The 72089-nt window shown below is 44.6% G+C and overlaps 1 protein-coding gene and 1 long non-coding RNA gene across 2 annotated transcripts; one reads left to right on the forward strand and one right to left on the reverse strand.

The window, feature by feature from the left end:
* The first annotated feature begins 28868 nt into the window (after positions 1 to 28868).
* On the forward strand, positions 28869 to 30261 carry LOC123096193 (uncharacterized). Its single transcript, XR_006446497.1, has 2 exons — positions 28869 to 29339; positions 29578 to 30261. It is a non-coding gene; the product is annotated as an uncharacterized lncRNA (long non-coding RNA).
* A 5425-nt stretch (positions 30262 to 35686) lies between these two features.
* LOC123096194 (ankyrin repeat protein SKIP35) lies at positions 35687 to 40355 on the reverse strand. The gene is made up of 6 exons (XM_044517839.1): positions 40010 to 40355; positions 39798 to 39875; positions 39648 to 39703; positions 38941 to 39548; positions 38275 to 38707; positions 35687 to 36861 (listed from the first exon to the last, which is right to left on the reverse strand). Exons 3-6 carry the CDS (start codon positions 39675 to 39677, stop codon positions 36067 to 36069), a joined length of 1866 nt encoding a protein of 621 aa, XP_044373774.1. The 5' UTR covers positions 39678 to 39703; positions 39798 to 39875; positions 40010 to 40355; the 3' UTR covers positions 35687 to 36066.
* Positions 40356 to 72089: the final 31734 nt, after the last annotated feature.

A 72089-nucleotide genomic window follows, 5' to 3' on the forward strand; every position in this document is an offset into this window, starting at 1 on the left:
CACCCAGTTACGTTGTGACGTTTGGTAGCACACAAAGTGTTCCTCCGGTAAACGGGAGTTGCATAATCTCATAGTCATAGGAACATGTATAAGTCATGAAGAAAGCAATAGCAACATACTAAACGATCGGGTGCTAAGCTAACGTAATGGGTCATGTCAATCACGTCATTCTCCTAATGAGGTGATCCCGTTTAATCAAATGACAACTCATGTCTATGGCTAGGAAACATAACCATCTTTGATTAACGAGCTAGTCAAGTAGAGGCATACTAGTGACACTCTGTTTGTCTATGTATTCACACATGTATTATGTTTCCGGTTAATACAATTCTAGCATGAATAATAAACATTTATCATGATATAAGGAAATATATAATACTTTATTATTGCCTCTAGGGCATATTTCCTTCAGTCTCCCACTTGCACTAGAGTCAATAATCTAGATTACATAGTAATGATTCTTACACCCATGGAGTCTTGGTGCTGATCATGTTTTGCTCGTGGAAGAGGCTTAGTCAACGGGTCTGCAACATTCAGATCCGTATGTATCTTGCAAACTTCTATGTCTCCCACCTGGACTAAATCCCGGATGGAATTGAAGCGTCTTCTGATGTGCTTGGTTCTCTTGTGATATCTGGATTCCTTTGCTAAGGCAATTGCACCAGTATTATCACAAAAGATTTTCATTGGTCCCGATGTACTAGGTATGACACCTAGATCGGATATGAACTCCTTCATCCAGACTCCTTCATTCGCTGCTTCCGAAGCAGCTATGTATTCCGCTTCACACGTAGATCCCGCCACGACACTTTGCTTGGAACTGCACCAACTGACAGCTCCACCGTTCAATGTAAATACGTATCCGGTTTGCGATTTCGAATCGTCCGGATCAGTGTCAAAGCTTGCATCAACGTAACCCCTTACGATGAGCTCTTTGTCACCTCCATAAACGAGAAACATATCCTTAGTCCTTTTCAGGTATTTCAGGATGTTCTTGACCGCTGTCCAGTGATCCACTCCTGGATTACTTTGGTACCTCCCTGCTAAACTTATAGCAAGGGACACATCAGGTCTGGTACACAGCATTGCATACATGATAGAGCCTATGGCTGAAGCATAGGGAACATCTTTCATTTTCTCTCTATCTTCTGCAGTGGTCGGGCATTGAGTCTTACTCAATCTCACACCTTGTAGTACAGGCAAGAACCCTTTCTTTGCTTGATCCATTTTGAACTTCTTCAAAACTTTGTCAAGGTATGTGCTTTGTGAAAGTCCAATTAAGCGTCTTGATCTATCTCTATAGATCTTAATGCCTAATATATATGCAGCTTCACCGAGGTCTTTCATTGAAAAACTCTTATTCAAGTATCCCTTTATGCTATCCAGAAATTCTATATCATTTCCGATCAGTAATATGTCATCCACATATAATATCAGAAATGCTATCGAGCTCCCACTCACTTTCTTGTAAATACAGGCTTCTCCAAAAGTCTGTATAAAACCAAATGCTTTGATCACACTATCAAAGCGTTTATTCCAACTCCGAGAGGCTTGCACCAGTCCATAAATGGATCGCTGGAGCTTGCACACTTTGTTAGCTCCCTTTGGATCGACAAAACCTTCCGGTTGCATCATATACAACTCTTCTTCCAGAAATCCATTCAGGAATGCAGTTTTGACATCCATTTGCCAAATTTCATAATCATAAAATGCGGCAACTGCTAACATAATTCGGACAGACTTAAGCATCGCTACGGGTGAGAAGGTCTCATCGTAGTCAATCCCTTGAACTTGTCGAAAACCTTTCGCAACAAGTCGAGCTTTATAGACAGTAATATTACCATCAGCGTCAGTCTTCTTCTTGAAGATCCATTTGTTTTCAATGGCTTGCCGACCATCGGGCAAGTCAACCAAAGTCCATACTTTGTTTTCATACATGGATCCCATCTCGGATTTCATGGCTTCAAGCCATTTTGCGGAATCTGGGCTCACCATCGCTTCTTCATAGTTCGTAGGTTCGCCATGGTCTAGTAACATGACCTCCAGAACAGGATTACCGTACCACTCTGGTGCGGATCTTGATCTAGTTGACCTACGAAGTTCAGTAATAACTTGATCTGAAGTTTCATGATCATTATCATTAACTTCCTCACTATTTGGTGTAGGTGTCGCAGAAACTGATTTCTGTGATGATCTACTTTCCAATAAGGGAGCAGGTACAGTTACCTCATCAAGTTCTACTTTCCTCCCACTCACATCTTTCGAGAGAAACTCCTTCTCTAGAAAGGATCCATTCTTAGCAACGAATATCTTGCCTTCGGATCTGTGATAGAAGGTGTACCCAACAGTCTCCTTTGGGTATCCTATGAAGACACATTTCTCCGATTTAGGTTCGAGCTTATCAGGTTGAAGTTTCTTCACATAAGCATCGCAACCCCAAACTTTAAGATACGACAACTTTGGTTTCTTGCCAAACCATAGTTCAAAAGGCGTCGTCTCAACGGATTTCGATGGTGTCCTATTTAGAGTGAATGCAGCCGTCTCTAAAGCATAACCCCAAAACGATAGCGGTAAATCAGTAAGAGACATCATAGATCGCACCATATCTAATAAAGTACGATTACGACGTTCGGACACACCATTACGCTGTGGTGTTCCGGGTGGCGTGAGTTGCGAAACTATTCCGCATTGTTTCAAATGTAGACCAAACTCGTAACTCAAATATTCTCCTCCACGATCAGATCGTAGGAATTTAATTTTCTTGTTACGATGATTTTCAACTTCACTCTGAAATTCTTTGAACTTTTCAAATGTTTCAGACTTATGTTTCATTAAGTAGATATACCCATATCTGCTCAAATCATCTGTGAAGGTGAGAAAATAACGATATCCGCCACGAGCCTCAATATTCATCGGACCACATACATCTGTATGTATGATTTCCAACAAATCTGTTGCTCTCTCCATAGTACCGGAGAACGGTGTTTTGGTCATCTTGCCCATAAGGCACGGTTCGCAAGTACCAAGTGATTCAAATCAAGTGATTCCAAAATTCCATCAGTATGGAGTTTCTTCATGCGCTTTACACCGATATGACCCAAACGGCAGTGCCACAAATAAGTTGCACTGTCATTATTAACTCTGCATCTTTTGGCTTCAACATTATGAATATGTGTATCACTACTATCGAGATTCATTAAAAATAGACCACTCTTCAAGGGTGCATGACCATAAAAGATATTATTCATATAAATAGAACAACCATTATTCTCTGATTTAAATGAATAACCGTCTCGCATTAAACAAGATCCAGATATAATGTTCATGCTCAACGCTGTCACCAAATAACAATTATTTAGGTCTAATATTAATCCCGAAGGTAGATGTAGAGGTAGCGTGCCGACGGCGATCACATCGACTTTGGAACCATTTCCCACGCGCATCGTCACCTCGTCCTTAGCCAATCTTCGCTCAATCCGTAGCCCCTGTTTCGAGTTGCAAATATTAGCAACAGAACCAGTATCAAATACCCAGGTGCTACTACGAGCATTGGTAAGGTACACATCAATAACATGTATATCACATATACCTTTGTTAACCTTGCCATCCTTCTTTTCCGCCAAATACTTGGGGCAGTTCCGCTTCCAGTGACCAGTTTGCTTGCAGTAGAAGCACTCAGTTTCAGGCTTAGGTCCAGACTTGGGTTTCTTCTCCTGAACAACAACTTGCTTGCTATTCTTCTTGAAGTTCCCTTTCTTCTTCCCTTTGCCCTTTTTCTTGAAACTAGTGGTTTTACTGACCATCAACACTTGATGCTCCTTTTTGATTTCTACCTCCGCTGCCTTTAGCATTGCGAAGAGCTCGGGAATAGTCTTATTCATCCCTTGCATGTTATAGTTCATCACGAAGCTCTTGTAGCTTGGTGGCAGTGATTGAAGAATTCTGTCAATGACGCAATCATCCGGAAGTTGAACTCCCAGTTGAATCAAGTGATTATTATACCCAGACATTCTGAGTATATGCTCACTGACAGAACTATTCTCTTCCATCTTGCAGCTATAGAACTTATTGGAGACTTCATATCTCTCAATCCGGGCATTTGCTTGAAATATTAACTTCAACTCCTGGAACATCTCATATGCTCCATGACGTTCAAAACGTCGTTGAAGTCCCGGTTCTAAGCCGTAAAGCATGGCACACTGAACTATTGAGTAGTCATCAGCTTTGCTTTGCCAGACGTTCATAACTTCTGGCGTAGCTCTTGCAGGAGGCCTGGCACCTAGCGGTGCTTCCAGGACGTAATTCTTCTGTGCAGCAATGAGGATAATCCTCAAGTTACGGACCCAGTCCGTGTAATTGCTACCATCATCTTTCAACTTAGCTTTCTCAAGGAACGCATTAAAATTCAACGGAACAACAGCACGGGCCATTTATCTACAATTAACATAGACAAGCAAGATACTATCAGGTACTAAGTTCATGATAAATTTAAGTTCAATTAATCATATTACTTAAGAACTCCCACTTAGATAGACATCTCTCTAATCATCTAAGTGATTACGTGATCCAAAGCAACTAAACCATGTCCGATCATCACGTGAGATGGAGTAGTTTCAATGGTGAACATCACTATGTTGATCATATCTACTATATGATTCACGCTCGACCTTTCGGTCTCTGTGTTCCGAGGCCATATCTGTACATATGCTAGGCTCGTCAAGTTTAACCTGAGTATTCCGCGTGTGCAACTGTTTTGCACCCGTTGTATTTGAACGTAGAGCTTATCACACCCGATCATCACGTGGTGTCTCAGCACGAAGAACTTTTGCAACGGTGCATACTCAGGGAGAACACTTTTATCTTGAAATTTTAGTGAGAGATCATCTTATAATGCTACCGTCAATCAAAGCAAGATAAGATGCATAAAGGATTAACATCACATGCAATCAATATAAGTGATATGATATGGCCATCATCATCTTGTGCTTGTGATCTCCATCCCCGAAGCACCGTGCTCGTGATCTCCATCTCCGAAGCACCGTCATGATCACCATCGTCACCGGCGCGACACCTTGATCTCCATCGTAGTATCGTTGTCGTCTCGCCAAATAATTGCTTTTACGACTATCGCTACCGCTTAGTGATAAAGTAAAACTATTACATGGTGATAGCATCTCATACAATAAAGCGACAACCATATGGCTCCTGCCAGTTGCCGATAACTCGGTTACAAAACATGATCATCTCATACAACAAATTATATCACATCATGTCTTGACCATATCACATCACAACATGCCCTGCAAAAACAAGTTAGACGTCCTCTACTTTGTTGTTGCAAGTTTTACGTGGCTGCTACGGGCTTAGCAAGAACCGTTCTTACCTACGCATCAAAACCACAACGATAGTTTGTCAAGTTGGTGCTGTTTTAACCTTCGCAAGGACCGGGCGTAGCCACACTCGGTTCAACTAAAGTGAGAGAGACAGACACCCGCCAGTCACCTTTAAGCAACGAGTGCTCCGAACGGTGAAACCAGTCTCGCGTAAGCGTACGCGTAATGTCGGTCCGGGCCGCTTCATCTCACAATACCGCTGAACCAAAGTATGACATGCTGGTAAGCAGTATGACTTATATCGCCCACAACTCACTTGTGTTCTACTCGTGCATAGCATCAACGCATAAAACCAGGCTCGGATGCCACTGTTGGGAACGTAGTAATTTCAAAAAAATTCCTACGCACACGCAAGATCATGGTGATGCATAGCAACGAGAGGGGAGAGTGTTGTCCACGTACCCTCGTAGACCGACAGCGGAAGCGTTATCACAACGCGGTTGATGTAGTCGTACGTCTTCACGATCCGACCGATCAAGTACCGAACGCACGGCACCTCCGAAGTTCTACACACGTTTAGCTCGATGATGTCCCTCGAACTCCGATCCAGCCGAGTGTTGAGGGAGAGTTTCGTCAGCACGACCGCGTGGTGACGATGATGATGTTCCACCGACGCAGGGCTCCGCCTAAGCTCCGCGACGGTATTATCGAGGTGTAATCTGGTGGAGGGGGGCACCGCACACGGCTAAAATATCGTATATCAAGTGTGTTCTTAGGTGCCCCCTGCCCCCGTATATAAAGGAGCAAGGGGGAGGCCGGCTGCCCTAGGCGCGCCAAGGAGAGAGGGGGAGTCCTCCTCCTAGTAGGAGTAGGACTCCCCTTTCCTAGTCCTACTAGGAAAGAAGGGGGGAAGGAAAGAGAGGGAGAGGGAGAGGGAAAGGGGGCTGCGCCCCCTCTCCTAGTCCAACTAGGATTCCCCTTGGGAGGGGGCGCGCCACCTCATGGCTGCTGCCCTCTCTCTCCCCTCAAGGCCCACCAAGGCCCAATACTTCCCCGGGGGGTTCCGGTAACCCTCCGGCACTCCGGTTTAATCCGAAACTTCTCCGGAACACTTCCGGTGTCCGAATATAGTCGTCCAATATATCAATCTTTACGTCTCGACCGTTTCGAGACTCCTCGTCATGTCCGTGATCACATCCGGGACTCCGAACAACCTTCGGTACATCAAATCACATAAACTCATAATATAACTGTCATCGTAACTTTAAGCGTGCGGACCCTTTGGGTTCGAGAACTATGTAGACATGACCGAGACACCTCTCCGGTCAATAACCAATAGCGGGACCTGGATGCCCATATTGGCTCCCACATATTCTACGAAGATCTTTATCGGTCAGACCGCATAACAACATACGTTGTTCCCTTTGTCATCGGTATGTTACTTGCCCGAGATTCGATCGTCGGTATCTCGATACCTAGTTCAATCTCGTTACCGGCAAGTCTCTTTACTCGTTCCGTAATACATCATCTCGCAACTAACTCATTAGTCACAATGCTTGCAAGGCTTATAGTGATGTGCATTACCGAGTGGGCCCAGAGATACCTCTCCGACAATCGGAGTGACAAATCCTAATCTCGAAATACGCCAACCCAACAAGTACCTTTGGAGACACCTGTAGAGCACCTTTATAATCACCCAGTTACGTTGTGACGTTTGGTAGCACACAAAGTGTTCCTCCGGTAAACGGGAGTTGCATAATCTCATAGTCATAGGAACATGTATAAGTCATGAAGAAAGCAATAGCAACATACTAAACGATCGGGTGCTAAGCTAACGGAATGGGTCATGTCAATCACGTCATTCTCCTAATGAGGTGATCCCGTTTAATCAAATGACAACTCATGTCTATGGCTAGGAAACATAACCATCTTTGATTAACGAGCTAGTCAAGTAGAGGCATACTAGTGACACTCTGTTTGTCTATGTATTCACACATGTATTATGTTTCCGGTTAATACAATTCTAGCATGAATAATAAACATTTATCATGATATAAGGAAATATATAATACTTTATTATTGCCTCTAGGGCATATTTCCTTCATCATGCCGCCACCACCATCCAACCTCGTCGTCGCCACCACAACTTCCCTTGATTCCAATCGAAATGGAACTGGAAGCCGACTCCGCTACCCTGCTGCTCGACACCGCCAGAATCAACCCTCCGCCGCCGTTGATACGTCTCCGATGTATCTATAATTTATGAAGTATTCATGCCATGTTTACAACAATTTCATATGGTTTTGGTATGATTTGATTAGAACTAACCCGGACTGCCGCTATTTTCAGCAGAACTACCATGGTGTCGTTTTTTGTGCAGAAATAGAAGTTCTCGGAATGGGCTGAAAATTTATGGCGATTTTTTATGGACCAAAAGAGACCCCCGAAGCACAAGAGTTGGACCAGGACCTTCACGAGAAAGCGACAAGCCAGGGGGGCGTGCCCTACCCCCAGGGAGGGTGCTCCCGGCTTGTCGCTGCCTCATGGACCCCCTTGTCGTGAGACCGACGCCAAAAATTCTTATAAATACCCAAACCTCCGAAAAGAACCCTATAACGGAAGTTCCGCCGCCGCAAGCCTCTGTAGCCATGAAAAATCAATCTAGGCCCTCTCCGGCACCCTGCCGGAGGGGGCCATCATCACCGAAGGCCATGGAGGAGGAAGCTGGAAGGGGCCATCATCACCATGGAGGCCAAGGACCAGAGGGAGAACCTCTCCCCATCTAGGGGGAGGCCATGGAGGAGGAAGCACAAGGGGAGACTCTCTCCCCCTCTCTCTCTCGGTGGCGCCGGAGTGCCGCCGGGGGAACCATCGCCGCGGTGATCGTCTTCATTAACGTCACCATCTTCATCACCTTCATCTCTTTTAAGCGGTCCACTCTCCCGCACCCCGCTGTAAGTCGCTACTTGAACATGGTGCTTTATGCCACATATTATGATCAAATGATGTGTTGCCATCCTATGATGTTTTGAGTAGATTTCTTTTGTCTTTTGGGTTGATTGATGATCTAGATTGGTTTGTGTTGTATGTTTTATTTCGGTGCTGTCCTATGGTGCCTTCCGTGCCGCGCACACATGAAGGATTCCCGTTGTAGGGTGTTGCAATATGCTCATGATTCGCTTATAGTGGGTTGCTAGAGTGACAGAAGCTTAAACCCGAGTAAGGGGGTTGTTTGCGTATGTGATAAAGGGGACTTGATGCTTTAATGCTATGGTTGGGTTTTACCTGAATGATCTTTAGTAGTTGCGGATGCTTGCTAGAGTTCCAATCATAAGTGCATATGATCCAAGTAGAGAAAGTATGTTAGCTTATGCCTCTCCCTCATATAAAATTGCAATAATGATTACCGATCTTGTTAACAATTGCCTAGGACAATTCCGCACACCGACCCATCACCATTCCACACTCGCTATTTATAATATATTGTAATATATTCTAACCTTATGTTAATAGCACCTAGTTTTTATATTTTAGTTGTCCGATATCATGCAAAGTTATCCTCTTCATACCCACAACGTAGTTTTATTTCTCGTTTCTAGATGGAAGCAAACGTTCGGTGTACGTACAGTCGTATCAGTGGCAGATAGGACTTGAGAGAATATTGATCTTGTAGTAATCATGTTTTATAGTTTTTGTTTCAATAAAGTGCCAAGTAAAGCCTTTGGGATAGCATGGATGATAGTTGGCTTGATTCTGTGCAAAAACAGACACTTTTGCTTCCAGTAACAGAATTGTTTAAATTCACTGGAGCACGATAAAATTCTGAATTTTTTACACATGACTGGTATGCAAATTTCATAAGTTGTCCTAATTTGTCAGGATTTTTGGATTTACAGAAGTATGGTTAATGTTCAGATCATTACAGATTGTTCTGTTTTTGACACATTCCATTTTCAATGCATAGTTTGCTTGTTTTCTAGTTTCTATGGCTTATATTGCTCAATATAAATTGTAGAAATGACATGGTACAGTAGGCATTGTGTGAGAAAAATTATTAATCTTATCTCGATAGTACCAAAGTGAATGATTTGTCTTTATCATACTAACCCATCTCACGAAGTTCCGTTAAGTTTTGCGTGACTGAAATTTTCAAGTTTTGAGTGAGATGTCGATATGAGGAGAATAAGGAGTGGAAAAACTCTAAGCTTGGGGATGCCCAAGGCACCCCAAGGTAACATTCAAGGAAGACTCAAGCTCCTAAGCTTAGGTATGCCCCGGAAGGCATCCCCTCTTTCTTCTTCAAAACTATAGGTAAACCTTACTCGGAGCTATATTTTTATTCGTCACATGATATGTGTTTTACTTGGAGCGCATTTTCATTTTACTAGCAGTCTGAATAAAATCATTGGATCTAAAATCTTGAATGAGAGAGAGAGAGTCCTCACATGGCTATTTACCTACTTGACTACTCATTGATCTTCACTTATATCTTTCTGGAGTAGTTTGTCATTCACTCTCGTGCTTCACTTATATCCTATGAGTAAATGGTTAAATGAATTGAATATCATAAATCTGAAATTATATATGTTTCATAGGCTTATCCCATGGGGAGTAATGACTTCACATATAAGAACTATATGTGGTAAAATTTATTGAAAGTTAGCAAACACAACATTGGCCACTTGAACAGTTCATGAAAGAATATTGAAGGAAGAGAGATTTCACGTATAAATATACTATCATGGACATCTTCTATGATTATGAGCCCCATTAATTATTTTCAAAATTGAGCAAATTAGTTAAAGTTGGACAAGGAAGACAACGTAATGAGTTATGTTTGGGTTTATTTGTATAGAAGTTATATTGTTATGGATCCTCCAACATGTGGTGCTTGCTTAGGATCTTTTGCTAGGCAAAATTTTGTACTAAGTAGAGATACTACTTGTGCTTCCAAAACCCTTAAACCCCGTTTCATGCCATGAGTGTCCACCATATCTACCTATGGATTGAATCAGATCCTTCAAGTAAGTTGTCACCGGTGCAAAAAGCAATAAAAATCGCTCCTAAATATGTATGATCTTTTATTGTAAGGGAAAATAAGCGTTGTACGAACTTGTGATGGTAAAGAAATAAAAGTGACGGACTGCATAATAAAGGTTGCTATCACAAAGGGAAATACAACGTGACGTTTCTTTGCATTAAGGGTTTGCACATCCAAAATTAAAAAGCGCATGACAACCTCTGCTTCCCTCTGCAAAGGGCCTATCTTTTACTTTCATGTATTTACTTTTATGCAAGAGTCAATAGTATTCCTTCTTATTTCAACATCAATCATTCTTTAGTTGGCAAGCATCATGTGATGGGAATGATCCAAGCATATATGGCCATTCAAATATATTTGATCATGAATTATTATTGTTGACAATTATCTATATGATAAATAAGTTGGGAGGCGAAACATTAAGCCCCTATCTTTCTCTGTGTTTGACGGATGCTATTTGTTCTAAAAATATGCTTTGAGTGTTAGCAATCATGGAAGACTATATGATAGTTGAGTATGTGGAATTTGCTAAATCAAAGCTCTTACATAGACCCTTCCTGAAAATGAGATGAATTGCAATTGTTCGGTGACTGAAAGCCTAGTTTGTTAGTTTTCAAGAAACTTTATGGTCTATACTTTAACATGTGAATAGATTGCTACTTGATCATGAGAAGTTTTATGAAATGAGCTACTGTTTATGATAAAGAATAATGCTAGAAAATGTGTTTGGAACTATCATTGATCAAATTTATGCACTATGCTAGCATTCACACTTCATGAATTATTTGTTTTATCATTTACCTACTCGAGGACAAGCAGGAATTAAGCTTGGGGATGCTGATACGTCTCCGGCGTATCTATAATTTATGAAGTATTCATGCCATGTTTACAACAATTTTATATGGTTTTGGTATGATTTGATTAGAACTAACCCAGACTGACGCTGTTTTCAGCAGAACTACCGTGGTGTCATTTTTTGTGCAGAAATAAAAGTTCTCGGAATGGGCTGAAAATTTACGATGATTTTTTTATGGACCAAAAGAGACCCCCAAAGCATAAGAGTTGGACCAGAAGCTTCACAAGGAAGCGACAAGCCAGGGGGCACGTCCTACCCCCCCCCCCTCCCGGGAGGGTGCTCCCGGCTTGCCGCTGCCTCGTGGACCCCCTTGACGTGAGACCGACGCCAAAAATTCTTATAGATACCCAAACCTCCGAAAAGAACCCTAGATCGGAAGTTTCGTCGCCGCAAGCCTGTGTAGACATGAAAATCAATCTAGGCCCTCTCCGGCACCCTGCCGGAGAGGGCCATCATCACCGGAGGCCATGGAGGAGGAAACTGGAAGGGGCCATCATCACCATGGAGGCCAATGACCAGAGGGAGAACCTCTACCCATCTAGGGGGAGGCCATGGAGGAGGAAGCACAAGGGGGAGACTCTCCCTCTCTCCCTCTCTCTCTCTCTCTCTCTCTCTCTCTCTCTCTCGGTGGCACCGGAGTGCCGCCGCGGTGATCGTCTTCATCAACGTCACCATCTTCATCACCTTCCTCATCTCTTTTAAGCGGTCCACTCTCCCGCACCCCGCTGTAATCCCCTACTTGAACATGGTGCTTTATGCCACATATTATGATCCAATGACGTGTACCCATCCTATGATGTTTTCAGTAGATTTCTTTTGTCTTTTGGGTTGATTGATGATCTAGATTGGTTTGAGTTGTATGTTTTAGTTTGGTGCTGTCCTATGGTGACTTCCGTGCCGCACACATGTGAAGGATTCCCACTGTAGGGTGTTGCAATATTCTCATGATTCCCTTATAGTGGGTTGCTAGAGTGACAGAAGCTTAAACCCGAGTAAGGGGGTTGTTTGCGTATGGGATAAAGGGGACTTGATACTTTAATGCTATGGTTGGGTTTTACCTTAATGATCCTTAGTAGTTGTGGATGCTTGCTAGAGTTCCAATCATAAGTGCATATGATCCAAGTAGTGAAAGTATGTTAGCTTATGCCTCTCCCTCATATAAAATTGCAATAATGATTACCGATCTTGTTAACAATTGCCTAGGACAATTCCGCACGCCGACCCATCATCATTCCACACCTGCTATTTATAATATATTGTAATATATTCTAACATTATGTTAACAGCACCTAGTTTTTATATTTTAGTTCTCCGGTATCATGCAAAGTTATCCTCTTCATACCCACAACGTAGTTTTATTTCTCGTTTCTAGATGGAAGCAAACGTTCGGTGTACGTAGAGTCGTATCAGTGGAAGATAGGACTTGAGAGAATATTGATCTTACCTTTAGCTCCTTGTGGATTCGACACTCAATACTTAACACTTCCATCTTTGGAAATGCTACAATGATTCCTTGCACTTGGGGATTATCACCGCCTACACGAAGGAAGAGGTTGGGGACAAAAAATGCTCTGAACAGACGTGCCATCATCAAAGACTGGTGGAAAGGCCATAGTGGGTGCGATGACGCCCAGTTGCCCTCCCGCTGCTCCGACTAGCAGCAAGCGGGCAAGGATGCCAAGGGAGGCGATGAATACGCTCACCGAGGTGACGAAGAAGAAGAATAAGAAGGTGGTCAGACTGATGCCTACACCGCCTTCTTCTCGTTTGGTGGCTTGTAGCCCAGGTCCGGTAAACCCCTACACTCCTCCGGTGCGTTCGGCCGCTGCAGTCGCGATCGAGGATCATGACTGTCAAGTGATGATATTCCGAAGAGTTTTTTTGTGCCTTTTCTTTTTTGGCCGACACATTGATGATGGTTTGCGATCGTGAGGTTTGAGTTTATTGTTTTTTTATTGTAGTGTGGAGAAGGGGGATGTTGCAAGCTCTATGTCTTAATTGCATGTGCCACACATCCAAGGCCTCGACGATCTAGATTATAATAGTGATAGTATGCTCAAGAAGAAGATTCCGAGGAGAACAATGATCCCGGTGTGGAGGAGATTTAATATCCCGTGGATACTCAAGCAAGCACCGAGAGATCAAAGACAAAAAAACTACTCCCAAGACGAAGACTTGTTTTGTGCCATGCTTGGATGAACGTGTCACCTGATGCATTGGTAGGCACAGACCAAACCAAGGACAGATTTTGGAGCAGGATTGAGACTACTATTTCAACACCGTGAGTTTGTAACCGTCTCATCCCACCGCACTCAAGGCTCTCTTGGACATTGTTGGGGCACTATCAAATAGTAATGTTGTTGGGGAACGTAGTATTTCAAAAAAAATCCTACGAACATGCAAGATCTATCTAGGAGAAGCATAGCAACGAGCGAGGAGAGTGTGTCCATGTACCCTCGTATACCGAAAGCGGAAGCGTTTAATAATGCGGTTGATGTAGTCGAACGTCTTCACGATCCAACCGATCCAAGTATCGAACGTACGGCACCTCCGTGTTCAGCACACGTTCAGCACGATGACGTCCCTCGAGCTCTTGATCCAGTTGAGGACGAGGGAGAGTTCCGTCAGCACGACAGCGTGGCGACGGTGATGATGAAGTTACCGGCGCAGGGCTTCGCCTAAGCACTACGACGATATGACCGAGGTGTGTAACTGTGGAGGGAGGCACCGCACAGGGCTAAGAGATTGTCTGTTGTGTCTTTGGGGTGCCCCCTGCCCACGTATATAAAGGAGGGAGGGAGAGAGGCAGGCCCCCTAGGGGCGCGCCAAGAGTATGGAGTCCTATTCTTGGCGCGCCCCTAGGGGAAAGGCAAGGGGGCGCCGCCCCTTCCCCTAGTCCAATTCAGACCCATGGGGGGTGCGCACCACCTCCCCTTTGGCCTGCCTCCTCTTTTCCCATATGGCCCAATAAGGCCCATTACTTCTCCCCGTGAATTCCCGTAACTCCCCGGTACTCTGAAAAATACCCGAATCACTCGAAACCTTTCCGATGTCCGAATATAGCCTTCCAATATATGAATCTTTACCTCTCAACCATTTAGAGACTCCTCGTCATGTCTGTGATCTCATCCGGGACTCCGAACAAACTTCGGTCATCAAATCACATAACTCATAATACAAATCGTCATCGAACGTTAAGCGTGCCGACCCTACGGGTTCGAGAACTATGTAGACATGACCGAGACACATCTCCGGTCAATAACCAATAGCAGAACCTGGATGTTCATATTGGCTCCTACATATTCTACGAAGATCTTTATCGCTCAAACCGCATAACAACATACGTTGTTCCCTTTGTGATCGATATGTTACTTGCCCGAGATTCGATCGTCGGTATCCTCATACCTAGTTCAATCTCGTTACCGGCAAGTCTCTTTACTCGTTCCGTAATGCATCATCCCGCAACTAACTCATTAGTCACATTGGTTGCAAGGCTTATAGTGATGTGCATTACCGAGAGGGCCCAGAGATACCCCTCTGATACACGGAGTGACAAATCCTAATCTTGATCTTTGCCAACTCAACAAACACCTTCGGAGACACCTGTAGAGCATCTTTATAATCACCCAGTTACATTGTGACGTTTGATAGCACACAAGGTGTTCCTCCGGTATTCGGGAGTTGCATAATCTCATAGTCAGAGGAACATGTATAAGTCATGAAGAAAGCAATAGCAATAAAACTAAACGATCTTAATGCTAAGCTAACAGATGGGTCTTGTCCATCACATCATTCTCCTAATGATGTGATCCCGTTCATCAAATGACAAGACATGTCTATTGTTAGGAAACTTAACCATCTTTGATTAACGAGCTAGTCTAGTAGAGGCATACTAGGGACACTTTGTTTTGTCTATGTATTCACACATGTACTAAGTTTCCGGTTAATACAATTCTAGCATGAATAAGAAACATTTATCATGATATAAGGAAATATAAATAACAACTTTACTATTGCCTCTAGGGCATATTTCCTTCAAATGCAACTGGTGGTCTGGTTGTATTGATCAAGTCGACCATGCACCAGTGAGTGGGGTGCAAATAACAAAGTATGGGCCTATCATCCCAGCCTTCTGCAAGAAACATAATAAGAAGAACGGCGGCAAGGCCTTCACATTGCACCATTGCTACAAGGAACTACTTGGCAATGATAAGTGGATCTGGAGGAACTTTGAGACCATGCCAAAGAGATCATGGATTAGCATATCCATGGAAGCCAATGACGAGGAGGATGAAAGTCCATACAAGCGGCCGGATGAAAAAACCCTTACAATAGAGAGGAAGAGCCGTGGAGGTGTCGACGCCCTACAAGGAGGAGCTTTGTGCTATGATTTAGACCAAAAAACCATTGGCGGCCGAACACAAAGAAGAGAAGACGACTAGGTGGAACGAGCTTAAGTGCTTGGAGGACAAGAAATTGAGATCAAAGTTGGCCGCCGAAGAGAGGAAGGTCACGGTAGAGGAGCATCGAATTGCTCTCAAGGAGGAGAGGCTTGCAAAAGAGAAGAAGGTCGGAGAGCAAGCTATCATGTTCATGAAACCATGCACGACTGATGCAACGACAAGGAAGTATTGGGAGCTCACTCATTTAGAGATCATAGCCTAATCAGATGGGTCTCGTGGTGGTGATGGTCGTGGCCGTGGGGGTGGTGATGATTTCCTTGGAGGTGATGGTGGTGTTGATGAGCACAAAAGTGCTTGAGTTCGTGTTGAAAAGCCTTTGGTAGGGCTCGATCCATGACATAAGACATGATATGTTGTGGTGATTTTGGATCAAACTGATTGATGTGGTGTCTTTTGGATGAACACTATGCATGTTTAAATTCGAATTGCTCGATTAGATGAACTATATGCATGTTTATGGTTGATTTCTTGTGTATGTCCAACTTGAATCATTCGAATGATTGATAACACCGTGTAATTGTTTGGAATGTATGTGACAAAGTCTAAAACAATTGATCATTTTTTCTTAGAGAGTTAAATATAGGGGTCCGGCTAGACCCCGTCACCGTCACCGTTTAACTCCTCAAATTATAAGAAGGCATATTAAGATATAACGGATCGGCTAGAGATGCCCTAACCTTAATAGCAAGGTCTCCCACCTAGCGCTGCCATAGAGTTTTATTAGAAAACATTGAATACATTGTAGATGTACACCCACACACCATCACACAAGCAAAAATGCACAATACTTGCTGGAAAGTAAAGCCATGGTGTTTCAAGGTTAAAAAAAAAAGACCCACCATAATCGTCTTGCTGTTGACAAGAGCGTCACCTTCCCCTATCTCTACTTGCTTAAAAAGAATATAAGTTTCCGTGTTCACTTTTCTTCCCATCATTTCTTTGTCCAACCTTCTTCGTATGATAATGAATCACCTTATAATTTACTTACATTCTAAACTATTTTCACTTTAATTTATACTTAGCCAACTTCTCGTCAAAATAAGGTAAACCACGTGCAGAATTTGATAGACATTTATCTACGCAATCCCGTTAACATGGGTAAGTAAATCACAAGCTAACATATTAGAATATTTATTTTCTATTCTATTACAACGCACGGGTATTGTTTTATCTACTAAAATAATGCTTCATATTAATCTTTTTTGACGGAACAATCCATATTAGTGAACATCAGACGTCAACACCTGAGATTTGACCGTGGCAGGCCAGGACCAGCGTCTAGCTTGCCCGAAACAAGAAAATTTAGTTAACGTGGACATCAGCCACGGTCGCGCAGCAAGCCGAGCCGGCCGGCCGGCCGTGATCCTCGTGGCCGTGACCACACTCTGGTCCAGTGATGCACGCAAGCGGCCGGGCGGCAGCATGACGCGCACCTGGACACACGCCGGCCGCCCAAGAGCAGCAGCGGAAGCGGAGCGCCTTTATGGTATTTTGATTTGATTCGAGGGAGAGAGAGGTGCACTGAACCTTGCAGCGGGAGGTGCGTAGCTAGTTGATTCGCGTCACACTCTCCTTTCCTTTCTGGTCGAGTCACAGCTAATTGCGTGAAATGCTCGCTCCACCGGCTTTATTAGGACGGGTAGGGTGGATAATCGCTTGCACAGGTCAGCACGGACTATCTAGAAGGGATGGAGGTTGGAGGATGTCTACTCGTCACGTCTTTTCTCACACTTGTGGTAATTTTGAGGTTTGTAGTTGTGCATGCAGTGATATAAGAGCAATTTTAGTATAGTGTCCATCTCGCCCGATCTTCATAATAACCATCATTATATCAATTTTGTCTGAAGATCCACTCTAGCAGAGTCGTCATGCCGTCCTCGGTCGTTTTAATTCTTGGAGGCGCTGCAAATCCACTCAACGAGCCTCCATATTTAGATGTTGGATGAGGCAATGTAGTGTGCCCTTCATCCACCGAAATACTGGCGCCACATGCATTTCAGGACACGAGCTCCCTTCGGTCGTAGCCCATATCCCCATGCCACCTTCATTTCTTGCCACCTCCAAAGCCAGGACCATCGCGGTTTGGCCGTTGTCACCTTTGTTGAGCCATTCCCAAACCTCCCACGCTTCACTGTAGTGTCGCTCCTTCTTCCCGCCGTCCGGCTGCACCACCCCTTCCGCCGCGCGACCTCAAGGTATTCGATCCCTTGCCCGGAGGTAAATTTCCCTAACCAGTTCTTGTAGATTTATTTTAGCGACTCGTATATTTGTGCAGATGGCATAGGATTCACATTATGTGTAGATGGATCCAATGGCGGAGCTTATGTTTTTTGATGATTCTTCGTCGGATTCGAGCTACGAGTCCGAGAGTGAAATCATGGACGTCGAAGTAATATTGATGGTTGTTGAATGGATAGCATCAACCGGAACAAAGAGGAAACGTCCGGGGTCGTAGGTTGGTCAGGCGACATTTCACAAGAACAAAATCGTAGGCCACGAGTGACTCATGCTCAACTACTTTGTGTCAGGTTGTACCTTCCATCCGTACATGTTTCGGCAATGTTTCCGCATTACTGGATGGATATTCTGTCAAATTGTCGAGGACATGAAAGCCAACGAATCTTCTTCCAACGGTGGAGACATATCGTCGGTCTCCTGGGTTTTTCTTCTTTTTAGAAGGGGACCATGACACTTAGGATGATTGCATATGGTTCTCCTGCAGATTCATGGGATGAGACACTTCGAATGGCCAAAAATACAATTATGAAGTGCACTAAAGTGTGCGCTGAAACTGTATTGTGGGTTTATGGAGAGCAGTTTCTGCTAGCACCCAGCGGATCCCCGTGCTTTATCTCCATTGGGTGGAGCACCCTTGTACCGATGACACGACCAGACTTCTAGAGATGCATGAAGAAAATGACTGGCATGGGATGCTAGGGAGTGTTGGCAATTGTTCACATGCTAACATCTCACCGTGTACCTGTGGGGTCGGGTACGGTACACAAGACACATTGCCGGAGGAGTCTTGCCAGGAGCACGATATGCAAGACATGTTGGTGAGATCATTTAGAGATCTGAAACCCCACAAGACCGAAAGGGGCCCCTTCACGGAGTGCACTGGCTATGGGCTGGACTAGGTTGACCAGATTGCACCTAAGGCCTCGTGATTCACTGCCCCGCAACATGAAGAAGAAGAAGAAGAAGAAAAATGAGAGAGAAGGAAAAAGGGCAAAGTTAAAAATTGGTAGATTGCTTGATCGATTGTGGGTTCTTCAATTGACCGTCACTTCTAATCTATATAATGGGCGGTTGGACTTTCCATACAAGAAAAGGACTTCAATTCCTACCTAAAGTGCCAAAAATTGACCTAACTTGGAATGACCACGAGCACCAGGACGGAAAGTCCCGCCATCCCCAAGTTTCCGTACAACAACGCAATTTTGGGCTCCATAGGTTGCATATGACATCGTATGAAGATGTCATCAAACGCAAATTTATTCATTTCGACGAGACCAACAATTTTCATGTTGAAAGTTTTTTTATTTGTGGTCATATTGAAGACGCTAGCTTAGGCTCATTTTCAAACTGCTGCAATTGAAAGCCCCGAAACTTTAGCTATACAAATAAATCCTTTGACTTTTTTCGAGTCATTTGTCTGGCTTGAGCAAGACATATTTATCCTCTGACCTTTTGTCCGGCCTTTGACCAAAGATTTGTCTGGGTTGGGCCGGACAATCCGGCATCTTCAGATTGCTCATATGCAACACATTATTTTGACTTCTGAGCTCGAGCTTAGATGCACCCTGAAAGGATTGGTATGGTTTACTAGAGGGAGGGCGAATAAGTGACTAACGATTTTTAACTTCCTTTAACAAATTAGGCTCAACACGAAAGTAGGTTGTCTAGATATGCAACTAGATGGACAACCTATATGATAAGCACTACAACAACAACAAACACAAGCACAAGGTAAAACAAAAGATAAAAGCTTGCATGAAGTAAAGGCACGAAGTAACCGTAAGTGGAGTCGATGGAGACGAGGATGTGTTGTCGAAGTTCTCTCCTTTGGGGGAGGCACATCTCCGTTGAAGAGGTGTGGAGGCACAGTGGTCGCTAAGATGTCACTAGGATCACCTTATTCTTCTTACGCCCTCACACAATGCAAGATGCCGTGATTTCACTAGTGGTGCCCTTGAGGCGGTGATCGGACCATTACAAACAAGGTTGGGGATCTCTCCATAACTCAATTGGAGGCTCCCAACAACACACTGAAGCTTCATCGTAATGAAATGTCGCTCTGAGGTGACCTCTTCCATCTAGGGTGCCCAAACAACCAGGAGTAACAAGATCCACAAAGGAAGGCAGGGGGATCGGTCAAAACAGGAAAAACTCCCACCCACCCCCGTGTTGCCCCGCTTGGGCGACTCGGGGGGCGACAACCCTAGGCTTCCGCTGGGCGGCCCCCTTCCCATCCTTCCTCACCGCCGCCTGAGACAGTCGTCGCGCAAGCCCGCGGCGCTGCCAAGGATGGTGGCGGCGAGGCCTTCCGTGGTCCTGCCCTCGCGTGGGGAGCCCTGGAACTAGAGTGGCGGCTCCTATGGTGAGGCATCACCGGATCTGCGGTGACCAACAATGCAGAAGGTGGATCTGAGGTCCCTAGTCGCGTGGGGGCGTCATCTTGGTGGAGGGGGTGCGCGGCTGGTGGATGCTCCAGCGGCTAGTGGCGTGAGATTTGGCGCCTTCCCCCCTCCCCTGTTTTGCGTGCGGGTCCCCTTGGCCGGGTTGTGCCTCCTTTGGTCGCTGGTTCCTGGTCAGGAGGGTGCAGCTGGTGGCGTGGGGGCAGTCTGGGCGAAATCCCTGGCCGGTCGCGTCCACGGCGACGCCCAAGGGTGTCATTCCCCTCCTTGGAGGCATCGGTATGGACTGTCCCCCACTTCCCCTTTCCCAAGGTCTACCGGGCGAAAGCCCTAACTCTGTTGGGCAGCGGCGGCATTCCCTGTGTCGCTCCCTTCTTGAATGCGCTGCCTTGGGAGCCTTGTGGTCGGTGGGCACATGTGGGTGGTCGGTGGCGACAGCCTTCTTCGTCCCGGTGTGATGCTTCCCCTCTTCCAGTGCTGGATGTCTGCAGCGGTGTTGTTCTGATCAAGTAGAGCCTCTAGTGGCTCGTGGGGGATGCGCTGACCCTCTCTATGTGGCCATCTTCGGCGGCATCCACCCCATCTTGCGACAGTGTGGCGCCTTCGATCCAGGCCAGGAGGTAGTGGCCTTCTTCAAAGATGGTGTGTCGAATGTGTCGTGCCGGGGTCCGTAGGTGCATGGCGATCGATGGCATGCCCCAGTAGTGCCGGTTCCTCTCTCCTTTGAGCATGTGTGATCTTACTCCTGGTGCAACATTCTCAGTTGAGGACCTCGGCGTCAACGGCTTCATCCTCTATTGCTTATCTTCAGTTATCGTAGTGTGATGTTTTCCATCGTTTGTGCACCTTATCGTCATGTATTTCATTTTCTTTGCCTGAGGGTGTGTGCTTGTAATCCTGTCTGGTTGATGGCTTTGTTAATTCAAAGTCGGGCTAGGCCCGAGCCCCACTTGGGCTCGGTTGATGCCTTTTCTCTAGAAAGTAGGGGGAATCAAATTTCTCTCGATGAAAGTTTAGATCGGGGCCTTCTAATCAACATTTTTTGGTTGCTAGGAAGGGAGATCGGGCGAGTTTGATTTTGGGCAACAATGGAGCAAATGGGGAAAGGGGAGGTAGTTGGGTGCTTTATAATATAAAGCGGGGGGAAACCCTTTTTCGTCAAAGGGGAGGTAGTTCTCTTGGGGAAGAAGACTCCCTTTTATACTGGTGGGGGGGTTTAAAAAATCTAGCTGTTATGTTCTGCCTGGGGTTAAGCGGTACTACCGCTAAGCACACAGGTAATTGCTGAGACCCTTAATGGACCAGCGTGACTACTACCGCCTCTAACAAGCGGTATTATCGCAAATTAGCCAGGGGAACAGAAACTTCCATGGTAGTACGCGCGATACTCCAAAGGAAGTACTGCACAATCGGTACTACCGCTAGGAGCAAGCGTACTACCGTGAATTCCAAGAAGAGTAATAGAGAAATCCAAGGTAGTACGCGTTGTACTCAAGCAATAGTACAACACAAGCGGTACGCTAGGAATAAGCGGTACTATTGCGAATTCCATGAGAGTAACAGAGACCCTCCCGGTAGTAACCGTGGCAGCCAGCGGAAGTACCGCGCAAGCGGTACTACCGCCAGATACTCAACAGGAAAAACAGAACACAATGGAAGGACCACTCCAAGGCAGGGGGAAGAGAAAGTGGGCGCATTTAGTTTGTGTACGTGTTGATTCGACCCATACCTTCCAATGGGGTCCCCCTCTTTATATTACGGATTCCCTACAAGTCAAATCAAATGAAAAGAACTGCCCAAAAACCCGTCTTTCCTCTTTGCTTATCTGAGGGGAAACAAATTGTCTTGTGCCATCAATATGAATCTCTAAAATGCTCAATGCACTCGGTTAGTCCGCAAAACGCATTGTCATCAACACCAAAACCACTAAGGAAGAGACATGCCCTAACACACCCGATGAACAATGAAATCAAATAAAATAGAAAAAAGATTTAAAAAAAAATCCAATTTTTGTGGTGCACAATGCTCGTGTGTGTGGGCTCCATGCAAATTTTTGTGAAGTTTGGACACTTGAGGAGCTTGAGGCAAAGAAGACAAAGTCGGGTGTGAACAGTGTAATTTTTAAAAGTTTCTCAGATACTCGAAATTTGTTTTTTTTTTCATGAGCTCCTCGAATGTCCAACTTCACAAAATTTTGCACGGAATTCACGCACAGGAGCATGTTGCACCACCGAAAAATAGATATTTTTGGAAAGAAATTCTATTTTATTTTCTTTTACTGTTCATCCTCGGGCTTATCTGAGCCATTCATCTAAGATACTAATTTATAATGTTATGCACTAGGAATGTAGTATCATACTCAAATATCATATGGATGATACAAACTTATGATACTACTCACTAAGGCAGCTTTACGTGACAGAGGGAGTAGAAAAACAAAAAAATCCGCACTTATCTCCATGTAAACTAAAATAACATAAGTGTTAGACAATACATTATTAATTCTCATAAAAAATTAGCACTTCACTCGTAGATCTCATAAGACTTGCACTTTATATCCTACATGTAAATTCTATCGTTTCAACTCCAGTGAGCACAGGGGATAACAAGCAAGCCCGTTAGTATCGCCGGACCAGTCTGACCACCTTATTTGCTAGGACTCGATGAAATGGTTATTGAAGAAGACGATGTTGCTCCAACAATGACCATGGAGCAATGTGGACAGACAACATAGATAACCAACCATAGTTCATGAAGAACAAAGGGGGCAAAAACCCCAAGCTCCCAACAACACCGCACTAAGCGCCACCGAAAGGGAATTGAAGCCAAGGACATCTATTAGCAATAACACTGTCATCATTGTCGGAGCAACATCGCCGCGACACCAAAAGCCAGTATAAAAATGGACGAGAGAAGAGATTCACCTACCCTCCGGCACCAATCCATGATGCCAGAGTGAGGGTCAGAGACTCGGAAGTCAGGGGTTATCATCCTTTTCAAAAAAGAAAAGAAAAGAAAAGAGAGAGACTCAGAGGCACAGAGAAGGGGAGAAGACCGATCTCGTGATGGTGGGGTTTATTTTATTTTAAATTTTTGTGAGTTGGGTTTGGGTATCTTTCAGCGGGCTTCGTTAATGATCTGTAACCAAAATCCATGACATAGGATGGGATAATGCAACAGTGCGAACTGTAGTGGTGCCAATGCAACTTGAGCCGTGCCATGACTCACTGCTCTGTTCCTTTCTAAGAGCACAACTTCACGTGGCCAATTGACCAATTGCAAAGGGATGACTCAAAGTTGTATGGGTATCCATGATAATTAAACCCCAATTTTGCCCTAAGAAATAGCACTTGATGGAACAATCTTTCTGACAACGACAACTTGACAAGTCAGCCATGTTGAACAGAATTCTCCAAACATATGCTCTGCTGAATACAGTAAGGACTGAGCAATCGTGGTTGAAATGTTGCCACTGAAACAGTTCAAAATCTGCCGGCCGGGTGACGGGCTCATTAGTATAGATTGGCGTTTTTTTGGGGGGAGCGGCGTTTTGGCTCGGGTGCATCTGCACCCGCGGGTACAGTAAAATTGTTAAAAAAATTTAAAAACTCTGTTTTTATTTTGTGATGCGAGATGCTCATGGGCGTGAATGCGCCAAATTTCGTGGAGTTTAGACATTTCAGTAGCTCTCGGCAAAAAAGATAAATTTCAGATATGTGAGAAACTTTGGAAAACAACACTGTTCAGAGCTTATTTTGTCTTTTTTGCCACGAGCTCCTTGAATGTCATTTAGCCACGAAATTTTGCACGCATCTGACGCACCGAATCATCTTGCATAAAAAAATCATACATTTTTTTAGTTTTTGCTATTTTTTTCCTTTTACTGTTCATCGGGTGCAGATGAGTCCGGGCACCATTGAATATCCGGTTTTTTACTTGAAAATTGTTCAATTTTTTGCTTCCAAGTTACTTTTAAAGACATACTTGAAAAATATTTCTAAAACATGATGTACTTTCATCGCCTATGGCACCAAGGTAGCTGGTTTCCCTCCATCAAAATTTTCGAACCTACAAGTGGGTTGGACGATTTAACAACGGAAGTGCCAAACTATCCCTTAGAAGATGGTAAGCCACCAAGTTTTTTTTTTTGGAGATACACCAAGCAGAAATATAAAACGAAGCGTTTACCTATATCGCAGTCAACTGAAAACCTCATTTCTCAATCGACTTTATAAATGTATTCATACAGATCTAAAATGATGCTGACTGTGCTGTAATAATTTGCTCATCACTGTAAATAGTTAGTATATGGCCTTATTCCAATCAACTTTACAATTTTGTTCATACAACCTAGAAAACTTCTTTTTATGAGGATCTAGAAAACTGTTCACTGTGCGATTTGTATCCTAGTGAGAAAAGAAAAGACAAAAAAAATGTACATAGTTCAGAAAATGTAAAATCTTGCATGAATCTTAACGTTGGCTGGTGGTTCTCACTGTCGATCAGCACCTAGAAAATCTCACACGATTGACATTCAGCAAAACCGTAAAACAAATGTAGATTTTCGCAGTCTCATGGAACCAATTTTTTTGAAAGCAATATCTTGGAAACTACGTAAAATGTGCATGTCTATAGTAACAGGTGGCAAGTGGATGCTCCTATCCTGTAGCTAACAGCTGCGCTTGAAGACCTGTTATGAGATTTCTTCACATGAAATCATTCGGTTGCTGAATTTGGAGGATGACTAGGATAGCCAAGTGTGGGTGTAGGAATTTTTGGCCGGGATAAATCAGTCATTTCTATCTTTGTTTTTTCGAGGTTTCTCAAGTGGGAAAAAAAGGAAGGAAACGTGTGATGTCTAGGTTCGTAGGAGTTGACAAGGTGGCCGGAACAAAGACTTTGCATGTTGTAAAGGATTGGGTATGCACAAAAAAGGCAACCAGGGGAGAGGAACCCTTGCACATAAGACCGACCTCTCCGAGGGGAATTGCTTGGAGTAATGATATTTGTACCGCACTCTAGGAGAGACAAGACATGTGACCAAATGCAGACAGGAGTGAACTTCAGTTACACTTGTTATGATATATAAACATCGTATTTTATGGAATATATTCCTCAAGCAAAATACTTGATTTGACGGACAATCTCGTAGGAAAGATCTTACTAGTCTAACATTACCAGAAGGGGTCAACACAAACCCATACGAGATACTCCTACTGGCTACTGACCAGTGCCACATAGCTTGGTTCAAAGATGTCTCAAAAAAAATACTCCCTCCAATCCATATTAATTGTCGCCGCTTAAATATTGTACTTAAGCTCCGATTCATATTAATTGTCACCGTTTAAGTATTGTACTTAAGCGGTGACAATTAATATGGATCGGAGGGTGTACTTCATTAGCTTTATATGTCAACTTTTTCCCATATAATTGTCAAAAACGCATTTTTCATGACAAAAAAAGAGATTGTATTATAAATCATTCTACGCGCTACCACATTGTTCACCTCCTTATACGCTAATGACACTGCAACCTTCGTCGCCCCCATCAAGGAGGACATTGATCAGCTGGCGGCCATCCTGATCAATTTCAGAGAGGTCACGGGCCTGGTCGCTAATCCCCTCAAGAGTGTGGTCGCCCCTATACGTTGTGGCAACCTTGACCTCGATGCAATTCTACAGAGCTTCCTCGCTAAGCGAATGGGTTTTGCCCTAAGATACTTAAGCCTCCCACTCTCAACTCACAGTCTCAAGAGTGCTGGCTGTCAGTTCCTGGTGGATAAGGTGGCGGCCAAGCTTCCGCCGTGGCAAGGGAATAACATCAACACAGCTGGTCGGATGACCCTGGTCAAGTCAGCCTTAACATCTCTTGTGATTTTCCACATCACTGTGCTTGATATGCCACTGGGTATCAAGCAAAGCATCACCAAGATACAACAAGCATTTCTATGAGCGGGAACGGATCAGATATCGAGCGGCAAATGCAAGATCAATTGGAAAACTGTGTGTCGCCCTACAAATTTGGGTGGCCTGGGCATCCTTGACCTCGACAAGTTCACCCAGGTGATTAGACTTAGATGGCTATGGTTTGCTTGGGTGGACCCTCAGAGGGTCTGGTTTGGCCTTGAAACCCCATGTGATGACGTGGACAAGAACCTTTTCTATGCGGCCACGACAATCACCATCGGCGACGGCCTGTCGGCGAGCTTCTGGCACTCTCCATGGATTAATGGGCAAAACCAAAATACATCGCATCGGGTCACACACATTTGCGTCCCCAAGGCGATGGCCAACAATGCTTGGGTCACACACATTAACATGCAAGGCGGACTCTTGGTTGTTCTGATCCAACAATTCTATGACCTTTGGTGCCAAACTCAGGCGGTGCATCTGACTCCAGGTACTAAGGATGGCATCCGTTGGAAGTTCACTGCGGATGGATGCTACTCTGTCGCCACTGCTTACAGGATGCAGTTTGCTGGTTTGATCACGTCTGCAATGCCTCACATGGTTTGGAAGATCTGAGCACCTCCCGAAGATTAAATTCTTCTCATGGCTTGTCCTGCAAGACAGAATGGAGGGCCGATAGGCTCCAGCTCAGAGGTTGGCCAAATTGCGATCTTTCTCAGCTACACAAAAGGGAACCAAAATCGACGGCGCATATCATGTTCAAGTGCCGCTTCACTATCAGGGTGTGGAACTTCATTTTCGGTTGGCTGGGTTGGCAATCGGCGACCCCATCCCGGTGTGACCTTCGGACGGTGAACCAATGGTGGATTTCGAGCGAGGGCCAACTAGGTTACTCTCGGAAGGTGATCCACTCTTTGCAAATGCTCATCTACTCGGAGATTTGGAACGAAAGGAATGCTAGGGTCTTTTGCAACAAGTATTCCCCGCCTTCGCGGGTAGCGGCGACGATTAGAGAAGAGGCAAAGACTTGGGTGATAGCAGGGGCAATATTTTTGGGAATTATTTTACCGGGAGAGTAATCCCTTTATTTCGGACTTGTGTGGTCCTGTAATGACAAAAACTATGTTCTTTCTCCTTATTTAGTGAGATGGGGCAAAGCTTTTGCCTCCGTTTAAAAAAACAAAATGGAAGTCCAAATGTGATTGTTATTACTAACAAATTACACAATCTGAAACTTTTTTTTTTGGAGGGATACACAATATCAATCCTAACACACCAAATATAATAGAATTTACCCATGACTTCTTTATTCTCAACTACATTAAAAGGCTAACATTAGGATTTGATTCTTGATACTCTTCACCATTTATTTATTTTATCTCGACAAGACTTATTGTAGCAGAGAGAAAACATTCAATTGACGTAGAGTTTTTGGTGCTTCAGTGCTAACCTTTACACATGTGACTGGGTCAGTACAAATCCATACAAGATATTCCTACTAATCGTCGTAACAAATTAAAGCTCTTGTCTTGTCAAGAACAAAGATATTTATCATCTTCATGTCAATGTTTTCCGTCACAATGGTTGAAAAATGACTTCCAAAGATTATAAGGTAGACAAATGCAATTCTTGTTAGTAACAAATTACATAATATCCATCCTGACATTAATTTTTTTTACATAATTTGCTCATCCATCCTTATTTCTCAACTACAAAGGCTACCTTTAGGATTAAAATAATAGTAATTCTTAATGCTCTTCCACCGTCATTTGTCTCGACAACAAAAATATCCCGTCAACATAGGGTTTGCGGCGCTTCACTGCCATCATTTACACCACTACTTGGGTCAGCACAAATACATACAACATACTAAAATATGTCGTCGACTTAGGGTTTGTGGCTCTTCACCGCTAAACTTAAACAATGTCTGAGTTGGTACAAATACATAGAATACACTCTTAGTAACCACCATAACAACGTAAAGCTTGTCCTGTAAAGTTCCCTAAGAAATTTGTCAATGTTTTTCACCAAAATTGTCAAAATACCCTTGTCATCAAAAGATTATACAATAAATCTTTGTAGAACATAAGGGAGTATAAATGCAACTCTGGTTAGTAACAAATTAACAATGTCAATCCTAACACACTACAAATATTACAGAATTTCCTCATCCCTTTTTCAAATTTCTAACTGCATTCAAAGGCTAGTTTCAGGATCAACATAATGATTCTAGATCTTCCACCATCGTTTGTCGCGAGGACGAAAATATCGAGTCGACATAGGGTTTGTGACGCTTCACCGCTAACCTGCTAACCTTTACACCGACAACAAGACCCATGTAGATGCCACATCAACGAGCCTACCTCCACCAACAACTAATAAGAATCTTCTAGATTCACACTAAGAGTAAAATGCTTCATGCTTTAGTGCTAACAAATACTAGATGCTAACTGCAATTAGGGGAAGTAAACCCAACCAAGTCACCAAGACAACAGTAACATCCACTGCCAAAAGGAGAGGAAGGAGGCTTATGGCCCACCCCACCCCCCACCCCCTGTTCCATCATGCATGCATAGCTTGCCTGCCCCCTCAAGTTGGTCCTTGATGCAATGTATCCGCCCCCCTTCGCCTCCCCTCCAAGCTCCCCCGAGATTTCAAACCCCACTCATAAAATTGTCTCCCCTCTCTCGCTTCCTCCGTCATCATGCTTGGCCTCTCCTCCCCCCATCCCCATCCCCATCTCCGTCTCCGTCCCTCCACAGCAGCAGCGTCGCCACAGGGGATACACGAGGCACCGCCCCCGCGCACGATATCTGCTTCGCCGTCAGGGGGATCCGCGCGCCTTTGCCGGTCTCTTCCTTTCTCCCGCGCCACCGTAAACTAATCCCGTTTCGCGGCTGCTGCTGGTAGGCGGCGGAATCCAATCCGAGAGCATCGTGTTCGGAACGGGAGTATTGATTTCTTTCCGCTGCCGTCCCCCCGTTCGTGATCTTGGTATCTTTCTTGGTTGGGAGTGTTGGTTTGGAGGAGAGAGGGGCTCTTGGGGCAGAGGTGGATGCGTGGTACGGACATCACCAAAATGCAAGTTTCAGGATCGAAGGTACTACCTTTTTTCTTATGCTTGATTGATTGTCCACGCTGTTGCCATATTTTAGTTTTGGTTGGTCCATCGGTTCGTCGGCTCATGTAGCTAGGTTGTTTATACAAATTTGCGTGGAGAAGTATGACCTTTCACCTAGTATTTCTTGCTTTGGATGGCATAGAAAAATATACCTGAATGTTTGGTTAATAGTTGAACATGATTTTCTTGTTCTCTAACAATTTTCTTCGCCCCACAGGTATTGCCACTTGCGGTGCAGTTCTTCCAAAGCAGATGATGTGCAGTTCAGTCAGAGACTCACAGAGACTTCAGATCTGTTAAAAACCTTCAGAAACCACAAGAGTTCTCATTCATCTCAGTTCCTGGATAGCTGCTGATCTGCACTCACCAAACAATAGATGGATAGCCAGTTCGGTGCAATGGAAAGAGGAGGTAGTAGGCAGAGGAGGAGCCCTGTGTTAGCCAGACCAAATACTGCAAAGAGGCATCTGCAGCAGCAGAGGGCAAATGCTGCTGACAAGAAGGTTGTCATACCGAACTACTTCGGCGTCGAAGCGTTCTTTGTGCTCGCCTGCCTCACCGTTTCATTGCTCATACTGCCATTGGTGCTGCCTCCATTGCCCCCACCGCCTTCGCTGCTGCTGTTCGTGCCGGTCTGCTTGCTCATCCTGTTGATGGTGTTGGCCTTCATGCCGACCGATGTGCGGAGCATGGCCACCTCTTACTTGTAAATAGGCTTGCTGCGTGCTTTTTGTTTCTGATTGTGTGTTGGCATAAGATGAGTGCAATATGAAGCATCTTTATATCAGAATATTATATTTTGAACGGTGAAGTTTAGTAACTTTACAGGGTATTGGTTGGCCAAGATTGTGGTGCATTGCTTGAACAAGATTGTGCAGATTTTGGTGCATTGCTTGAACAAGATTGTGCAGATTTTGGTGCATTGCTTGAACAAGATTGTGCAGATTTTCTGTCATGGAACCAATCTACTGAGTAAATTAACAGCCTCTGCTATATTGGATTTACATCCACCTCAACTTAACCATTTATATTAGTTCTTGATAAGTGACTATTCTCTTATGTTGACCAGCAAAGTACACATAGTTCTTTTAAGTTCATTTGTCAATGTATCCTAAATCTTATTTGTATCATGATTTGGCTTCACTCAGCAGGGCCGTCTAGTCAAATGTTTTGAAATGTCCACTTTCAGTAACGTGCTGAGGCATTTATGCATGCTTAGAACGTTATATTATGCGGCGTCAAGTTAGCTTGGTTAGATTATTATTAGGTCGATCTGCAAGTGGTTTATTGTTAGTGACAAAACATAATTGCAGGTTCCTCAGTTTGTGCTCCAGCAAGCTCCCAAAGAATTGTGTTGCCTCGACAGTTTCTGTCACTGTAATACTATCAGGTTGTCTCAAATGGCAACGCAATGTTGAGTGTTGACTGATTCATTTCAGAGGTTGATTCTAGCCTAAGTAAGCATGGAGGGGCTGTTTCGGTCCAAGAACGCATAATGACTGACCATTACAAGCAACCGGAGGGTTGCTATCACAGTAAGCAATATAAGTAGGGTTCACTACAAGAAATAGAACATGGGAGATAAATTATAAATCACAGGTTTTATATTCTCCCAGGAGCATGGACAAGGTTTGTAAGACTTTGACATTTTGTGTTATTCTTTTTTTTTTTGAACCATACAAGATGACCTATGAAATTTTGTTGAGATGAAGAAATTTCAGAAGGTGTTACTATCATTACATGGTCAGCAGCTGAATGTATCCTGGCAATAAGTACTATAGCACCTCAACTGTTTATTTATTATTTATTTTTGTTTCGCAACAATGATGTTGCGCCCATATTAACATTTATATATTAGATCGATAAAGTAATTTCCAGAAGACAAATCAATTGAAGGGCTATAGGTAAAATTTAAACTCATTTGCAGCAAAATATTTATATAGAGCCTTGAAACTGAACTTCGGATCCTGATAGAACAGACGCCATTATCAAAGTTCAGAAAACCGAGTACATTTTCGTTTGTAATTAAGCATAAAACAGCTCAATAAAAGAAGAAAAGAAGAAAAAATGAGCCAAACTCTTCTCACTTAAAACTAGAATTTTGAGCCCAACCTGGTTTGGTGTGGTCAGGGCCTTGAAAGGTTGAGGATTTTGTGCACCACCAATAACTAATGGACCAAAGTGCTGCTTACATCTAATGTTTTTTTTGTTAACACAACATCTAGTATTAATACTACTGGGTCTGGGTCTAATGGACCGAGCTAAGGATAATAGATTGGCTATTTGCAAGGCCCAGTGACTTCGTGTTCTTTTTCGGCCTCCCATAAAAATGTCTTGAAAAAAAAAGCCCATTTAACACCCTCAAGTATTGTTCTTCAGCCACCACCCCCACCACGCCCCCTTCAACTGTCACTTGGCCATCCCACCCTCTGAATAGCCTTTGTTTGGTATTCTGTGGCCAGACCGCCCTCTAAATCCGAACTAGGAGACTATTTGCAGCAGTGTTGAAAGTTCAGAGGATAGGATGTTCCCAAAAATAATAGTCGAGGAAGCGAAGTAGAAGTGACTTAGGTGACCCGATCACCCACCGGCCACCACGTAGGCCATCCATTTTGCATAACTTGGTTTTTTTTAGCAGCTTCAAAACAGAGCAACAAACACTCCTTTTCAAACTGAATTTGCAAATAAAAAAATTATATTACGAATACAGTTAATAACACTATAATAAATTTGGTAATGCTCAGTGCTCGGACGCTGCTAAGTTTTTTTCCCAAACAAGCCCGGAAGCATGTGTTTGCATAAGAAGAAGAAGGCACTAGACTGGTGTCACATCGTGAGCACACGCCCAAGTTCATTCTCTTCCTCTCCCGTGCTGTCGAATTCGAAATCATCACTGACCCGAACTCGCAAGCAGAGAAAACCAAGGAATCGCTGAAGGGCGACGACACCGACACCGACACCTATCATTTTTCTTCTCCTAGCCTTTTCTTGCTTTTATTCTCCTTCAGCTCCACTACATCTACATGATATACTCCTTCTACACCAGACAATAATAACAATCAAAGATTGCATTATTAATCAGAGAAGATTGCATGATTTGTTTTTTCTAAAAACAACATTTCTCTGTCATAACGAGTTGGACTTTTCAACTGACCAAATTTCTGAATTCTACATCTAAAGACCGTTTACGCCCGGGCGAGGGTCCCCCATCTGAAGGCGTTCCAGTACAACCCCGACTGCTGGTTGCAACTTGCAAGACATCCAGTGAATGAATGAATGAATGGAGGCTGTGTGGATCTCAGGCTCCATCAGTTTTGGTTTCAGCAAACTAACTCAGGCAGTGGATGCGTACATGCAGCACAGTCACAGGAGATTGACAACTGAGAGAGCAGCCATCTTTCATTTGGTTTCAGTTTTATGTTTGGGAGGGCAAGATTACAGATGACTAGTCCATGTTTCAGTCACAACAACAACAAACAAGGCCATATGTACGGTTTACCGAAAACCGGAGAAACATGTTCTCGACTACGCTTACCAAATTTCACACTACAACAGCTCCTATGGATCGCCTTACGCGGCCCGATCACCCACCGGCCCACCAACTGATTATAGCACCACAGCTGTTTATTTATCTCTTCTAAAAAAAACTGTTTATTTATTATTTAATTTTGTTTTGCAACAATGATGTTGCATCCACTGTAGTAATATTTATATCTTAGATCAGTAGAATAATTCCCAAAGACAAATCAATTGTAGGGCTGTAGGTAAAATTTAAACTCATTTGCCGCAGATATTTACACAGAGCCTTGAAACTGAACTTTAGATCTTTTTTTTTGCGGGGGGACTGAACTTTAGATCTTGATAGAAAAAACACCATTATCAAAGTTCAGAAAACGATCGACATTAGGGGTTGCTGTTGTGCCAATCTGGAAGAATCTGTAAACTACTCAATAAAAGGAGAATTTTTTTTCCTCCTGTAATGAAGCATAAAACAGCTCAATAAAAGAGGATTTCTTTAGACACAATAAAAGGAGGTAAGTTTTCGGCGGCTAGGGCAAACTCTTCACTCCAAAACTTCGTTGGCGAGCCCGTGGATTTGCCTCCCCTCTAACTGCCGCTCCGACGGCCGGTGGTGGGGAGGGGAATCCCGGTGCCTCCGCTCTGGTTAGTAGTTTAGGTTAGGGTCTTTTTAGTCCTCGTAGGTGCGGTGTTCGGGCGGATAGCGGAGCTACTTTTTTGAGTTTGTCTTCCGGGCTCCGATCCTCCTCTAGTACGTCTGTCTGGACGTACTCGACGGAGTTCCAGCGTAGTTCCTGCCATCTTTTTGGGGCGGTGAGGTTAGGGTTTCTCGTCTTGTGGCGAGATTTGGTTTAAGGTGCTTCAGATCTATGCAAGGGTTCAACGGCGACGGATGTGGCTCCAGGGCGTTGGTCCTTAGGGGCACGTGCACGAAGACTTCCCGACTGTCATCGATAAGGTCAGGCCGGCTCCGGTAGGGGAGCGGCAACAGCGGTGCGTCGGCGGCTCGTTCTGGCGGCAGTAGTAACGTTTGGGGGTCTTGGAATCTCAATGTAATTTCTATTATGTTCGAGATGTTTTGTACTTCCGCTAAACTTTGATAATGGATATGGATCATTTTCGCAAAAAATAAAATAAAAGGAGAAGTGAAGAAGAAGAATGAGCCAAACTTTTCTCACTTAAAACTAGAATTTGAGCCCAGCCTGGTGTGGTGTGGTCAGGGCCTTGAAAGGTTGAGAATTTTGTGCCCAACAATGTACAATAACTTTTTTTTAGGCAACCAATGTGCAATAACTGATGGACTGAGCTAAGGATTATAGATTGCCTATTAGTGAGGCCCAGTGACTTCATGTTCTTTTTCAGCCTATCATAAAAATGTCTTGAGAAAAGCCCATTTAACGCCCTCAAGTATTTTTCTTCAGCCACTTTTCCCTCGTCAATTGTCATTTGGGGCATCCCACCCTCTGAATAACCTTTGTTTGGTAATTCTTTGGCCAGACTATTTGTAGCAGTATTGAATGTTCAGAAGGTAGGATGTCCCCAAGAATAGTCGAGGAAGCAAAGTATTTTTTTTTTGAAAGGCAGGAAGTGAAGTCGAAGTGAATACTTGAGAGGTTTATTTTTCTTAGTCTACTTTTTTAGGGGATTTTTCTTAGTCTACTTGAGAGGGTTAAATGGATTCTTCACAAACAAAATGAAAATACAGCAAATTTCACACTGCACCAGCTCCTATGGATCACCTTACGCGGCCTAATCACCCACCAGCCCACCATGTAGGCCGTCCATTTTTGCATAACTTGAATTATTATTGTTTTGTTGGGCAGCTTCAAAACAGAGGGAAAAAAGTCCTTTTCAAACTGAATTTGCAAATGTCGCTAACTTTTTCCGAAACACCCCGGGAAGCATGTGCTTGCATATGAAGAAGGCACCAAGATGGCGCAAACGACCTAGGTTAACTGACATGATTTATTGGAGACATGCTCTTATTGCCAGCCATGGACCAGAACTGCTGCTGCCGGAGGAAAAGCCTTTGCAGAGTCTGCAGCCATACGGCAAACACCTAGGGCTCATATAAGAGCTTAAATAAACATGTACTCCTAGTCACCATTGATTATAGCCCTGCCCTTGACTGGTGTCACATCCTGAGCACACACACGCCGAAGCTCATTATCTTTTCTCCCGCGCTGTCAAATTTGAACTCGTCACTGACCCCGACTCGCAAGCAATATACTCAAGGAATCTCTGAAGCGCGACGACAGCGACACCTATCGTTTTTCCTCTCCTAACCTTTGCTTGCTTTTGTTCCCTTTTCAGCTCCACTACATACACGATATATATTCCTTCGACGCCAGAAAATAACAACAATAATAATCAAATATTGCATCATTTGTTTTCCTAAAGAACATTTCTCTGTCACAGCGACTTGGGACTTTTCGACTGACCAAATTTCTGAATTCCTCTCTCACTCATTGCAGGGTTTCAGTTGGCATCAAGGGACAGGACATCTAAAGACCATTTACGCCCGGGCGAGGGTCCCCCGTCTGAACAAGTTCCAGTACTACCCATGACCTGTTGGTTGCAACTTGCAAGACATCCAGTGAATGAATGAATGGAGGCTGTGTAGATCTCAGGCTCCATCAGTTTTGGTTTCAGCAAATTAACTCGCTCAGGCAGTGTGTGCGTACATTCAGATGCAGCACGGTCACAGGAACAGCCACCCATCAAGAGATGACAACTGAGAGAGCAGACATTTTTCATTTGGTTTCAGTTTTATGTTTGGGAAGGTAGACAACAACAACAGCAGCAGCAGCAAACAAGGCCATATGTATGGTTTACCGAAAACTGGAGAAACATGTCCTCGACGACGCTTATATCATTTTTTTTCTGACGGTTGCGGTTCCGGTAAATACTCAACAGACGCCTCGCACAAGACACACACAGACGACACACACACACACACGACACAACACAACACCTTGTACCAAAACTATATACTCTCCGAAGAGCGCCTGCAGGAGAGTCAGGGGGGGTGAGCCTCTCAGGGTGGTGCTATCATTGCGGATGTCGACAAGCAGGGTACGATGAGGATGGATGGTGGGTGCGACGCCCTTCGCTACTTGCTTGCGATGACCGATGACGATGACGGTGCCGATGCCGATGCGGTTTGAGTGCAGGTTGCGACCTTCATTCAAGTCTGAACGAGAAAACGCGGGAGGTGGTGCTCCAGGATGGCCAGCAGCTCGCTTTGCTGGGTGCCCCTGTCCAGTTGCCGGCCCTCCAGCCTGCCTGCAGCCTCCACGAGCTGGCCTCTTAGCCTCTGCGGCAGAAGCCGCCCACCTGACCCGACGCATTCCCTGTACAGTGGCAGGTAGGCCATGGCGATCACCAGCTGAAGCGGGAGCTGTCTCAGGACGACCGGCGACTCACCCCTTTGCATTATCCTTGTAATGTTGACAAAGTGCTCTTGTGAAGACACGAATCCCTTGTTGAAGGCTTCCTCTGACCACTGCTCGAGCATGAACAGCCTAAGCTTGGCATCTACAGCCTCATCAGCGCATCTTGCTATGCTGTCTGCTACAGCATATGTGGCGGCTGGGTCATTGAGGAAGTCCGACCGGAGAAGAAAATCCACACCTTGGAGGGAACCTGTGCTCCTCTCGCCAGCAGCCTTCACAATCTCGATGCTGAGTGGGGCAAGAACAAGTTGGGGGACTAGAGGCAGGAGATAGGCAGCAACTTCAACCTGGCTACTAGAGGTGGCAGCAGTAAGGGCCAGGCAAAGCTCCATGTCCCGACAGCCACGGTTCACAAACCATTCCACAACTTGAAAGCATCCACGCTCAGCTGCCCGCATTAAAGGGCCAAGGAAGGCGACAGTATTACCTTCCTCAACTAAGCACCCCATGGTTTCGAGTTTCCCGTAGTGGGCAGCAAAACCAAGGGCTAGATCCACATCAATGTCCAAGCTGTTCCTTTGAGCAATCTGAACAAAAGTGAAAACATTAAATATGTTAAATGCTGCCAATGATTGACGATACATTTGTGCCAAGAGAAAAAGAAAAATTCTCATATGTCAGAAAGCACAAGATAAATAGGAAAACCTTCTTAAAAAGATATATAGCTTCTAAATACGGCGTTCAAAAAATTTATATACACTTTTAGAGGAAAGTGTTAATCCTCATAAATATTTTTTAGAGGATTCTTACATATATTAGAAAAGGGAAGGAAGCAAATGATTTAAATCCATAAGCGCGCTAAATTAATATCACCACCTGCCATATTTGAAAAATGTCCTAACAATTGTAAAATTTACTCTAATTTAAAAAACAAATGATAAAATTTACTACCTTCATTCCAAACATACAACTCATATTTTAGGTGGGGCATGGATTAAGTTGACCATATATTAAAATGAGCAAATGTTCATGTTATCCTTGTCGTAAGTACCATTGAAATGGGGGAGAGATAGTAAAAGGAGAGTGAAATAAAACGAGGAAAAGAATATGCCTTAGAAAGGAAACTGAGGGAGTATGCAAAGCTTTGCTCATTTTTGCCTCATGCCTTATACATAGTGAACCTACATAGCTTTCTTAATCTGGCCTAAATAGCAATGCAATACAGAAATGAGTTGCGAAAATAATCAATGTCTCCGTTTGTGTTAACTGCCTAAATATTGTATCATGCTTTCCAGGTCAACTCTGTAATATCTTCCACCATTCTAATACGTTTGATCATCCATGCAAGTAAAAGTATAAAATTAGTTATTTTTCTATATAATGGGAAGATTGGCCATCAAGATGACCATCTTCAATTACTATTTCAAATATTTACTTTAATATCTTCAAAGCACTAACTCAACTTAGTAACACACAAATTTCTGAGGCTCTCTAAGGTAAGCAGGAGCCATTCCACCTAAATTGCCATGATGAACACCACATGAAGTAGATTCCATTACAGATCTGGATGAGACCGTCATCAGTAAGCAGTCTATGAACTGATTCATGAGAATAATTATATGGTCTACACACAATTTTTAAAGGTTCAGTCGTTTAGGCGCATGTATATTCACAATGCATTGTGCATGAAGACTGAAGCAGTTTACGCCGAATACATTCAAACATGATGGCAAGCTCCACAAGAAAGGTCTGATTCCCAGTCAAAAGAAAAGGTCCAGTTACTAGCAGAGGAAATAAGGTAAGCCAGAAAATGTTTCAGACTTTCCATATACATGTATACCAGGGGACTACTGTGTGCTGGAAGCAACTAACAACCATTTAGTTGTGTTGCACCTACATTATCTGCTCAACAGGTGTCATTAACCTAAATTGTCTCGCTATGATTTATGATCTCCTGAAGTAAGAATAAGATGCACATGGGGACGATGCTTTGTCATTACCTGAAGTAAGATGCGGACGAGTTCAGTGCTTCCATAGCGTGCAGCTTCAAGAAAGCATTGGTTCACATTGTCTGCGCCACCCTCTACCAACAGCTCTAACAGACCTTGTATAGCAGCTGCCGAGATCCCTGCTGCCCATCCTTGGTCAAAGGTGCTTGAGAACAGTGTAAGAGGAAAGCATGCAGCATCAAAGGCCTCAGTGAAATCTTTCCCGGTAAGATCATTATCAGCAATATCCAGAAATGTCTTGAAAGCAGATAGCTGAAGCTGAACCTCAATGATTGTGCCATGGTTTCCTTTGCCCCTACTCGCCCGCACACGGGCGTGTAATCCAATGCACTTCAGAGCCCATTCTGTGAACTTATGTACCTTTGCACTTGCCTCTGCCTTCAATACCTCATCGCCATGGGATTCTTGGAGGCGTTCATGCAACCTAAGAATTATTCAAAGGCCGCGTCACAACAGTACACTATATAAGGTGTAAAGATGAATTGGAATTATCGAATTCGACACAAGTAATACAATTGCAAAGCATGCGATTCAAGACAAACTGTAACGATCAAATCCATGAATTGGAATTATCGAATTCGACACAAGTAATACAATTGCAAAGCATGTGATTCAAGACAAACTGTAACGATCACAAACCATTTTGGAGAGACTTACTTTTGACCCATGAAGCTCACGGCATCGGCGAGGCTGGTCGTCCGCCCCCTGCATGCCGACACACACGATGCCAGGAACGATGTCCGGAGCGCGGCGCGTGTGAAATCATTCGCACCCGCCGACACAATCCTCTTGATCAAGGCGACGATGGCATACAGCTCCTCCTTGTCGCTCAAGAACCAAATGGCATCGACCGCCACGCAGAGCACATCATTGAGTCCCTGTGCATCAGCTTTGGCCAGCAAGCCATCAGCGCACTCCCAATCATGAGAGCTCACGGCATGCTGGAACAACTGGCTGAGCTCCATCCGGTCTTGCCTTGAGAGCTTCCTCTCCTGCTGCCTGCCGGGCTCTGGCTCTCCACTCCCAAGCTCAAGGTCCAGCTCATCCCCAAAGTCGGTGCTGACTGATCTCGGCTCTTTGGCCACAGGAACCTTGGAGGCCATGGAATCCCTGGGGGTCAAGGGGCACTCCTTGGAGCTGCCATTGCTGTCATCCACCTCGCCACTCTCAGCAACACCAGGCTCGTCCATGTCCATCGCGGAGGAAGGCAGTGGCTCCTCCAGCTTCAGGTTCCTGCTCTCCACCTCCATGTCCTTGGATCCAATCTACTCCCAAATCAACAGAGCACCCATCAGGCTTTCCAATTGGAACTCAAAGAGAAATGGAATAATTCATCAGAATTCCGATTCAGAGTGACCACTCACCTCCAAATTCATCTTGCCCTCCACGTCCATCTCCTGCCTAATGCGCTCGATCCAACCTGCGAAACGGAAACAGGCGCGCAATTACGATGACGAATCAGGGGAAGAGAGAAGAAAGAAACAGCTGAGGCCAACAGAGCGAATCCAACTCACCTGAGAAAGGAAACCGAAGAGAGGAGCCGGCCGAACGGTTTGGACGAACCAGCAGCGGACGCTCACAGAATCAACCACCTGCAGGAACACAAATCGGAATCGGGTGAGCAAAAGGAGGCGCGGCGCCGGGCATCGGATCCCCGACGGACGAACGCCCCGGAAAGCAAGAAAACCAAAAAAACAAATCGAGAGCGGGCGGCGCGGGTCCTCACCGGAGATCGACGGCCAAAGCGGAGATCTTTATTTCTTATTTCGGTTCTTAGGGGCGGGGGGTAATCAATCAATCAGCCGGAGGACGAACGGGGAGGGGGCGAGGATTTGCGGGGGCGATGGTAATAATAGTATGCGGCCGGAGGTGGCGATGAGCTGCTGGTGAACGGGGTGGTGGTGGGAGGAGCCTCGCCTGGCCTCGCTCGCGAGAAGCCCCTGCGACTGCGGACGGAGCCCTCCTCCTCTTCCGAGAGGGGGAAGAAGAAATACGCTCGCCTCTCTTCTCTCTCTGGCAACTTTTTTAGGGGCGCTGGATTCGCCTGCGCTGCGTTTCTGGGCTATTTAAATCTTTTAAAAAGGGGAAAACCCAACTGAAAAGCGGGGGTGGTGGTACTTTACGCATTATTGAAACATGGTTTTATTAGAGGGGAACAAACCCACTGCTGGCAGTACAAAATTTGTTGGGTAATTTTTTGCTGTTTCACCCTAGGTCAGGTGCACCACTAACATGTGACCCTTTTTTACACATTTTACACAAGGCTTGGCTGGAGGTTTTGAGCTCGTTGCGGATGGTTTGTGTTGAAAGGCCTGTTTATTGTGATGATGGATCACTATTTGTTGCTCCAACCACATAATCGGTTTGAGATGTTTTTCGGAGATGATAATGAGGGGGTAGCTGTCGGATCGATAGATATTTGCACAAATCATATGTTCAGATTCGATTTTTGTTCGAATAAATGAGGAGAGATTCACATTAATCGGTTTGAGCCATTTTTCGGAGATGATAATGAGGGGGTGGCATTGGATCGATAGACATCTACACAAATCGTATGTTTAGATTTGGTTTTTGTTCGAATAAATGACAGGAGAGATTCGCATTCACACCCTTATTTGCGTGTGTGCACATTTTTGTATGTGCCTGTAAAATTATGTCTTTATATCTTTCTTTATATAAGTGCATAACTCATTGTGCTAGCTAGGAGTAAAATATCTTGAAAGAAAAACTAGGAGCAAAATCTTTTTTAGCACAGTACAATCATAGATGTTCACAAGCACGCGCATACACTCACACCTACAAAAGCATGCACGCCCTATGAGCACCTACAAAAGTATGTGTGTATGTGTACATAGTGTTTTGAAAATTAAAACATGATAGCTACTCCCTCCGTCTCATAATATAAGAACGTTTTTGACACTATTATTATTATTATTTTGTTATTACAAGCAGAAAAAATGGAGGTCACATTTATATAATTTGCATATAATATCAAGGACCCATCTAACAAATCTACATGTGCACACTTTGATTTTCTTTTTTGGAATACGAATTATAACGTAGACGCACACACTCACACCATCATACACACAACCCTACCAAAGACCGGAGTTGAGTTTGGGAACTTGAAAATTAACAAAGTCACCATATGTTATGGGCGAGAACATTGCCTTCTATTGAAAGAACAATCCACATAATGAGACATTAAAACGTCAAACTTGAAGTTGATCCCTTTGTGTGCTTGAGGTGCCACCACACTCTTAACCATTCAACCATTGGTTCTCGTGCACAATTTAATATTATGGGTAAATTATATGAATCCCATAAAGTATTTATCTTCTGATCCACCTTAATTATGGCATAAAAATGAAGTTGTAATCATGTGATATGATGTTTCCTTCCATCAATTTGTGCTTGGTCTCCTTTGGCAATTAAGGTGATGGGTTAGAATATATGGTGGAAAATATATAAATAATACACACTAGTAGGACTTGGGAGGAGACGTTTTCATGCTTTATTTCACCCTCATCAGCTCACGAAAGTGAGAGTCGTCTTCCATCAGAGGCCACCACCAAACACACGTCCCTCTCAACCTGGGGCCCACTGTTTTCATTAGGTACCTTTGGAGCCCACTCCAATAATTACAATGCCCTCTTTCAGAGCATCATCGTCTATGGCCAACCACAATATGGCCCCGCCTATGTTTGTCCAGGAAAAAGTATGCATATTTAGGTATTTTTGTAGGGCGGAAAATTATTTTCTATAAGAACTAGTTAGGCGTATAAAACATAGAGTATCTTTTCACGGGTAAAAACACATAGAGTATTAAGGTGATAAATGTCTACCCCGTTGTACAAGTGGAATTCATATTTTTTTGCTTTTGAACTACCCATAATTTGATTTTTAATCTTTCTTTTGCTAGGAAACCAAACCTTAGATTGTTGCTACGAATACGGAAGAAGATTAGTGGAGGCGACGTTCTTGTCGATAGCGATGCGTCTGTGGTGACTTTGTCAATCTCAAGACCCGCCGACTCACTCTCTCATAGGTGTGTATGTAATATCAACATCTACGTCTGTACTATGATTCTAAAAAAAACAGAGCTACGTGTAGCAAGTTTTTATTCACATAGATTAATGAATAATAGTGTCCTTGCAAAAATGTAACTAGTAGTATCCATTACAAGCGTACAGGCCCTTCAAAAAGATTAATACATATATACTTTATAAAAAATGGTATTTTATCAATGAGAAAAACTAGCTGTTTTGCTTCTACGGTAGTTGGGATGTTGGGTATGTTTGCTCCAGTCCGGTAACATGGTGTTAGTGTTGTTCCTTTTCATGCAACACATTTATTTTTGCTAACTAGTACTACCTTTGTCTGAAAATATAGGACATTTTTCAATTCAAATTGAACTATAAAATGTATTATATTTTGGGACACATGAGTACTTTTTTAGTAAACTAGTTGTGCAAGATCTCAACTCTCTGGAATATTTGGAAGAGACTCAACATCAATATTTTCATGAATGAATTTGAAGCCATCTCATTTGTGTTATGCTGCTTCTACGATCACATTGTTACCAAAATGCTTCACGAAAGGCTCTCCCTCGAGATTGGGGTGTCCTTTTCTTCTTCATTTGATTGGGGTGTACTATTTATTAAAGTTTGTTGTTGTTATTTTTTTGGTTCTTCTATTATTATTATTTTTTTGCATGGTTCTTCTATTATTAAACTTTGTATAGTTGGCTCTGTTGGAAATGGTTTAGACTGTAGACTGGCTAAAGCTATTTTTTGTCGAGAGTACGCAAATTGTGTACCGTATTAATAGAAAAAATTGATTACAAGAAACCTAACAAGATGTGAACATCATCATCGGTGCCCCCACTCCAAGGAAGAAGGAACTAATTAAGCTACTCTCTCAAGAAATGTTGTAAACCTCCTACTCCATTCCGTGCGGCTCTCCAATCCTTGAGCTCATCTACGATTTTGTATGCCAGAATTCTCTAAAGCTATTTTTTTAGAGAGAGCAAATAAGCTAGTTGTGCGATGGTCATGGACATTGTGAATTCGTGTTGCCTATTATTAGATCGTACTCCCTCTATAAAAAAATATAAGATTGTTTAGATCACTATAATATAGAAGTAATATTCTCGTAAAAAATAAATAGATAAAAAGTTACTTCAAAATCATGGTGAAACAAGTTGGTTGCCTTTAGGCCACTTGCCTGGTTCCAAAAGTGGGAAATGCTTGAATTTTGTGACGGCATGCAGCAGCAAGTTGGGCAACACAAGAACCGGGCCACAGCATATACGAGGAGAGAGGGAGTCGCAATGCAGTGCGGGGGGCAGCTGCACACGGGCGCCACAGAGAATTCCAGCTTTTGGTCTGCGTCACAGGTGCAAATTATGCACTTGCTACGGCCAAATCTTATTTTGGTTTTTATACTCCCACTATTTATTGTAGATGCTTATGCTTACACGTACGCAGGGAGACTGTACCCCTCTGATTCACTCCCTGTGTATGTGCGCGATGTGGAGCCAACACTGCTTGACGCCTCACGAAGGAGAAATCATGTAGGACCACCTAAGTTGAGGCTTTTTTTAAAATACTTACGAATGTATTCATTTTCAATCATGGTAGTACAACTAACATAAAAAATAATAAAAATTACATTCAGATTCATATACCACCTAGCGACGACTACAAGTACTGAAGCGAGGGCACGCCGCCGTCATCGCCCCTCCCTCGCAGAGCCGGACAAAACTTATTGTAGTAGACAGTCTGGAGTCGTCGTGCTAAGACTCCATAGGATCAGCGCACCAGAACAGCAACCGCCGTCGTTGAAGAGTAGTGTAGATCGGAAGGATCCAACTTAAAGACGTGCAAACATAGACGAACTACGACCAGATCCGAGCAAATCCACCAATGATAGATCCGCTGGAGACACATCTCCACACGCCCACCGACGATGTTAGACGCACCACGGGACGGGGCTAGGTGGAGAGAACCTTATTTCATCTTCAGGAAGGCGCAACTGTCTTGTCTTTCTGAGTAGGACACAAACCCTAAAAAAACTCAAAGGAATATCTAAAATCGGAGCCCTCCCGTCGGCAAGGGCCGGGATCCACCACGTCAACCTAAGGCCACCGGAGACGAGGCGGATCGTCGGCAACGCCGACGGGAGGCAGAGAAAACCCTAGGCTTTTTATAAGTTGAGGCCTTTTGATTCATATATATAGGAATAGCAATGAGTAACAGTAAACTAAATATGAGTGTAGAATAGTTTATTCTACACCTCTAGTAATGCTCCATACAAAATATAGTAACGTAGCATAAAAAATATAGTAACTTTTTTTGACAATGTACTAAATTAAAAACTTGGTTAGTAAGAAAAATATTTCATAATTACTACATTTTTATAGTGTTTCTTGCATTTTGTACATACCGTTACTGCGGGTGTACATAGCGTTACTGCGAGTATTATATTCCTAGTTGTCTCTGAAATGAATGTACCTAAATATATTTGAGTGCTATTAGAGGGAATATTTCTTTTGGTGGCACCGGTCATCCATTTGTGATTCAAAACAATCGCATATACTCCCATCGGATGGAGATATGAATCGGGCATTGATTTTTAGGTCTTCGATTTAGGGGAAAATGTGTTGTATATCACGAAAATATATTTTTAGATTCATCGTCGAATGAAGGTTTTAAACATATATTTTTCGGAAACACTAGGCATCAACTGACTGATAACGTCGCGCGTGTCCATACCACTAACATGTACATAAAGCATGTACGGAAACTTAAAAGGAAGCGAGGTGGATCGTGACTGCGAAGATCCATACCACTAACTCAATCATTATGTTGATGAACTTTGTGTGAGCTCTAGGGCGCCAGGTTCGCTATCATGTGGTCGAAATTGACGCATTTATGGTGCAATTCCAATGCTTTGGCGATTGGCACCAGGCCGTGGAGGAGGGATGTGGATTTGTGCGGTTCTTATGTAGGAATATGATGGTTTTTTTTAGGTCTATACCTCGAATATGTACTCATTGGAGGTTTTTGTTTACATGATGGTTTTTAGTGGGTTGATTAAAAATTTGTCGGAGATCTGCTTAGCAAAAAAAAAGTAGGAGGATTTTGAGGCTTGATCAAGGGGGCATGGGGGATTTCGTCGGGATTAGGGTGAAAGTTAGGCTACATAGGCCACTGATAAGGATAGTTCATGTGACTCCCAAGAAAGGGCTTGATGCCCACATGTGCCACCATGGCTTGATACCACCAAGGTCAATGCCTTACTTGGGATAGATTTTCACGAAGTAGGTGATCTCCAAGCCATCACACAAAAAAATGTTCCTTCACATCTTGAAATTCCCATCATACCTAGCTAATCAAGGAGGCATGACATCCTAGTTAATAGGACTAATAGACTACTCATAGGAGGCACACCTTCTTTTTTGAAATCTCATCCAAAGAACCTCCAGGTTAAGCGCGCTTGGCTTGGGATAATTTGAGGATGGGTGGCCGACCAGGAAGTTATTCCCGGGTGCACATGAGTGAGAACAAAGTGCGCAACAAAGACTAGTGTTGGTTTTTTGGCCAGTTTAGATCATCTTATGAGTAACGACCACCGGTCGAGGTGAGAGGCTAGAGTGTGACAGAATGGTACCAGCGCCGGCCCTCTCGGTTACACGGGTGCGTCCATGGGGCGTATGGTCATGGCACATGTACCGACACTAGACACATGGGCATTTTCTAAGAGGGAACATTCCTGTTGGGCCAATGAGGATGTCGAATCCTTTAAGGGGTGTATGTGACATCCTGGTTAACAGGATTTATAGACTACTCATATAAATAAGGTGCACCTTCTTTTTTCTGGAGCTCATCTCCATAGAACATCCAGATTAAGTGTGCTTTGCCTAGGGTAATTTGAGGATGGGTGACCGACTAGGAAGTTGTTCCCAGGTGCACATAAGTGAGGAAAAACTGCGCGGGAAAGACTAGCGTTGGTCTGTGAGGCCAGTCTAGGTCCCGTTAGGAGGAACAACCATTAGTCTGAGTGAGATGCCAGGGTTTTACACACACCCTTCAAAAAGTAATAAGATAAGGTTGCTTGGTGGATGAATCTGAAGGAAATATGCCCTAGAGGCAATAATAAAGTTGTTATTTATATTTCCTTATATCATGATAAATGTTTATTATTCATGCTAGAATTGTATTAACCGGAAACTTAGTACATGTGTGAATACATAGACAAAACAGAGTGTCCCTAGTATGCCTCTACTTGACTAGCTGGTTAATCAAAGATGGTTAAGTTTCCTGACCATAGACATGTGTTGTCATTTGATCAACGGGATCACATCATTAGAGAATGATGTAATGGACAAGACCCATCCGTTAGCTTAGCATAATGATCGTTTAGTTTTTTTGCTATTGCTTTCTTCATGACTTATACATATTCCTCTGACTATGAGATTATGCAACTCCCGAATACCGGAGAAACACCTTGTGTGCTATCAAACGTCACAACGTAACTGGGTGATTATAAAGATGCTCTACAGGTGTCTCCGAAGGTATTTGTTGGGTTGGCATAGATCAAGATTAGGATTTGTCACTCGTGTATCGGAGAGGTATCTCTGGGCCCTATCGGTAATGCACATCACTATAAAGCCTTGCAAGCAATGTGACGAATGAGTTAGTTACGGGATGATGCATTACGGAACGAGTAAAGAGACTTGCCGGTAACGAGATTGAACTAGGTATGATGATACCGACGATCGAATCTCGGGCAAGTAACATACCGATGACAAAGGGAATGACGTATGTTGTTATGTGGTTTGACCGATAAAGATCTTCGTAGAATATGTAGGAGACAATATGAGCATCCAGGTTCCTCTATTGGTTATTGACCAGAGATGTGTCTCGGTCATGTCTACATAGTTCTCGAACCCGTAGGGTCCGCACGCTTAACGTTTGATGACGATTTGTATTATGAGTTGTGTGTTTTGGTGACCGAAGTTTGTTTGGAGTCCTGGATGAGATCACGGACATGACGAGGAGTCTCGAAATGGTCGAGAGGTAAAGATTGATATATTGGAAGGTAGTATTCGGACACCGGAAGGGTTCCGGAGTGTATCGGGTACATACCGGAGTACCGGAGGGGTTACCGGAACCCCCCGGGGAAAGATATGGGCCATATGGGCCATAGGAGGGAGGATAACCAGCCCACAAGGGGCTGGTGCGCCCCCCACAAGGGAGGAGGCCGAATTGGTTTAGGGAAGGGGGCGCCACCCCCCTTTCCTTCTCCCACTCCCTCTCCTTCCCCCTTTCCACCTCCATGAGAAGGAAAAGAAGGGGGGGCGGATCCTACTAGGACTAGGAGTCCTAGTAGGACTCCCCCTTATGGCGCACCCCCTAGGGCCGGCCTCCTCCCTCTCCCTCCTTTATATACGTGGGCAGGGCACCCCTTGGAGACACAACAATTGTTCCAAGCCGTGTGCAGCGTCTCTCTCCACAATTTGCTCCTCCGGCCATATTCATGTAGTGCTTAGGCAAAGCCCTGCGCGGATCACATCACCATCACCGTCACCACGCCGTCGTGCTAACATAACTCTCCCTCGACCCTCTACTGGATCAAGAGTTCGAGGGACGTCATCGAGTTGAACGTGTGCTGGACACGGAGGTGCCGTACGTTTGGTACTTGGATCGGTTGGATCGTGAAGACGTTCGACTACATCAACCGCGTTAACCTAACGCTTCTGCTTTCAGTCTACGAGGGTACATGGACACACTCTCCCCCTCTCGTTGCTATGCATCTCCTAGATAGATCTTGTGTGGTCGTAGGAATTTTTTTGAAATTGCATGCTACGTTCCCCAACAGAATCCCTTGCTTGTGCTTCAAAAGATAATCTCCTTCACACTTAGACTCCCATAGGATGGGTTGTTGGATTTGGAGAGGTCGGGTGTTTGAAAGGCAGGCTTTAAATCAAGGGAGGTGTTGGAGTGCAAACTCGGGACACCAGGGATCAAGGATACCCTGTATTTTTGTGTTTGGCCAGGGACTAAAACGCTCTTGATTTCTTGGTTAGGAAAACAGAAGGCAAAAGGATTTTATACAGGTTCTGGCCACCATTGATGGCATAAAACACTATTTCATGTTCTTCATTGATATGGAAATTCTAGCCGCCATTTATAGCATAAAACTCTATGTCATGTTCTTCATTGATATGGGGGATTACAAGTGCTAAAGTGTCACAATGTGGTGCTCAGTCACTACAAAATCTTGTCTATTCTGTGATGTTTCACTTGTGTCACGTAAAACCGTTTTTCATCACGGAAAATACCCCGGTGATGTTTTTCGCCCGTTACCCCCATCGTCACTGAAGTGTCGTCATAAATATAAAATATTGATGGCACCACTTCCTCCATCATGCAAGATCGTGTCTTAGGTACGAACCCAAAATTGTCACTGATGGCCATTTTCGGTGACAGTCGAGAATGTCATCTATCATAGGCCAATATGTCGCCTAAGATTGTTTTTGGTGGTGATAATGTTGGGGAACGTAGTAATTTCAAAAATTTCCTACGCACACACATGATCATGGTGATGCATAACAATGAGAGGGGAGAGTGTTGTCTACGTACCCTTGTAGACCGTTTGCGGAAGTGTTATATCAACGCGGTTGATGTAGTCGTACGTCTTCACGATCCGACCGATCCAAGTACCGAAAGCACGACACCTCTGAGTTCTGCACACGTTCGGCTCGGTGACGTCCTCGCCTTCTCGATCCAGCAAGAGGGGCGAAGTAGTAGATGAGTTCCGGCAGCACGACGGCGTGGTGACGGTGTTGGTGAAGAACAATCTTCGCAGGGCTTCGCCTAAGCACTACGAAAACTATGATGGAGGATAAACTAGAGGGGACGGGGTTGCCGGCACACGGCTTGGTGTTTATTGATGTGTCTTGGGTGCTAGCCCTACCCCTCTATTTATATGTTGAGCCTTGGGGGTCGAAACTTGGAGTAAAAGCCTCCACAAAGTCGGTTTCACCCGAAAGGCAAGAGTCCTTCTCGGACTCCAGGGCCAGACGCCAGGGTTCCCGGCGTCTGGCCCCTGGACTCCGCAAAACTTCCTTTTGTGCTTTCCAAAAACCTTGTGGGCTTTCCCCTTTGGCCCAAATAAAGTGTTCTCGTACCCAAACATTTCGGGAAACATCCGGAACCCCTTCCGGTGGATTCCGGAACCATTCCGGAGATCAAACACCACTATCCACATATCAATCTTTACTTCCGGACCATTCCGGAGTTCCTCGTCATATCTGTGATCTCATCCAAAACTCCGAACAACATTCGGTCACCAACATACATAACTCATAGTGCTATATCGTCAACGAACGTTAAGCGTGCGGACCCTACGGGTTCGAGAACTATGTAGACATGACCGAGACACTTCTCTGGACAATAACCAATAGCGGAACCTGGATGCCCATATTGGCTCCTACATATTCTACGAAGATCTTTATCGGTCAGACCGCATAACAACATACGTTGTTCTTTGTCATCGATATGTTACTTGCCCGAGATTCGATCGTCGGTATCTCAATACCTAGTTCAATCTCGTTACCGGCAAGTCTCTTTACTCGTTCCGTAATACATCATCCCGCAACTAACTCATTAGTTACAATGCTTGCAAGGCTTATAGTGATGTGCATTACCGAGTGGGCCCAGAGATACCTCTCCGACAATCAGAGTGACAAATCCTAATCTCGAAATACGCCAACCCAACAAGTACCTTCTGAGACACCTGTAGAGCACCTTTATAATCACCCAGTTATGTTGTGACGTTTGGTAGCACACAAAGTGTTCCTCCGGTAAATGGGAGTTGCATAATCTCATAGTCATAGGAACATGTATAAGTCATGAAGAAAGCAATATCAACATACTAAACGATCAAGTGCTAAGCTAACGGAATGGGTCAAGTCAATCACATCATTCTCCTAATGATGTGACCCCGTTAATCAAATGACAACTCATGTCTATGGTTAGGAAACATAACCATCTTTGATCAACGAGCTAGTCAAGTAGAGGCATACTAGTGACACTCTGTTTGTCTATGTATTCACACATGTATCATGTTTCCGGTTAATACAATTCTAGCATGAATAATAAACATTTATCATGAAATAAGGAAATAAATAATAAATTTATTATTGCCTCTAGGGCATATTTCCTTCAGTCTCCCACTTGCACTAGAGTCAATAATCTAGTTCACATCGCCATGTGATTTAACACCAATAGTTCACATCACCATGTGATTAACACCCATAGTTCACATCGTCATGTGACCAACACCCAAAGGGTTTACTAGAGTCAATAATCTAGTTCACATCGCTATGTGATTAACACCCAAAGAGTACTAAGGTGTGATCATGTTTTGCGTGTGAGAGAAGTTTAGTCAACGGGTCTGCCACATTCAGATTCGTAAGTATTTTGCAAATTTCTATGTTTACAATGCTCTGCACGGAGCTACTCTAGCTAATAGCTCCCACTTTCAATATGTATCTAGATCGAGACTTAGAGTCATCCAGATCGGTGTCAAAGCTTGCATCGACGTAACCGTTTACGACGAACCTTTTGTCACCTCCATAATCGAGAAACATGTCCTTATTCCACTAAGGATAATTTTTTACCGCTGTCCAGTGATCTACTCCTAGATCACTATTGTACTCCCTTGCTAAACTCAGTGCAGGGTATACAATAGATCTGGTACACAGCATGGCATACTTTATAGAACCTATGGCTGAGGTATAGGGAATGACTTTCATTCTCTTTCTATCTTCTGCCGTGGTCGGGCTTTGAGTCTTACTCAACTTCACACCTTGTAACACAGGCAAGAACTCTTTCTTTGACTGTTCCATTTTGAACTACTTCAAAATCTTGTCAAGGTATGTACTCATTGAAAAAACTTATCAAGCGTCTTGATCTATCTCTATAGATCTTGATGCTCAATATGTAAGCAGCTTCACCGAGGTCTTTCTTTGAAAAACTCCTTTCAAATACTCCTTTACGCTTTCCAGAAAATTCTACATTATTTCCGATCAACAATATGTCATTCACATATACTTATCAGAAATGTTGTGGTGCTCCCACTCACTTTCTTGTAAATACAGGCTTCACCGCAAGTCTGTGTAAAACTATATGCTTTGATCAACTTATCAAAGCGTATATTCCAACTCCGAGATGCTTGCACCAGTCCATAGATGGATTGCTGGAGCTTGCATATTTTGTTAGCACCTTTAGGATTGACAAAACCTTCTAGTTGCATCATATACAACTCTTCTTTAATAAATCCATTAAGGAATGTAGTTTTGTTTATCCATTTGCCAGATTTCATAAAATGCGGCAATTGCTAACATGATTCGGACAGACTTAAGCATAGATACGAGTGAGAAACTCTCATCATAGTCAACACCTTGAACTTGTCGAAAACCTTTTGCGACAATTCTAGCTTTGTAGATAGTAACACTACTATCAGCGTCCGTCTTCCTCTTGAAGATCCATTTAATCTCAATGGCTCGCTGATCATTGGGCAAGTCAATCAAAGTCCATACTTTGTTCTCATACATGGATCCCATCTCAGATTTCATGGCCTCAAGCCATTTCGCGGAATCTGGGCTCATCATCGCTTCCTCATAGTTCGTAGGTTCGTCATGGTCAAGTAACATGACCTCCAGAACAGGATTACCGTACCACTCTGGTGCGGATCTCACTCTGGTTGACCTACGAGGTTCGGTAGTAACTTGATCTGAAGTTTCATGATCATCATCATTAGCTTCCTCACTAATTGGTGTAGAGATCATTAGAACTGATTTCTGTGATGAACTACTTTCCAATTCGGGAGAAGGTACAATTACCTCATCAAGTTCTACATTCCTCCCAGTCACTTCTTTCGAGAGAAAACCCTTCTCTAGAAAGGATCCATTCTTAGCAACGAATGTCTTGCCTTCGGATCTATGATAGAAGGTGTACCCAACTGTCTCCTTTGGGTATCCTATGAAGACACATTTCTCCAGTTTGGGTTTGAGTTTATCAGGATGAAACTTTTTCACATAAGCATTGCTACCCCAAACTTTAAGAAACGACAACTTTGGTTTCTTGCCAAACCACAGTTCATATGGTGTCGTCTCAACAGATTTAGATGGTGCCCTATTTAACGTGAATGCAGCTGTCTCTAATGCATAACCCCAAAACTATAGTGGTAAATCGGTAAAAGACATCATAGATTGCACCATATTTAATAAAGTATAGTTACAATGTTCGGACACACCGTTACGCTGTGGTGTTCCAGGTGGCGTGAGTTGCGAAACTATTCCGCATTGTTTCAAATGAAGACCAAACTCGTAACTCAAATATTCTTCTCCACGATCAGATCGTAGAAACTTTATTTTTCTTGTTACGATGATTTTCCACTTCACTCTGAAATTATATGAACTTTTCAAATGTTTCAGACTTCTGTTTCATTAAGTAGATATACCCATATCTGCTCAAATCATGTGTGAAGGTCAGAAAATAATGATACCCGCTGTGAGCCTCAATATTCATCGGACCACATACATCAGTATGTATGATTTCCAACAAATCTGTTGCTCGCTCCATAGTTCCGGAGAACGGCGTTTTAGTCATCTTGCCCAAGAGGCATGGTTTGCAAGCATCAAGTGATTCATAATCAAGTGATTCTAAAAGCCCATCAGCATGGAGTTTCTTCATGCGCTTTACACCAATATGACCTAAACGGCAATGCCATAAATAAGTTGCACTATCATTATTAACTTTGCATCTTTTTGGCTTCAATATTATGAATATGTGTATCACCACGATCGAGATCCAACAAACCATTTTCGTTGGTGTGTATTACCATACAAGGTTCTATTCATGTAAATAGAACAACAATTGTTCTCTAACTTAAATGAATAACCGTATTGCAATAAACATGATCAAATCATATTTATGCTCAACGCAAACATCAAATAACACTTATTTAGGTTCAACACTAATCCCGAAAGTATAGGGAGTGTGCGATGATGATCATATCAATCTTGGAACCACTTCCAACACACATCGTCACTTTACCCTTAACTAGTCTCTGTTCATTCTGCAACTCCCGTTTCGAGTTACTACTCTTAGCAACTGAACCAGTATCAAATACCGAGGAGTTGCTACGAACACTAGTAAAATACACATCAATAACATGTATATCAAATATAGCTTGTTCACTTTGCCATTCTTCTTATCCGCCAAATACTTGGGGTGTTTCTGCTTCTAGTGACCAGTCCCTTTGCAGTAGAAGCACTTAGTCTCAGGCTTAGGTCCAGACTTGGGCTTCTTCACTTGAGTAGCAACTTGCTTGCCATTCTTCTTGAAGTTCCCCTTCTTCCCTTTGCCCTTTCTCTTGAAACTAGTGCTCTTGTCAACCATCAACACTTGATGTTTTTCTTGATTTCTACCTTCGCCGATTTTAGCATCGCGAAGAGCTTGGGAATTGTTTTCGTTATCCCTTGCATATTATAGTTCATCACGAAGTTCTACTAACTTGGTGATGGTGACTAGAGAATTCCGTTAATCACTATTTTATCTGGAAGATTAACTCCCACTTGATTCAAGCGATTGTAGTACCCAGACAATATGAGCACATGCTCACTGCTTGAGCTATCCTCCTCCATCTTTTAGCTATAGAACTTGTTGGAGACTTCATATCTCCCAACTCGGGTATTTGCTTGAAATATTAACTTCAACTCCTGGAACATCTCATATGGTCCATGACGTTCAAAACGTCTTTGAAGTCCCGATTCTAAGCCGTAAAGCATGGTGCACTTAACTATCAAGTAGTCATCATACCGAGCTTTTGTCAAAACGTTCATAACATCTGCATCTGCTCCTGCAATAGGTCTGTCACCTAGCGGTGCATCAAGGACATAATTCTTCTGTGCAGCAATGAGGATAAACCTCATATTACGGATCCAATCCGCATCATTGCTACTAACGTCTTTCAACTTAGTTTTCTCTAGGAACATATAAAAAATAAACGGGGAGCAACATCGCGAACTATTGATCTACAACATAGATATGCTAATACTACCAGGACTAAGTTCATGATAAATTAAAGTTCAATTAATCAGATTATAAAAGAACTCCCACTTAGATAGACATCTCTCTAATCATCTAAGTGATCACGTGATCCAAATCAACTAAACCATAACCGATCATCAAGTGAAATGGAGTAGTTTTCAATGGTGAACATCACTATGTTGATCATATCTACTATATGATTCACGCTCGACCTTTCGGTCTCAGTGTTCCGAGGCCATATCTGTTATATGCTAGGCTCGTCAAGTTTAACCTGAGTATTCCGCGTGTGCAACTGTTTTGCACCCGTTGTATTTGAACGTAGAGCCCATCACACTCGATCATCACGTGGTGTCTCAGCACGAAGAACTTTCGCAATGGTGCATACTCAGGGAGAACACTTATACCTTGATAATTTAGTGAGAGATCATCTTATAATGCTACCGTCGATCTAAGCAGAATAAGATGCATAAAAGATAAACATCACATGCAATCAATATAAGTGATATGATATGGCCATCATCATCTTGTGCTTGTGATCTCCATCTCTGAAGCACCGTCATGATCACCATCGTCACCGGCGCGACACCTTGATCTCCATCGTAGCATCGTTGTTGTCTCACCAACTATTGCTTCTACGACTATCGCTACCGCTTAGTGATAAAGTAAAGCAATTACAGGGCGATTGCATTGCATACAATAAAGCGACAACCATATGGCTCCTGCCAGTTGCCGATAACTCAGTTACAAAACATGATCATCTCATACAATAAAATTTAGCATCATGTCTTGACCATATCATATCACAACATGCCCTGCAAAAACAAGTTAGACGTCCTCTACTTTGTTGTTGCAAGTTTTATGTGGCTGCTACGGGCTTAGCAAGAACCGTTCTTACCTACGCATCAGAACCACAACGATAGTTTGTCAAGTTGGTGCTGTTTTAACCTTCGCAAGGACCGGGCGTAGCCACACTCGGTTCAACTAAAGTTGGAGAAACTGACACCCGCCAGCCACCTCTGTGCAAAGCACGTCGGAAGAACCAGTCTCGCGTAAGCGTACGCGTAATGTCGGTCCGGGCCGCTTCATCCAACAATACCGCCGAACCAAAGTATGACATGCTGGTAAGCAGTATGACTTATATCGCCCACAACTCACTTGTGTTCTACTCGTGCATATGACATCTACGCATAAAACCAGGCTCTGATACCACTGATGGGGAACGTAGTAATTTCAAAAAAATTCCTACGCACACGCAAGATCATGGTGATGCATAGCAACAAGAGGGGAGAGTGTTGTCCACGTACCCTCGTAGACCGAAAGCGGAAGCGTTAACACAATGCGGTTGATGTAGTCGTACTTGACTAGCTCGTTGTATTAACCAGAAACATAATACTTGTGTGAATACATGATAAATGTTTATTATTCATGACAGAATTGTATTAACCGGAAACATAATACTTGTGTGAATACATAGACAAACAAAGTGTCACTAGTATGCCTCTACTTGACTAGCTCGTTGATCAAAGATGGTTATGTTTCCTAGCCATTGACATGAGTTGTCATTTGATTAACGGGATCACATCATTAGGAGAATGATGTGATTGACTTGACCCATTCCGTTAGCTTAGCACTCGATCGTTTAGTATGTTGCTATTGCTTTCTTCATGACTTATACATGTTCCTATGACTATGAGATTATGCAACTCCCGTTTACCGGAGGAAACTTTGTGTGCTACCAAACGTCACAACATAACTGGGTGATTATAAAGGTGCTCTACAGGTGTCTCCGAAGGTACTTGTTGGGTTGGCGTATTTGGAGATTAGGATTTGTCACTCTGACTGTCGGAGAGGTATCTTATGGCCCTCTCGGTAATGCACATCACTTAAGCCTTGCAAGCATTGCAACTAATGAGTTTGTTGCGAGATGATGTATTACGGAACGAGTAAAGAGACTTGCCGGTAACGAGATTGAACTAGGTATTAAGATACTGATGATCGAATCTCGGGCAAGTAACATACCGATGACAAAGGGAACACCGTATGTTGTTATGCGGTCTGACCGATAAAGATCTTCGTAGAATATGTGGGAGCCAATATGAGTATCCAGGTTCCGCTATTGGTTATTGACCGGAGACGTGTCTCAGTCATGTCTACATAGTTCTCGAACCCGTAGGGTCCGCACGCTTAACGTTTCGATGATAGTTATATTATGAGTTTATATGTTTTGATGTACCGAAGGTTGTTCGGAGTCCCGGATGTGATCACGGACATGACGAGGAGTCTCGAAATGGTTGAGACATAAAGATTGATATATTGGAAGCCTATGTTTGGATATCGGAAGTGTTCCGTGTGAAATCGGGATTTTACCGGAGTACCGGGAGGTTACCGGAACCCCCCGGCAACTTAATGGGCCTTAGTGGGCCTAGGTGGAAGAGAGGAGAGGCGGCTAGGGCTGGGCCGCACGCCCCTCCCCCTAGTCCGAATAGGACAAGGAGAAGGGGGCGGCGCCCCCCTTCCTTCTTCTCCCTCTTCTCTTTCCCCCCTCCCAAGTCCTAATCCAACTAGGAAAAGGGGGGGAGTCCTACTCCCGGTGGGAGTAGGACTCCTCCTGGCGCGCCCCAAGGCTGGCCGCACCTCCCCCCTTTGCTCCTTTATATACGGGGGCAGGGGGCACCCCATAGACACAACAATTGATCTATTGATCTTTTAGCCGTGTGCGGTGCCCCCCTCCACCATATTACACCTCGATAATATCATAGCGGTTCTTAGGCGAAGCCCTGCGTCGGTAGAACATCATCTTCGTCACCACGCCGTCGTGCTGACGAAACTCTCCCTCAACACTTGGCTGGATCAGAGTTCGAGGGACATCATCGAGCTGAACGTGTGCTGAACTCGGAGGTGCCGTGCGTTTGGTACTTGATCGGTCGGATCGTGAAGACGTACGACTACATCAACCGCATTGTGTTAACGCTTCCGCTTTCGGTCTACGAGGGTACGTGGACAACACTCTCCCCTCTCGTTGCTATGCATCACCATGATCTTGCGTGTGCGTAGGAATTTTTTTGAAATTACTACGTTCCCCATCAGTGGTATCAGAGCCTGGTTTTATGCGTAGATGTCATATGCACGAGTAGAACACAAGTGAGTTGTGGGCGATATAAGTCATACTGCTTACCAGCATGTCATACTTTGGTTCGGCGGTATTGTTGGATGAAGCGGCCCGGACCGACATTACGCGTACGCTTATGCGAGACTGGTTCTTCCGACGTGCTTTGCACAGAGGTGGCTGGCGGGTGTCAGTTTCTCCAACTTTAGTTGAACCGAGTGTGGCTACGCCCGGTCCTTGCGAAGGTTAAAACAGCACCAACTTGACAAACTATCGTTGTGGTTCTGATGCGTAGGTAAGAACGGTTCTTGCTAAGCCCGTAGCAGCCACGTAAAACTTGCAACAACAAAGTAGAGGACGTCTAACTTGTTTTTGCAGGGCATGTTGTGATGTGATATGGTCAAGACATGATGCTAAATTTTATTGTATGAGATGATCATGTTTTGTAACCGAGTTATCGGCAACTGGCAGGAGCCATATGGTTGTCGTTTTATTGTATGCAATGCAATCGCCATGTAATTGTTTTACTTTATCACTAAGCGGTAGCGATAGTCGTAGAAGCAATAGTTGGCGAGACGACAATGATGCTACGATGGAGATCAAGGTGTCGCGCCGGTGAGGATGGGGATCATGACGGTGCTTCGGAGATGGAGATCACAAGCACAAGATGATGATGTGTCACATCCCTAGCTTCTGACATTGCACTAGGCTAACTTCATGTGTGCATCATGTTTAAGCTTTGAAAGAAACTTGAAATGGGGATTGCCTAAACCCTAGCATTAAAGGGATTCACTAGGTTCAACCAAAATATTTCTAGTAAATCCAAATGGCTTTAAAAAAATGTTCATCACTCTTGGAAAATGCTGGAAACAGTAACCAGAGGTGATGCACATTTTTCCATGACATATTTGGGCTCTGGATTAAATCATACTCTATTTGCATTTGGGCATTTAAATGCTATTAAATATTTGAAATGCTCAAATAATCATAAACTAAAATGTTTACTGTTGGATATATTCTAAACAGTAGCCCTGATTAGTTTCATGATTTTTGGAAATGCCCTGGCATTTTTAATAAAGCCCAGAACACAATTACAGAAATAGAAAACAGAACAGAAATTATGGAAAGACAGAAACCTCACCTGGGCCTTACCTGGCAGAAGAGGCCCAGCCCACCAGGGGCTGAGTGGTCTTCTTCCTCCTGCCAGGAGGACAGACAGGTGCGTGGCGAGCGCGCCGACGACGCCTTGCCACCTCCTGCTTCAGCCGCACGACCCCGACCCCTCCAGACGTGCCACGGAGACGCCCCGCAGCCCCTCGCCTCTCCCCCTCACTCTCTGCTCTCTCCCTCGGCCCTCTGCTCCCTCTCCCGAGCACACCCGAGCGGAGCTCGTCGTCGCCGACGCAAATTACCGCGGCCACCGTCCATCCCGTGCCTCCCCGATGGGTCCAGAGGAACCGCCATCGCCTTCTGCGTCGTCAACACCAACCCATTCGACCGCGGGAGCCCTCTAGCGTCTTCCCCGAGCTCATCCCCAACTTTCGGCCGCCGGCAACCTCACCGGCGATTCGCCGCCGTCTCCGCCTCCCCGAGCACGCTGAGCTACTCATCGACCTCACTGTGAGCCCCTGAACCGTTTCCCCCTACTCCCAGGCTCGATTGCGAGCTTTAGCTAGACTAGCCACCGTGCCCGAAGCTCGCCGCCGCATGAGCTCGTCGCCGTCGTGGCTCCGGCGACCAAATGGCCCCGCGCGTGCGTCCGTTGCACTCGCGACGTTCCGTAGAGCAACTCTAGCGCGATAGCCCGTTTGTTTGCAAGCCGCAGCGCTAACCCCCGCACCCACCCGAGCTCCGGCGGCCGCCCAAGTGCTCGCCGCCGGCGAACCAGGCCACCCCGCGACCTTCTGACACCTCCCCTGGATGCGGAAGAGCGTGGGCTACCTCCTGGTGGTTCCCGTGCGTTCAACCGCCGTCTGTAGCTCAAGTCCGGCGAGTTGCCGCCGCAGTTTTGGTTGTCGCCGGCGAAACTCCGGCGAGGACCGACGTGGCGCAGTCATTAGCGCTAATCCCTGCCAGCTCAGCCGCCCTTAGCCACTGACAATGGGCCCCGCAGCAGGTTGAAGTGCTAATCAACGCGGGTTAGCACCAGGTGTCACTGACGTGTGGACCCCACACGTCAGGTTTGACCCTGGTCAGCGCTGCTGACCTGCTGACACAGGCATGACGCAGTGCTGACGCAATTAATCCTTTTCTGGATTTAAAATAATCCAGCAATTCCAGAAAATAGTGCAAACTTCTAAAATTCATAGAAATTCAACCGTAGCTCCAAATCAAATAATTTATATATGAAAAATTATCAGAAAAATCCAAAGAATCTGTTTATGGCATCCTCATGCATGTTTTAACAACTTACAGCCACTGTATATGACAATTTGAATAAATGGCATTTGAAATGTCTTATATGGAGTTTGAATTTGAACCTAAGGTTCAAACCAACTCCATTTAATATGTTGCTAGCTGCATTAGCTCAAAACACATTCATATTGCCATGTTATGATCATGCATCATATTGTGCATTGCATTGATTGTGTTTCCTCTCTGTTGCCGGTATTGTCCCCTCTCGATAGCCGTGATTCCGACGATGAGTTCGATGACACCGATGAAGAACTATAATATCTTGAGAAGTGCCAGGCAAGCAAAACCCCCTTGTTCAATCCGATACAATCCCATTCTCTCGCTCCTGCTCTCTTCTCCTGCATTAGGACAATCGATTCAACTGTTACATGCTGTGGTAGTTGAACCCCTTTTCCTCTGCATGACCTGTCATTGCCACAGTAAATAGATGAAACCCACTAGCATGAGTAGGAGTTGTTTGAGCCCTGATGTGCCTACTCATTCATGCTTGTTTGTCATGCCTGCTACTGCTTAGAGTTGAGTCGGGTCTGATTCGTCGGGGATGAATTGGAATGGTGATGAACATGTCCTACTGTGTGTGAGCTAAGTGTGTGAACACGATTTGGTAAAGGTAGCGGTGAGAGGCCATGTAGGAGTACATGGTGGGTTGTCTCATTGAAGCCGTCCTCAGGAACTGAGTTCTGTGTATGTGATCCATGATACAGTTACTACCACGCATTGGGCCCGAAACCAATGGACCCTCTCGGCTTCTTAATCACCCTTGTCCTCTGTCCAGGAGTTGCAAGTAGTTTCTGGTGTTTGTAGTATGCTGGAGGCCGTGGACAGCGCTGACCGAGGGGTGGGCTGTGATGCGGTAGGCACGTGGCACGGTGTACCGGGCGCCCGTTTGGTGTCTCGGGAACCCTGCACACATCGTTCGGGGCCGTATGTGGAAACCTCGGCCGGACTCCCTGCGGATGGAACCTGAATAGGCGATAAACCTGGACTAGAGACTTGAGTGTTTAGGTAGGCTGTGGCCGACTCCCTCGCCAGGCTTCCGCTTGAAGGTTGCCGAGGTACACGACGTGTACATGGTGGTAAGTGGCGAGAGCGTGTGTGACGAAGTACACCCCTGCAGGGTTAATATGATCTATTCGAATAGCCGTGTCCGCGGTAAAGGACTTCTGGGTTGCCTATAACAGTTCATAGACAAGTGAAAGTGGATACTCTAAAATGCGCAAGATAAGCGTGAGTGCTATGGATGGCGTTCTCGTAGGGAGACGGGAGCGGGTCCATAGTGGAGTATTGATATGGTGAATATGTGGACTCGTGTGCGCCACCTCAAAAGAGTTGCTTGCAGTTGTAGTTCAGGTTAGCCACTGAGTCAAAGCTGGCTTGCTGCAGTCAAACTCCACCACCCCCCCTTTGTTGATACCGATGCATATGTAGCTAGTTCTGATGTAAGTCTTGCTGGGTACATTTGTACTCACGTTTGCTTATTTATGTTTTTGCAGAGAGACTTCAGTCTCGCTAGTAGTTCCGCGTGGACTTCGACGTTTAGCTTGATACCTCAGCTACGATCTTGTGCCCTCGGCAGGATCTAGTAGATAGTCAGGCTTCTCAGCCTTTTTCATTTATAGTTGTCTGTACTCAGACATGTTAAGCTTCCGCTTGTGTTTGACTTGTATGCTCTGAGTGTTGGGTCATGAGACCCATGTTTGTAATATCTGGCTCTTCGGGGCCTAATGAATAATACTCTGAGTCGTAGAGTCTTGTTGTGATGCCATGTTGTATCTGCACATATCGAGCATATTGTGTGTATGATTGAAATGCTTGGTATGTGTGGGATCCGACAATCTAGTTGTCTATCCTTAGCAGCCTCTCTTATGGGGAAATGTAGTCTAGTGCCTCCTTGAGCCATAGTAGTCCGCTACAGCCCGGTTCACCGGAGTCCTGCTAGCCCAGCACTACTGCTCTGGACACTTGACTGGCCGGCATGTGTTTCATATCGTTCCTGTGTCTGTCCCTTAGGGGAAATGTCACACGGTGACATCCGGAGTCCTGCCTAGCCTGCTACAGCTCGGGTTCCCGGAGTCCTGTTAGCCCAGTGCTACAGCCCGGATTCGCATGCTGCTGACCGACACGTTCGATGTTGATTCATGTATGCCTGTCCCCATACGTTAGTGCCGCTTTGGGTTCACGACTAGCCATGTCGGCCCGGGTTCTCTGTCATATGGATGCTAGCGACATTATCATATACGTGAGCCAAAAGGCGCAAACGGTCCCGGGCCATGGTAAGGCGACACCCGTGGGAATACCGTGCGTGAGGCCGCAAAGTGATATGAGGTGTTACAGGCTAGATCGGTGTGACTTGGAATCGGGGTCCCGACAGCGTTGGTATCAGAGCCTGACTGCCTGTAGGATTACCAAGCCAAACTGGTCGAAGTTGAGTCTAGAAATGCTTTAGTTATGTAAGGGAATTGATTGTGGGAAGGAACGTAAGGCTCTTTTTACTCCTTTACCTTATGCCCTTCTGATCTGAGTCACCCTCTTCTCTTCGACGGGGATTAAGAACTAGGATTCTCATCTTTCTATCAGGATCACGTGTTACTAATCCGTAGACTCGTAGGATTGTTGGTTTCAAGCCTCAGTTCAGTCTCTACTACTTCCGTGTGTTCATAGTTGGTCTCGGAACCTTGATATTGTGCTTCTAAGTGGTTATGCCACCATTTTGCAGGATGTCTCAAATCTTTTGAGCATTTACAGCCGTTATGCTATCCGAGTCATCCCAGGTTTCTAAACTATCTGATGCATTTGCAAAATCATCTCCCTCTGGTCGATGTTCCTTTAGGCCAGGTTAATCACACTAATCGTTGAGTTGAGGTACTCTGTTGCCTTGACATATATATTGGAGATATTATTATGACCCTAGGTGTCATCGAGGACCACTCAGTAATCTAGCAATGCCTTGTATCCCCAGTGTGATGATTCTGGCCAATATTCTCGAAAGCATCCCGTGATGCCATTTAGTTAGTAGGCATTCTATTCCTGGGTTCTTGAACCCAAGATTCACTCTACTTAATTCATGTAGCTAGTATTTGCTAGCTCCCTTAAAGATATTAGTAACCTTTGCGATAGTCCTCGAGGTCCGTGGTATTTCCTTCTTCCAAATACCATGAACCCTTATGGCAGAAGTTCTTTTAACCAAAAGATCACAACCAGAGCGCTCTTGAGGAGTACTCCATCCATATTGTGACTCTGCCAGTCCTTCCTCCTCTGCATGGGTTACCCGGAAGAAATATGTTGAATTTGTTCGACATACTAATCCATGCATCCACAACTCAGAAAAACATATGTTCCCTTGGGTTGTCCCTCTTTAGTTATTTTCTGGCCCTCGTCTATCAATTGATAGTCAGGAGTAATTGTGCATTTGTGTTATCAATGCCTATTATTCTTGTGGTCCGTCAAGCCATTCTATTCCAGAATGACTAGGAGAAACAAACTCCAGTACCTCAACCATATCCAGGATTGGGTCAAAGTAGCTGTATTCCACAGATCAAATGCCAATCCAGTTTTTGTTCTGTTCTACCTTGGAGTGTTACCATCTTTATGTCAAGAGTGTCATGAGAATTGCACCACCTCCTATGAATTCTTGACGCAGTAATACTTCTTGCTATCATTGTTCATTCCTCGGTTCCCGTGTTATTGTAACCGGAATGCCGACAAGTGAATTGTGGTGTGTGAAATCAATACTCCGAGCAACTTGTTGCTTGGTAGTTAATGGACAATACTCTCACTCTTAGCGTGTTGGTTATTGAATCACCATCCTGAGGATGATCGTGCTACCTAGTCCATATTCCCGGTGTACTTTTCGATCTTTGAGTTAGGATTGAATCCCTTGCTTATTTGATCATATCGTCTTGCCCTGAAAAGCAAGGTTGTTCTCGATCTTAATAACATGTCGGTGGATCGTGATTTTCCAAATATCTTCTTGGAAGTACCACCAGGTTGTCCATGACCGATATGTTGAGTCGTGAACAAGTTGGTTTTCCAGTAAACCACCCCTTCTCCAAGAATCCGTGTTGGATACCCTGAGCTAGTTGGTCAAGCTAAACAACAACTTGGAGAGTTGGAAGATAAAAGCTTGCCAGCTTAGTTCATTTCAAGGGATATATTTGCGTGTGTTGAAGATAGATGATATCTTCATCGATTGGTCCCTGTGATCAGTTGTTGGACCTATTGTCGTATCAAGACTTTGATTTGAGTATGGGCTATCATCAAATCAAATCAGAACCAACGATGTTCATAATGTTGTCTTACTCGTGGTTGATCCCTCGAGCATACACCATTATATCTTTTGGGTCTGACCAATGCTATCACTTGTTCACATAATCATGGAATTCCATCTCCATGGAAACCTGGATGAATTGTTGTTGAGCCCATCAGCAACACTGCTACCTTCTCCATGACTCGTGTTGAACATCCAGCTAGTATTGGAAACTTTATAAGCATTATCTTCGTGTTCCGTTCATGAAGCATATGTTTGGATGAAAGTAGTGACTTCCTCTAATTCACGTGCATCTGATGCAAGTTGCCGTCGTGGATTTGAGAAAGTCAATGTGCCTCCTCTGGAATCGTCCCAAGTCAGTTATGCACGTGCGAAGTATTCCGTGGTCTGTTAGACTGATCATCTTCATTCCATATGAATTCTCTAGCACACCAAGCCACTGATTGATTTGTTCAAGGAAAAGGAGTTGTTGTGCAAATCCTAGGTCATGCACAAGACTTCGTTACCCTAGATGATGGTTCCCCACCTGAACTCGGTAGTGTTTTATCATAAGACTACTATGTGGTCATGCTTGTCTGGGACAGCGTGTTCACATGTGTTTGTAGCAGAACCAGCTCATGTTTTGGAGCTTGCTATCGTAGTTCATCCCCTGAGAATCTCGCAACGTCATCTCGTCGATTTGTGTTGCAAACTTTCATTTTCCTTCTAGACTTGATGAGTCTGGAATATCCTGACACCAACCAGATCTGAATCTCGGGCAGATATGATGGTTGGAACATTTTCCAAGAACTACAATATTGGTCTCTCGTTAATCGGTAAAGTGGATGTCGTGGCCAACACACCCAGCCGGAAGACCTATTATTGTAGTATCTGGATTGAGTAAGTTGGCCACCTCCCCATAAGGATTTCTTAGGATTTATTCCACTAGTTATTCCTTATGGATTCCTGCGCACCCGAAGTCCGACCTACTACTTGATGTTCAAGATTCCAAACCACATCCAATGGGTTACGCTAGAACATCAAGGAGAACATTAGAAGCGGAGTGCTAAATGTCTCTCGGTCGATCATCCAGATTTTGCTTCCCTGGCCTCGCTAAGGTGAAATCTGAGAAGGTGTTATCTTCCTTTGCATCTGCATCGTCCATCACTATTCATCATGGTGGTATGTTGTGTTGCCAGGATCCTTGACACGGATATTGGTACAACCTTGATGAATACGGAAATGCTCAAGTTCTTGAGAGCACGCACAAGCACTAGGTTTTATCGTCGGCATTAACTGGGATCCGCTCCCAGTTTCCTTCGGTTATGCTAAACCTTTCAAACAGTAGATTCACTCTCTACTGTTGAGCTCCTCCCTAGTTACTACAATCATTCCTAGCATTTGCATTTTTGTTCCCAGCTTGCACCGTCATTGTGCCATCCTACCATGGGTCCCATCCATTTCCGATGATAAGCAAAATCATCCCTTGCTTTGTCTTCAACAAGGTAGTTCACATCATCCATTCTAGTCCGAGTATGCCATTCCTTCGAACTCCGCCAAACGATTGCTGTGATTTGCCTTAAGCTGGTATAAAGAGTTTCAATGATCTATGTATCAAAAGTAATTCTTTTTGCCACTTAAGGAATAGTTCTACGAGTCACCTTCCCCAAGGTGCCCCGTTATGGAATCATGGCAATTATCTCCTCGCTACCTTGAAACCATGCACCGTCTTATTCAACGTGGAATTGTGTTTATCAACTTGAATCTTCGTTCTCTGTTTCACTTCATCCCTCTCTCGATGTATGTGTTGAGTCTCAGCTCAAGAGATGTTTCAACGTCTCACTCCATGAGTTGATCGTGAGTTGCTCGATCTTCAAGGAGATCGATTTCTATAGAGTTTCCCTTGTCGTCATAGTGTCGGATGAAGATCTCGAAAGCAAAGACGTCAACGTTAATTGAAGCAACGGATCAACATCTTCGCGAAGAGCAATTGGATCATGAAGATCGTGTTAGCTTTGTGTACCCTCTGTCTTCTTACCTCACGTCTTGAATCTCGGGACGAGATTCTTGTTTAGTGGGGGTGAGTTGTCACATCCCTAGCTTCTGACATTGCACTAGGCTAACTTCATGTGTGCATCATGTTTAAGCTTTGAAAGAAACTTGAAATGGGGATTGCCTAAACACTAGCATTAAAGGGATTCACTAGGTTCAACCAAAATATTTCTAGTAAATCCAAATGGCTTTAAAAAAATGTTCATCACTCTTGGAAAATGCTGGAAACAGTAACCAGAGGTGATGCACATTTTTCCATGACATATTTGGGCTCTGGATTAAATCATACTCTATTTGCATTTGGGCATTTAAATGCTATTAAATATTTGAAATGCTCAAATAATCATAAACTAAAATGTTTACTGTTGGATATATTCTAAACAGTAGCCCTGATTAGTTTCATGATTTTTGGAAATGCCCTGGCATTTTTAATAAAGCCCAGAACACAATTACAGAAATAGAAAACAGAACAGAAATTATGGAAAGACAGAAACCTCACCTGGGCCTTACCTGGCAGAAGAGGCCCAGCCCACCAGGGGCTGAGTGGTCTTCTTCCTCCTGCCAGGAGGACAGACAGGTGCGTGGCGAGCGCGCCGACGACGCCTTGCCACCTCCTGCTTCAGCCGCACGACCCCGACCCCTCCAGACGTGCCACGGAGACGCCCCGCAGCCCCTCGCCTCTCCCCCTCACTCTCTGCTCTCTCCCTCGCCCTCTGCTCCCTCTCCCGAGCACACCCGAGCGGAGCTCGTCGTCGCCGACGCAAATTACCGCGGCCACCGTCCATCCCGTGCCTCCCCGATGGGTCCAGAGGAACCGCCATCGCCTTCTGCGTCGTCAACACCAACCCATTCGACCGCGGGAGCCCTCTAGCGTCTTCCCCGAGCTCATCCCCAACTTTCGGCCGCCGGCAACCTCACCGGCGATTCGCCGCCGTCTCCGCCTCCCCGAGCACGCTGAGCTACTCATCGACCTCACTGTGAGCCCCTGAACCGTTTCCCCCTACTCCCAGGCTCGATTGCGAGCTTTAGCTAGACTAGCCACCGTGCCAGAAGCTCGCCGCCGCATGAGCTCGTCGCCGTCGTGGCTCCGGCGACCAAATGGCCCCGCGCGTGCGTCCGTTGCACTCGCGACGTTCCGTAGAGCAACTCTAGCGCGATAGCCCGTTTGTTTGCAAGCCGCAGCGCTAACCCCCGCACCCACCCGAGCTCCGGCGGCCGCCCAAGTGCTCGCCGCCGGCGAACCAGGCCACCCCGCGACCTTCTGACACCTCCCCTGGATGCGGAAGAGCGTGGGCTACCTCCTGGTGGTTCCCGTGCGTTCAACCGCCGTCTGTAGCTCAAGTCCGGCGAGTTGCCGCCGCAGTTTTGGTTGTCGCCGGCGAAACTCCGGCGAGGACCGACGTGGCGCAGTCATTAGCGCTAATCCCTGCCAGCTCAGCCGCCCTTAGCCACTGACAATGGGCCCCGCAGCAGGTTGAAGTGCTAATCAACGCGGGTTAGCACCAGGTGTCACTGACGTGTGGACCCCACACGTCAGGTTTGACCCTGGTCAGCGCTGCTGACCTGCTGACACAGGCATGACGCAGTGCTGACGCAATTAATCCTTTTCTGGATTTAAAATAATCCAGCAATTCCAGAAAATAGTGCAAACTTCTAAAATTCATAGAAATTCAACCGTAGCTCCAAATCAAATAATTTATATATGAAAAATTATCAGAAAAATCCAAAGAATCTGTTTATGGCATCCTCATGCATGTTTGAACAACTTACAGCCACTGTATATGACAATTTGAATAAATGGCATTTGAAATGTCTTATATGGAGTTTGAATTTGAACCTAAGGTTCAAACCAACTCCATTTAATATGTTGCTAGCTGCATTAGCTCAAAACACATTCATATTGCCATGTTATGATCATGCATCATATTGTGCATTGCATTGATTGTGTTTCCTCTCTGTTGCCGGTATTGTCCCCTCTCGATAGCCGTGATTCCGACGATGAGTTCGATGACACCGATGAAGAACTATAATATCTTGAGAAGTGCCAGGCAAGCAAAACCCCCTTGTTCAATCCGATACAATCCCATTCTCTCGCTCCTGCTCTCTTCTCCTGCATTAGGACAATCGATTCAACTGTTACATGCTGCGGTAGTTGAACCCCTTTTCCTCTGCATGACCTGTCATTGCCACAGTAAATAGATGAAACCCACTAGCATGAGTAGGAGTTGTTTGAGCCCTGATGTGCCTACTCATTCATGCTTGTTTGTCATGCCTGCTACTGCTTAGAGTTGAGTCGGGTCTGATTCGTCGGGGATGAATTGGAATGGTGATGAACATGTCCTACTGTGTGTGAGCTAAGTGTGTGAACACGATTTGGTAAAGGTAGCGGTGAGAGGCCATGTAGGAGTACATGGTGGGTTGTCTCATTGAAGCCGTCCTCAGGAACTGAGTTCTGTGTTTGTGATCCATGATACAGTTACTACCACGCATTGGGCCCGAAACCAATGGACCCTCTCGGCTTCTTAATCACCCTTGTCCTCTGTCCAGGAGTTGCAAGTAGTTTCTGGTGTTTGTAGTATGCTGGAGGCCGTGGACAGCGCTGACCGAGGGGTGGGCTGTGATGCGGTAGGCACGTGGCACGGTGTACCGGGCGCCCGTTTGGTGTCTCGGGAACCCTGCACACATCGTTCGGGGCCGTATGTGGAAACCTCGGCCGGACTCCCTGCGGATGGAACCTGAATAGGCGATAAACCTGGACTAGAGACTTGAGTGTTTAGGTAGGCTGTGGCCGACTCCCTCGCCAGGCTTCCGCTTGAAGGTTGCCGAGGTACACGACGTGTACATGGTGGTAAGTGGCGAGAGCGTGTGTGACGAAGTACACCCCTGCAGGGTTAATATGATCTATTCGAATAGCCGTGTCCGCGGTAAAGGACTTCTGGGTTGCCTATAACAGTTCATAGACAAGTGAAAGTGGATACTCTAAAATGCGCAAGATAAGCGTGAGTGCTATGGATGGCGTTCTCGTAGGGAGACGGGAGCGGGTCCATAGTGGAGTATTGATATGGTGAATATGTGGACTCGTGTGCGCCACCTCAAAAGAGTTGCTTGCAGTTGTAGTTCAGGTTAGCCACTGAGTCAAAGCTGGCTTGCTGCAGTCAAACTCCACCACCCCCCCTTTGTTGATACCGATGCATATGTAGCTAGTTCTGATGTAAGTCTTGCTGGGTACATTTGTACTCACGTTTGCTTATTTATGTTTTTGCAGAGAGACTTCAGTCTCGCTAGTAGTTCCGCGTGGACTTCGACGTTTAGCTTGATACCTCAGCTACGATCTTGTGCCCTCGGCAGGATCTAGTAGATAGTCAGGCTTCTCAGCCTTTTTCATTTATAGTTGTCTGTACTCAGACATGTTAAGCTTCCGCTTGTGTTTGACTTGTATGCTCTGAGTGTTGGGTCATGAGACCCATGTTTGTAATATCTGGCTCTTCGGGGCCTAATGAATAATACTCTGAGTCGTAGAGTCTTGTTGTGATGCCATGTTGTATCTGCACATATCGAGCATATTGTGTGTATGATTGAAATGCTTGGTATGTGTGGGATCCGACAATCTAGTTGTCTATCCTTAGCAGCCTCTCTTATGGGGAAATGTAGTCTAGTGCCTCCTTGAGCCATAGTAGTCCGCTACAGCCCGGTTCACCGGAGTCCTGCTAGCCCAGCACTACTGCTCTGGACACTTGACTGGCCGGCATGTGTTTCATATCGTTCCTGTGTCTGTCCCTTAGGGGAAATGTCACGCGGTGACATCCGGAGTCCTGCCTAGCCTGCTACAGCCCGGGTTCCCGGAGTCCTGTTAGCCCAGTGCTACAGCCCGGATTCGCATGCTGCTGACCGACACGTTCGATGTTGATTCATGTATGCCTGTCCCCATACGTTAGTGCCGCTTTGGGTTCACGACTAGCCATGTCGGCCCGGGTTCTCTGTCATATGGATGCTAGCGACATTATCATATACGTGAGCCAAAAGGCGCAAACGGTCCCGGGCCATGGTAAGGCGACACCCGTGGGAATACCGTGCGTGAGGCCGCAAAGTGATATGAGGTGTTACAGGCTAGATCGGTGTGACTTGGAATCGGGGTCCCGACATGATGGCCATATCATATCACTTATATTGATTGCATGTGATGTTTATCTTTTTATGCATCTTATCTTGCTTTGATTGACGGTAGCATTATAAGATGATCCCTCAGTAAATTATCAAAGTATAAGTGTTCTCCCTGAGTATGCACCGTTGCGAAAGTTCTTCGTGCTGAGACACCACGTGATGATCGGGTGTGATAGGCTCTACGTTCAAATACAACGGGTGCAAAACAGTTGCACACGCGGAATACTCAGGTTAAACTTGACGAGCCTAGCATATAACAGAAATGGCCTCGGAACACGGAGACCGAAAGGTCGAGCGTGAATCATATAGTAGATATGATCAACATAGTGATGTTCACCGTTGAAACTACTCCATCTGACGTGATGATCGGACATGGCTTAGTTGATATAGATCATGTGATCACTTAGAGGATTAGAGGGATGTCTATCTAAGTGGGAGTTCTTAAGTAATATGATTAATTGAACTTGAATTTATCATGAACTTAGTACCTAATAGTATCTTGCTTGTCTATGTTAATTGTAGATAGATGGCCCGTGATGTTGTTCCGTTGAATTTTAATGCATTCCTTGAGAAAGCATTGTTGAAAGATGATGGTAGCAATTACACGGACTGGGTCCGTAACTTGAGGATTATCCTCATTGCTGCACAGAAGAATTACGTCCTGGAAGCACCGCTGGGTGCCAGGCCTGCTGCAGGAGCAACACTAGATGTTATGAACGTCTGGCAGAGCAAAGCTGATGACTACTCGATAGTTCAGTGTGCCATGCTTTACGGCTTAGAACCGGGTCTTCAACAACATTTTGAACGTCATGGAGCATATGAGATGTTCCAGGAGTTGAAGTTAATATTTCAAGCAAATGCCCGAATTGAGAGATATGAAGTCTCCAATAAGTTCTACAGCTGCAAGATGGAAGATAATAGTTCTGTCAGTGAGCATATACTCAAAATGTCTGGGTATAACAATCACTTGATTCAACTGGGAGTTAATCTTCCGGATGATAGCGTCATTGACAGAATTCTTCAATCACTGCCACCAAGCTACAAGAGCTTCGTGATGAACTATAACATGCAAGGGATGGATAAGACGATTCCCGAGCTCTTCGCAATGCTAAAGGCTGCGGAGGTAGAAATCAAAAAGGAGCATCAAGTGTTGATGGTCAATAAGACCACTAGTTTCAAGAAAAAGGGCAAAGGGAAGAAGAAGGGGAACTTCAAGAAAAACAGGAAGCAAGTTGCTGTTCAGGAGAAGAAACCCAAGTCTGGACCTAAGCCTGAGACTGAGTGCTTCTACTGCAAGCAGACTGGTCACTGGAAGCGGAACTGCCCCAAGTATTTGGCGGATAAGAAGGATGGCAAGGTGAACAAAGGTATATGTGATATACATGTTATTGATGTGTACCTTACTAATGCTCGCAGTAGCACCTGGGTATTTGATACTGGTTCTGTTGCTAATATTTGCAACTCGAAACAGGGGCTACGGATTAAGCGAAGATTGGCTAAGGACGAGGTGACGATGCCCGTGGGAAATGGTTCCAAAGTCGATGTGATCGCGGTCGGCACGCTACCTCTACATCTACCTTCGGGATTAGTTTTAGACCTAAATAATTGTTATTTGGTGCCAGCGTTCAGCATGAACATTATATCTGGATCTTGTTTGATGCGAGACGGTTATTCATTTAAATCAGAGAATAATGGTTGT

This window comes from Triticum aestivum, chromosome 4D, assembly GCF_018294505.1.
Source record: "Triticum aestivum cultivar Chinese Spring chromosome 4D, IWGSC CS RefSeq v2.1, whole genome shotgun sequence".
Lineage (NCBI taxonomy): Eukaryota > Viridiplantae > Streptophyta > Magnoliopsida > Poales > Poaceae > Triticum > Triticum aestivum.

Coding starts and splice junctions, on each gene's coding strand:
- LOC123096194 (XM_044517839.1), bottom strand. CDS start 39,677: ATGGACGTGGAGGGCAAGATGAATTTGGAG. Junction 39,549..39,647: donor AGGGCAAGATGAATTTGGAG/GTGAGTGGTCAC, acceptor ATTTGGGAGTAG/ATTGGATCCAAGGACATGGA. Junction 36,862..38,274: donor TCGTCCGCATCTTACTTCAG/GTAATGACAAAG, acceptor ACTTTTGTTCAG/ATTGCTCAAAGGAACAGCTT.